The sequence below is a fragment of the Phalacrocorax aristotelis genome, chromosome 26 (genome assembly GCF_949628215.1).
Source record: "Phalacrocorax aristotelis chromosome 26, bGulAri2.1, whole genome shotgun sequence".
Lineage (NCBI taxonomy): Eukaryota > Metazoa > Chordata > Aves > Suliformes > Phalacrocoracidae > Phalacrocorax > Phalacrocorax aristotelis.
In genome coordinates this window covers 3,320,662-3,390,908 of record NC_134301.1, presented here as the reverse complement: position 1 = coordinate 3,390,908, position 70,247 = coordinate 3,320,662, and the positions used below count along the sequence as shown (strand labels likewise).

Below are 70,247 nucleotides of genomic sequence, written 5' to 3'. Positions count from 1 at the left end.
AAGAAGTGGTAGTGAACCGGGAGGGAATTGGGATGTACGGGGATGAACTGGTAGGAAACTGGGATGTACTGGCATGGAACGGGGATGTATTGGGATGTACAGGAACAGAACTGGAATGTACAGCGATGTATTGGGATGTACTGGGAGCAAACTGGGATTTACTGGGATGTACTGGGAGGAAACTGGGATATACTGGGAGGCACTGGGAGGGAAGTGGGTGTCAACTGGGACATTCCAGTTTCCTCCCAGTACATCCCAGTTCCCTACCAGTGCAGCCCAGTACATCCCAGATCCCTCGCAGTACATCCCAGATCCCTCCCAGTCTGTCCCAGTACATCCCAGTACATCCCAGTTCCCTCACAGTACATCCCAGTTCACACACAGTTCACACACAGTTCATTCCCAGTTCCATTCCAGTACAGCCCAGTACATGCCACTTTCCTCCAAGTAAATCCCAGTTCCCTCCCACTACATCCAAGTTCCCTCCCACTTCCCGATAAGTACATCCCAGTACTTCACAGTTCACTCCCAGTACATCCCAGTTCCCCCTCGGTACATAACAATTCCCTCCCAGTACACCCCAGTACATCCCAGTTCCCTCCCAGTATGTCCCACTACATCCCAGTTCCCTCCCAGTAAATCCCAATTCCCAACACTTTCCACCCAGTCCATCCCAGTTCCCTCCCAGTCCATCCCAGTTCCCTCTAAGTACATCCCAGTACTTCACAGTTCCCTCCCAGTTCACTCCCAGTACACAACAGTTACCTCCCAGTACATCCCAGTACATCCCAGTAGATCCTGGTACATCCCAAATCCCTCCCAGTTCCACCCGGTACAACCCAGTACAAGCCTGTACATCCTAGTTCCTCCACAGTACATCCCAGGGCATCCCCACACATTGTAGTGCCTTCCAGTACATCCCAGGTCCCTCCCAGTTCACTCCCAGTTCCTTCCCAGTACATAACAGTTACCTCCCAGTACATCCCAGTACATCCCAGTAGATCCTGGTACATCCCAAATCCCTCCCAGTTCCACCCGGTACAACCCAGTACAAGCCTGTACATCCTAGTTCCTCCACAGTACATCCCAGGGCATCCCCACACATTGTAGTGCCTCCCAGTACATCCCAGCTCCCTCCCAGTACTGGGAGGGAACTGGGATGTACTGGGAGGGAACTGGGATGTACTGGGAGGGAACTGGGATGTACTGGGATGTAATGGGACGGAACTGGGATGTATTGGGAGGCACTGGGAAAGAAGTGGTAGTGAACCGGGAGGGAATTGGGATGTACGGGGATGAACTGGCAGGAAACTGGGATGTACTGGAATGGAACGGGGATGTATTGGGATGTACAGGAACGGAACTGGAATGTACGGCGATGTATTGGGATGTACTGGGAGCGAACTGGGATTTACTGGGATGTACTGGGAGGAAACTGGGATATACTGGGAGGAAACTGGGATATACTGGGAGGAAACTGGGAGGGAAGTGGGTGTCAACTGGGACATTCCAGTTTCCTCCCAGTACATCCCAGTTCCCTACCAGTGCAGCCCAGTACATCCCAGATCCCTCCCAGTCCCTCCCAGTACATCCCAGTTCCCTCCCAGTTCACACACAGTTCACTCCCAGTTCCATTCCAGTACATCCCAGTACATGCCAGTTGCCTCCCAGTTCCCTCCCAGTACATCCCAGTTCCCTCACAGTACATTCCAGTACTTCACAGTTCACTCCCACTACATCCCAGTACGTCCCAGTTCCCCCTTGGTACATAACACTTCCCTCCCAATACATCCAAGTTCCCTCCCAGTACATCCCAGTTCCCTGCCAGTATGTCCCAGTACATCCCAGTTCCCTCCCAGTACATCCCAGTTCCCTCCCAGTTCCCTCCCACTACATCCCAGTTCCCTCCCAGTACATCCTGGTACATCCCAGTTCCCACCCAGTACATCCTACTACATACCAGTTCCCTCCCAGTTCACTCCCAGTACATCCCCGAACTTCACAGTTCCATCCCAGTACATCCCAGTACGCACCAGTTCCCCTCAGTACATAACACTTCCCTCCCAGTACATAACAGTACATCCCAGTGTCCTCACAGTACGTCCCAGTTCCCTCCCAGTACATCCCAGTTCCCTCCCAGTTCACTCCCAGTACATAACAGTTACCTCCCAGTACATCCCAGTACATCCCGGTACATCCCAAATCCCTGCCAGTTCCACCCGGTACAACCCAGTAAAAGCCTGTACATCCTAGTTCCTCCACGGTACATCCCAGGGCATCCCCGCACATTGTAGTGCCTTCCAGTACATCCCAGGTCCCTCCCAGTTCACTCCCAGTACATAACAGTGACCTCCCAGTACATCCCAGTACATCCCAGTACATCCTGGTACATCCCAAATCCATGCCAGTTCCACCCGGTACAACCCAGTACAAGCCTGTACATCCTAGTTCCTCCACAGTACATCCCAGGGCATCCCCACACATTGTAGTGCCTCCCAGTACATCCCAGTTCCCTCCCAGTACTGGGAGGGACCTGGGATGTACAGGAACGGAACTGGGACGCACTGGGAGGGAACTGAGATGTACTGGGATGTAATGGGACGGAACTGGGATGTATTGGGAGGCACTGGGAAAGAAGTGGTAGTGAACCGGGAGGGAATTGGGATGTACGGGGATGAACTGGTAGGAAACTGGGATGTACTGGCATGGAACGGGGATGTATTGGGATGTACAGGAACAGAACTGGAATGTACAGCGATGTATTGGGATGTACTGGGAGCGAGCTGGGATTTACTGGGATGTACTGGGAGGAAGCTGGGATATACTGGGAGGAAACTGGGATATACTCGGAGGCATTGGGAGGGAAGTGGGTGTCAACTGGGACATTCCAGTTTCCTCCCAGTCCGTCCCAGTTCCCTACCAGTGCAGCCCAGTACATCCCAGTTCCCTCCCAGTCCGTCCCAATCCCCTCCCAGTACATCCCAGTTCCCTGCCAGTATTTCCCAGTACATCCCAGTTCCCTCCCAGTACATCCCGGTACATCCCAGTTCCCACCCAGTACATCCTACTACATACCAGTTCCCTCCCAGTTCACTCCCAGTACATCCCAGTACTTCACAGTTCCCTCCCAGTACATCCCAGTACGTCCCAGTTCCCCTCAGTACATAACACTTCCCTCCCAGTACATACCAGTACATCCCAGTGTCCTCACAGTACGTCCCAGTTCCCTCCCAGTACATCCCAGTTCCCTCCCAGTTCCTTCCCAGTACATAACAGTTACCTCCCAGTACATCCCAGTACATCCCAGTAGATCCTGGTACATCCCAAATCCCTGCCAGTTCCACCCGGTACAACCCAGTACAAGCCTGTACATCCTAGTTCCTCCACAGTACATCCCAGGGCATCCCCGCACATTGTAGTGCCTCCCAGTACATCCCAGCTCCCTCCCAGTACTGGGAGGGAACTGGGATGTACTGGGAGGGAACTGGGATGTACTGGGATGTAATGGGACGGAACTGGGATGTATTGGGAGGCACTGGGAAAGAAGTGGTAGTGAACCGGGAGGGAATTGGGATGTACGGGGATGAACTGGCAGGAAACTGGGATGTACTGGAATGGAACGGGGATGTATTGGGATGTACAGGAACGGAACTGGAATGTACGGCGATGTATTGGGATGTACTGGGAGCGAACTGGGATTTACTGGGATGTACTGGGAGGAAACTGGGATATACTGGGAGGAAACTGGGAGGGAAGTGGGTGTCAACTGGGACATTCCAGTTTCCTCCCAGTACATCCCAGTTCCCTACCAGTGCAGCCCAGTACATCCCAGATCCCTCCCAGTCCCTCCCAGTACATCCCAGTACATCCCAGTTCCCTCACAGTACATCCCAGTTCCCTCCCAGTTCCATTCCAGTACATCCCAGTACATGCCAGTTGCCTCCCAGTTTCCTCTAAGTACATCCCAGTACTTTAAAGTTCCCTCCCAGTACATCCCAGTTCCCTCACAGTACATTCCAGTACTTCACAGTTCACTCCCACTACATCCCAGTACGTCCCAGTTCCCCCTTGGTACATAACACTTCCCTCCCAATACATCCAAGTTCCCTCCCAGTACATCCCAATCCCCTCCCAGTACATCCCAGTTCCCTGCCAGTATGTCCCAGTACATCCCAGTTCCCTCCCACTACATCCCAGTTCCCTCCCACTACATCCCAGTTCCCTCCCACTACATCCCGGTACATCCTGGTACATCCCAGTTCCCACCCAGTACATCCTACTACATACCAGTTCCCTCCCAGTTCACTCCCAGTACATCCCAGTACTTCACAGTTCCATCCCAGTACATCCCAGTACGCACCAGTTCCCCTCTGTACATAACACTTCCCTCCCAGTACATAACAGTACATCCCAGTGTCCTCACAGTACGTCCCAGTTCCCTCCCAGTACATCCCAGTTCCCTACCAGTACGTCCCAGTTCCCTCCCAGTTCACTCCCAGTACATAACAGTTACCTCCCAGTATATCCCAGTACATCCCAGTAGATCCTGGTACATCCCAAATCCCTGCCAGTTCCACCCGGTACAACCCAGTAAAAGCCTGTACATCCTAGTTCCTCCACAGTACATCCCAGGGCATCCCCACACATTGTAGTGCCTCCCAGTACATCCCAGCTCCCTCCCAGTTCACTCCCAGTACATAACAGTTACCTCCCAGTACATCCCAGTACATCCCAGTAGATCCTGGTACATCCCAAATCCATGCCAGTTCCACCCGGTACAACCCAGTACAAGCCTGTACATCCTAGTTCCTCCACGGTACATCCCTACCAGTTCATCCCCATACATCCCAATTCCCTCCCGGTTCGCTACCACTTCTTTCCCAGTTCCGTCCCATTACATCCCAGTACATCCCTGTTCCCTGCCAGTACATCCCAGTTCCCTCCCAGTGCAGCCCAGTACATCCCAGTTCCCTCCCAGTGCAGCCCAGTACATCCCAGTTCCCTCCCACTACATCCCAGTTCCCTCCCACTACATCCCAGTTCCCTCCCACTACATCCCAGTTCCCTCCCACTACATCCCAGTTCCCTCCCACTACATCCCAGTTCCCTCCCACTACATCCCAGTTCCCTCCCACTACATCCCAGTTCCCTCCCACTACATCCCAGTTCCCTCCCACTACATCCCAGTTCCCTCCCACTACATCCCAGTTCCCTCCCACTACATCCCAGTTCCCTCCCACTACATCCCAGTTCCCTCCCACTACATCCCAGTTCCCTCCCACTACATCCCAGTTCCCTCCCACTACATCCCAGTTCCCTCCCAGTACATCCTGGTACATCCCAGTTCCCTCCCAGTACATCCTGGTACATAACAGTTCCCTCCCAGTTCACTCCCAGCACATCCCCGTACTTCACAGTTCCATCCCAGCACATCCCAGTACGCACCAGTTCCCCTCTGTACATAACACTTCCCTCCCAGTACATAACAGTACATCCCAGTGTCCTCACAGTACGTCCCAGTTCCCTCGCAGTACATCCCAGTACTTCACAGTTCCCTCCCAGCACATCCCAGTACGTTCCAGTTCCCCTCAGTACATAACACTTCCCTCCCAGTACATACCAGTACATCCCAGTTCCCTACCAGTTCCTTCCCAGTACATAACTGTTACCTCCCAGTACATCCCAGTACATCCTGGTACATCCTGGTACATCCCAAATTCCTGCCAGTTCCACCCGGTACAACCCAGTACAAGCCTGTACATCCTAGTTGCTCCACACTACATCCCAGGGCATCCCCGCACATTGTAGAGCCTCCCAGTACGTCCCAGTTCCCTCCCAGTACAACCCAGTAGATCCTGGTACGTCCCCGTTCCCCGCACTGTACGTCCCCGTTCCCCGCACTGTACTGGGAGGACAACCGAGCCTGCGCAGTGACTGACATAGGGAACGAGCAAGTTTGTACCCATCAGCAGACAGGACAATAATGAATATGTATGAGTATGTGAAATTTTCATCTATAAATTGTAGGGGAAAGGTACGTGAGGTACACACGCGAGGAGGAGCGATCCCCCGTGCATCCGGCGCCGCGAATAAAGAATGCCTGCTCTTTAATACTAAATTGGTGTTGAGGAGTCGTTTCCGATTTTAACGCGTTTTTCGGTAACACAGGGAGTCAGATCAAGAGAGCCAGAGAACAACAAAACACCGACAGGCTACAGGACAGAGCAGGAGGAATAAAAAAAAAAAAAAAACACGGAGCCAGAGCCAGGCAGAGAGAGGCGGAGAAAGAAAAAGGAGCCACAGGCTTACAGGACAGAGAGAGGGAGGACTGAAAAGACGGGGAGGCAGGGAGACACTCAGAGCGAGATGGAGAAAGAAGGTGCGGGGGGGGGGGGGGGGGCGCAAAAAAAAAAGTAAATTTTGCAGCAGGTAAGGAAAGAGAGGGGGCCGGGGGAGAGACAGGGAGGGCCCAGGACGCACAAGAGAGGCAACGGGGCCCCAGTGGCCCAGGACTCACCGCGACTCTCGCTCTCAGCGCTGCTGGCACAATTTAGCCGTTCACATGCTTCTTTCCCCTCCTCTCCTCCCTGCCTCTTCTGCAGCTCCAGACTCTAGGCCGTCCTCCACCTGAAGAGAATACGTGGGTGTCTTACAGCTCTTACCAGATGAGGCTTCCTAGGCACGTAGCCTAGCTCGCTCGTGCACTACACGCCCGTACCCAACTCCGGGTTACGCGTACAGACCCTACTGTGCACGTTGGTGCCCTGGCCCGCTGCGGGCTATGAAGGGGGATCCTTCCTCCCCCACCTGCATGGACAGGCTCTCTCTTGCCTGCGGCAGGAAGGCAGCTGGCAGCCAGAGCACCTTCAGTTTCTTCTTCTTTACCTTTCGTTGGCGTCTCCAGCTTCAGCCGAGGCAGCTCCTGTCCGCAGCCGGGAAGGGCTTTGTCTATCCCTTTTCGGCCCTGCGCTGCAAGGACGGCGAGGACGGGCAGAGAGAAGCCACACGAGCCTGAGACGGCCGCAGGCAACGGCATCCCCGGGGGAAGGACAGACAACCACGTCCTCAGCACGGTCTCTGGGAGAGGGAAAGAAGAAACAGCGACTGTCATTACCGTCGATCGACCCTGGCCAAAGCCTCTCCTTCCGCAGGGGCTTCTGGACACACCGCTCCCTCCCCACGCTACTGCTAAGGGCCCCTGCGCCAAGGGGGAATCCAGCGCGCTTGAGGGATGGCTTGCTGCCTTCACGACAGGGCCTGGGGGCGGCCTAAGGCTATGCAGCACGCTTATGGGGAGGTGCCGGAGCTGGGGGCAGGCGCACGGGGCAAGGGGGGCCAGGGGAGGCTGAGCGGGACCTCCGGTGGGCCGGGGAGGCGGCCATCATCTGCGCCCTGGGCACGGGGAAAAGGTCATCGTCCTCCTCCTTTCCCTCTTCCCTTCTGTCAGCTCCCGGGGAACTCACCGCTTCTCGGGAAGCGGCCGCACCCGCAAGCCCCCAGTAATCAACACGAATCCAACCCCAAAAATACACCTCGCGTACCGTACGCGCCACAGCCGCCCGGCACCCGAGCACCGGAAGACCGCGCCTCCCGCCACGCCCGGCGAACCACGTGACAGGGCCGGCAGCCACTGCGCCAGGAATACAGCTCCCGGCATGCTCTGCGGCACAACCCGGCCGCCCGGCAGCCGCAAGGACTACAGCTCCCGGCATGCTCTGCGGCACAACCCGGCCGCCCGGCGGCCGGTTTGATGCGGAGCCACCCAGCATCCCTGCGAGCACAGCTGCAGGCGCAACAGCAGTTACGCAGCCACAACTAGGCACTAAACAAAGGCTTTCCAACACTGGAGGTCTAGAACAGGTAGACATTAGCACAGAAGCACAAGGGGCTCTGTCACCCTGCACAAATCTCCCCGTGCCTACACACGCACACGTTCAGAAGTTAGTTATCAGAAAACGCCCGACTCAGCCATTTGCCACAGTCACGAGACTCACGACATGATAACACGACATGACACACGAGGTGGGCTCAGAGTTTTAAGGCAAGAAATACCTCCCACGCCCCCCACCCGAGATCTTTCAGGGTCCACACCTGCCATCGCCCCGCACCAAACCTACCCGGCCAAAGGCTTTCAGGTGGCCCGAAACACTGTACACAGAAAATAACCAGGGACAGACCTGCATTGTTCGGAAGCGAACGATGCCCGACCGGGGCTCCTCTGCGGGGCACGGAGCCCCCCGGCCCCGCCCGGAGACACACACCCGCCCCCCGCTGCCCGAACTCACCCACCAGCGCTCTCCGGCCCCCGGACACGGCCGCGCTGCTCTCTTAGGCGGCTGCCGCAGGCGAGGCTCGGGCACCGCCAGGCCTCCAGGCGTCCCGAGGGGCTGCCGGCCACCGCAGGGGATGGCTGCCGGCGGCCGGACCGCCGCGGCGCTCCCCGCCCAGCTCCCAGCAGGCTCCGCCGGCCGCGGGCTTCCCACGCCGGGCCGCAGAGGGGCCCCGGCACCGCACAGGGACGCCTCGCGACCCGCCCGCCACACGCACCGGCCCTTCGCCCTCCACACGCACCGCTCCCGCCCCCGCTCCGCCGCGCCGCGGACGCGCCACCGGAAGCCCGAGCCCCGCGGGGCGGCCCTTAAAGGGCGGCCGGAAGGAACGGCCCCCACCGGCCCCGCCACCGCGCCCAGCCGGTGCGCGCCAGCGCCCCCTGCTGGCCGGGCCGCGCTCAGCTCGCGAGGGCGCCGAGGGCCGGGCGGGGCGGGACGCGCCGGCTCGGGGCCAGCGCCTTCTCGGGGCGAGCGGGAAACCCCTGCGGGCCCCGGTCACGGCCGGGCACAGCCGCGCGCCCTCCGAGAGCTGCTGAACGCGGCTGCCGCTCGTGACACATACCGAGCCGTCTGCGACGGGAGCGGGCAGAGGAGGAAGGGGCCGGCGGCCGCGGGGCCCTGGCCCCAGGCGGGGGGGGGGGGGGGGGGGGGGCTGGGGCCGGGGGGGCTGGGGCCCGGGGGGCCGCCCCCCTACTCACAGTTGCCCCCTCACAGTTGCCCCCTCACAGTTGCCCCCTCACAGTTGCCCCCTCACAGTTGCCCCCTCACAGTTGCCCCCTCACAGTTGCCCCCTCACAGTTCATCCCATGGACGGAACCGGGACCTACTGTGAGGCACTGGGAAAGAAGTGGGAGGAAGCCGGGACAGACCAATATAGCCCAGTATGGACTAGACCAACATAGCCCAGTATGGACTAGACCAATATAGCCCAGTATGGACTAGACCAATATAGCCCAGTATGGACTAGACCAATATAGCCCAGTATGGACTGGAGGGAACTGCGAGGGAACCGCGAGAGAACCCCACAGAACAAACCATGGGGCACGAGAAGGCAGAGAATTAAGAATTAGGGATAGGGAGCCAGAAAAAAAAAAGAAAAAAACCAAAGGGAGACAGAGAGCAAAAGGAATCGCAATGCGTACGGAGAGGAGAGAGAAACAATTCTAGCATAGGGTCACGCGGGAGCCAGGGACAGCAAGATGGAGAAAGGACAGAAGCTACAGGCTACAGGGCAGAGAGGGAAGAATTAATGAATAGACACAGAGAGCTGGGCAGAAAGAGATGGAGAAAGGCTAAAGATCACACGGCCTACAGGGAAGAGAGAAGAGAGGGAGGAATTTTAAAAACAGGGGCAAGAAGCCAGAGAGAGGGAGAGAGAAGCAACAATAAAATGGGGACAAGCCACAGGGCAGCGAGGAGGGAATCAATGAATAAGAACACGAGACCAAAGAGAACACAATGTAGAATGGAAAAAAGGAACAGCGGCCTACAGGGAAGGAGGAATTAAAGATCAGGGACTGGGACGCAGACAGAGACACATGAAGAAACAAGTGAAAAAAAAAAAAACCAAACCAACAGCAATGGGCTACAAAGACAGAGAGGGAGGAAATGAGGAAATAAAACATCGCAGCAAGGAGCTGGACAGAGAGAGATGAGGACAAACAAATAGCACGGGTCCACGTGACAGAGAACGTGGAATGAGAACACAGAGAGAGGGAGCCGGACAGAGAGAGAGGCCGAGAGAAACATCTAGACAGGCTACAGCGGGCAGAGGCAGGAATTAAAACCTAGGCACAGGGAGCTGGACAGAGAGAGATGGAGGTCACAGGGAACAGCGGTGGCTGCAGGAAGAACAGGAATTCATGAATAGGGAAAGGGAGCTGGACAGAGAAGAACTCAGAAAGGCAAGAACAGTAGCAGGGTACAGAGCAGAGAAGACAAATTAAAAAGCACGGGGGGAGCGTTGAGGCAGACAGAGAGAGATTAAGAAAAAAGTCACGGGCTACGTGGCAAAGCAGGAGGAAATCAGAAACGAGGATGGGAACCAAGGGAGAGTGTGCTGGTGAAGGATAACGGGCATTAAAAGTGAGGGACGGGGAGCTGGGAAAAGCGAGGCAGAGAAAAACAGAATCACAGAGAGAATCACACAAAGCCAAAAAAGAAGAAACTGAACAACAGAAACAGGTGTAACCAAAGCGATGAAATCAACCAACCAGAGACGGTGTTCCATTACGGGAACATGGAGCATACCAATCAGCGCATCTGTCGATCTGCATTTTAGTCCCTAGGCGATCGTTAATGCGAACAGAACAACAGACAACGTGCTTCTGTCAGAAAAGGATGACAAAACGCGGTTTCGCTTAGCGGACTGAGAAAACTAGCCAAGACTGCCAAGAGTAAGAGCCGAGAAGCTAAACGGTAATTCCGGCAGGGGGAGATCGCGACCACCGACTCACAGACCACCACCGACCCAAGTAACACCACCTACTCAGAAGAGAACAACGGAAGAGGACAACCGAGCCTGCGCAGTGATTGACATACGGAACGAGCAAGTTTGTACCCATCGCTAGACAAGACAATAATGACTATGTATGAGTATGTAAAATTTTCATCTACAAATTGTACAGGAAAGGTGCGTGAGGTACGCACGCCAGGAGGAGCGATCCCCTGTGCATCCGGCGCCGTGAATATAGAATGCCTGCTCTTTAATACTAAATTGGTGTTGAGGAGTCGTTTCCGATTTTAACGCGTTTTTCGGTAACAGTTTTCGCACCCCAGGTGGGAACCTGCTTTTGAATCTCGACGGATCCGTGGGATCGTGGGACCTGCAGCCGGCCCCGAGGAATTCTCCGGGAGAGCTTCCGATCCCCGGGCCAGAGAATTCTGAGCAAGATCCCCTGGATTGAGGTAAACAAGGCATTCTTTGAAGAAGAAACTTAGGTAGAATAATACGTGGGGTTAGCTTCCCACATAGGATAGGATAGCGGGTTTGAGTCCCACAGGCCTGCCCGTAAGGCGCGGCAAAAGCCACGCAGGGTCGGGGCCAAGAGGTGCCTCGGTTGGTAAGTCTCTGCTAGGCGAAAGCCTGTGGAGCGGGACCCGAGGGTAGGGGAGTCTTCAACAGGGGGTTGAAGTCTCCAGGGATATCTAGCAGGGGGCTACAGATCCCAGTGGCAGATTTCCAGTGAGACCTCTAACGGGGGTTGGAGTCCCTCTGACTAGTAGTTGTGATAGTGCACTATCACAACTACTAGTCGACTGGGAGACGGGAGCATTACTGAGTAGGAAACCTATCCCACAGAGAACACCTTTGCGATGTATTTTGAAGCACTGGAAAGACGTCGGGGGCGGTGACCCACTAACTCGGAAACCATTAATTGAATATTGCAATCATTGGTGGCCAACGTATCAATTGGAAGGTGGGCACAAATGGCCAGAACACGAGACATTGCAATATCGTACCATCTTGCAATTAATGTTGTTTTGTAAAAAGGGAAGGCAAATGGGAAGAAGTGGCATATGTTGATTTGTTCTTTACACCGTGGAATCATCCCGAGCAGCAGAAACAGCGTGAGGTATGTCCACAAGATTCTACGGCAATGTTTCTGAAAAGAGGAAAACGTGGTGAGAACTTGAAAGAGTGTTGCTCTACTTGTGATACTGGATACTTCGCTTGATGAAACTGACAAGAAAATAGTATTGAATACAGCCAGAAGGCAGGTGCAGGGAGCACATGCTAACGGGAATTTACAGAGAACAATGAATAAGAATTTTCCATCTACAAATCCCGAGTGGGACCCTAATCAGCCAGGACCCAGGGGAATGTTGACTAGATGTCAGAGAGAGATTTTATTTGGAGTAAGACAAGCAATGCCAAAAGCAATAAATGGGTCAAAATTTATGAAGTGAGACAAGAATTAAGTGAGTCCCCTTCAGCCTTTATGGAAAGACTGAAGGTGACCACCAGAAAATATACTCATTTGAACCCAGAAAAACCAGAAAAAGCAATTCAGCTGGTCTCTATATTCATAAGACAATCAGCCCCAGATGGGGGCGGGGGGAGAGAAAACAACCTTCAGAAACTAGAACAACCTGAATCCAGAGATCTGGGTTAAATGCTTGAAGTAGCTCGGCATGAAGGAGACCAGGGGAATCAACCCTAGCTGAACACCTGGTTACACTGAAGCTAGGGAATGAAGAAATAGAATTTTTGGTAGATACGGGAGCCACTTCTTTGGTATTGAATACACGTGAAGAGAAATTTGATCATAAATCAGTAGATGTTGCTAGCGCAACAGGGCAAAGAAAAATTAGCCCCTCTCAGAGCCATTAAAGTTTAAATTGGAGAAGCAATGGGCAACTCACCAGTTTCTGTCTATGCCTGAATGTCCACTGCCTCTGTTATGACGAGATCTATTAGGTCAATTAGATGCTCAAGTAACTTTTAAAGATGGAGAGATTAAATCACTAATACCAGAATCAAAAGCCACAGAGGCGAGAGCGTTTATGTTACAGGATTCCTCCAGGGAGGAACAGGTTCCCGAGGAAGTGGAAAACGTAGTAATTCCTTTGGTTTGAGCGAGCGGAGCTCCGGAGCGATCTAAGTGGGCAGAGCCGGTAAAAGTAACCTTAAAGCCTGGAGCCAAGCCCGTAAGACAAAAACAATACCCTATTAAGCGAGAGGCTCGAAAAGGATTACAGAAGTTAATTATAAAATTTTTCAGAATATGAGCTTTTAGTGGAATGTGAATCAGAATATAGTACTCCTGTGTCGCCAGTAAAGAAATCTAGAGGCAAAGAGTATTAGCTAGTTCACCATTTAAGGGCTATAAATCAGGTGGTCCAAGATATACATCCGGTAGTAGCTAATCCATACACTTTACTGACCTCTTTTAAAGGAGGAGCATAAATGGTTTACTGTACTAGATTTGAAGGACGCCTTCTTTTGCATACCTCCAGGCATAAAAAGTCAAAGCCTATTTGCTTTGCAATGGGAAAGCCCCACCACAGAATGAAAGACACAGCTACCATGGACCGTACTTCCACAAGGATTTAAAAATAGTCCTACGATACTTGAGACTCAGCTGGCAAAAAAAAATTAGAGATATAGAAAAAACAGAACCCAGGGAGAGGCATCTTGTTACAGAATGCGGATGACATTCTGATAGCGGCACAAAGTAAAGAAAAATGTTTTGAAATTTTTAAATTTTCTGGGCCAAGGAAGATGCGGAGTTTCCAGAAACAAAACCCAAATAGGAAAAGAAGCAGCCATTTATTTAGGATTTGAAATATCTCAAAGACAAAGACAATTAGAAAGTGAAAAGAAAGAAACTATTTGTCAAATTCCCGAACCTAGCAGCCCGAAGGAACTGAGAGCTTTTCTGAAAACAATGAAATAGCATCAGCTCTGGATTCTGAACTATAGACTGTATGTAAAACCATTATTTGAGGCATTGAAAGACTCAAAAGGATAAATATTTAACCTGGACGCCCGGATGCCAAACGGCATTCAAAGAACTGAAAAGAGCCTCGATGATGGCCCCTGCATTAGGCCTACCTGATTTCGCTAAACCTTTTCAGTTGTTTGTCCACGAAAGACAACATTTAGCCCTTGGAGTGCTGACACAGCGACTGGGAACCTGGAAGAGACCTGTGGGCTACTTCTCCAAACAACTCGACCACGCGAGTTAAAGATGGCCTAGGTGTTTACGGGCAGTAGCAACGACAGCGCTGCCGATCCGGGAAGCCCCAAAGTTAACAATGGGACAGAAGATGACAGTATATGTCCCGCACATAGCGGTGACTGTTTTAGAACAAAAGGGGGGTCGTTGGCTATCCCTTAGCAGAATGTTGAAATATCAAGTTGTTCTGTTAGAACAAGACGATGTGGAATCGAAGACTACTGCTATACTGAATCCTGCTATGTTTTTAACAACAGAAAACCTTACGGACAATTTAGAACACGATCGCTTGCTAACTATTGAACAAGTCTATTCCAGCAGACCAGACCTGAGACACAAACCTCTGGGAAAATCCTGATCTGGAGTTGTTTACAGATGGAAGAAGCTCTGGGCGAGAAGAGAAGCGAATGGCCGGATATGCTGTCGTTATCGCCGCCGAGGGAACGGAGTCAGGGGTGCTGCCTGCAAACACCTCAGCACAGAAAGCAGTATTGGTAGCATTGAAGCGAGCTCTGCGAATGGCAGAAGGACAAAGGATAAATATCTAGACTGATTCCAAACGTGCATTTGGTGTGATCCACGATCATGGAGCTATTGGGAAGGAGAAAGGACTGCCATCAGCCCAAGAATCATCAATACAGCATAAAGAAGAAATTCTCCAACTTCCGGAAGACGTGCAGAAACCAAAAGAAGTGGCGGTAAAGCGTTGCAAAGCTCATCAATTTGGCCAGACGGCTGTAAACATAAGCAAACGACTGACCGATAAAGCTGCAAAGAGGACTGCAGAGCAAGGTATCCTTGCACTAGTACCAGTAAAACAGATCAGAATTCCAAAGTTGAAACCGAGATATAATAAATTGGATGAGCAATTAGCAGAACAATTGGAAGCATCACAAAACACAGAGAGATGGTAGGTAACACCAGAAAAACAAGTAATAACAACAACCACCCCACAAGTTATGACAGAACTTGCAAAAGAAAACCATGAGCAAACACATTAGGCTGTAGGCGCTACGGTTTTGAGTTTAAAAACATCTGTAGCGTGTGTAGGCATGACAAGAATAGTTAAACCCATAGTAGCTAAGTGTCCAATCTGTCCTAGAAATAATCCCCTGAACCAAAGGAAACAACCTTTAGGAGTAACAAAACAAAAAATTCTCCCGGAAATTATTAGCAAATTAAGTTCTCTGAGTTACCCAGACAAAATAGATAGAGCAGTATTTGTCAGTGCTGATTGACAAATTTTCTAGATGGCCAGAAGCTTTCTCGTGCTGCACCGACAAAGCTAGAGTAGTAGTTAAAACGTTGCTGAAGGAAATAATACCAAGATTTAGAGTGCCAACGGGAATGTCCTCTGATAGAGCACCACATTTTTTTGCAGAGGTACTTCAACAAATTAATAAAATTTTGGGTAGAAAATGGGACCTGCATACACCCTGGAGACCACAATCAAGTGAAAAATTTCAGAACATGAAGCAAACACTAAACTGACATAGTGGAATATTATTGATCTAGGATGGAAGTATTGAGAAAATTATTATTTCAGAACTTCCAAACAGGGGAAATGTAACCAAAGTGATGAAATCAACCAGAGACGGTGTTCCATTACGGGAACATGGAGCGTACCAATCAGCGCATCTGTCGATCTGCATTTTAGTCCCTAGGCGATCGTTAATGCGAACAGAACAACAGACAACGTGCTTCTGTCAGAAAAGGATGACAAAACGCGGTTTCGCTTAGCGGACTGAGAAAACTAGCCAAGACCGCCAAGAGTAAGAGCCGAGAAGCTAAAAGGTAATTCCGGCAGGGGGAGATCGCGACCACCGACTCACAGACCACCACCGACCCAAGTAACAGAAGAGAACAACGGAAGAGGACAACCGAGCCTGCGCAGCGATTTACATACAGAACCAGCAAGTTTGTACCAATCAGCAGACAGGACAATAATGAATATGTATGAATACGTAAAACATTGATCTACAAATTGTACGGGAAAGGTGCGTGAGGTACACACGCCAGGAGGAGCGATCCCCCGTGCATTCGGCGCCGCGAATAAAGAATGCCTGCTCTTTAATACTAAATTGGTGTTGAGGAGTCGTTTCCGATTTTAACGCGTTTTTCGGTAACACAGGGAGTCAGATCAAGAGAGCCAGAGAACAACAAAACACCGACAGGCTACAGGACAGAGCAGGAGGAATAAAAAAAAAAAACGGAGCCAGAGCCAGGCAGAGAGAGGCGGAGAAAGAAAAAGGAACCACAGGCTACAGGACAGAGAGAGGGAGGACTGAAAAGACAGGGAGGCAAGGAGACACTCAGAGCGAGATGGAGAAAGAAGGTGCGGTGGGGGGGGCCGCAAAAAAAAAAAGTAAATTTTGCAGCAGGTAAGGAAAGAGAGGGGGCCGGGGGAGAGACAGGGAGGGCCCAGGACGCACAAGAGAGGCAACGGGGCCCCAGTGGCCCAGGACTCACCGCGACTCTCGCTCTCAGCGCTGCTGGCACAATTTAGCCGTTCACATGCTTCTTTCCCCTCCTCTCCTCCCTGCCTCTTCTGCAGCTCCAGACTCTAGGCCGTCCTCCACCTGAAGAGAATACGTGGGTGTCTTACAGCTCTTACCAGATGAGGCTTCCTAGGCACGTAGCCTAGCTCGCCCGTGCTGGAGCTGGGGGCAGGCGCACGGGGCAAGGGGGGCCAGGGGAGGCTGAGGGGGAGCTCTGGTGAGCTGGGGAGTCGGCCATCTTCTGCACCCAGAAGGTGCAGGGGGAAAAGGTCATCATCCTCCTCCTCCTTTCCCTCTTCCCTTCTATCAGCTCCCGGGTAACTCCTAGGGCTGCCCTCACCCGCTCGCCTTTAGCATACCAGAAGCCTGCCTCGGCGGGTCGTTTGAAGCTTCCCATCCCACCAGCCCCAGTAGTACAGGCACACAAGGAGACACCCCTGCACCCACCAAAGGGGCTCGCTCACCTCGCCGGCAGCCCTAGGCCTCACCCGACACAGGGAATCGTGTCCGACACACCACCACGCTGCAGCAAGAGCAGAGGAGGCCTTTCCTTACCAGGAAGCAGCAACGAGCACGGCGGCATCACCTCGCAGGCACTGCAGCATCGCAGGGCTGCTACCTGCGGAGAGAGCAATGGGGATCACAGGGACGCCACCGCGCGTGCGCGGCTCCCGGGCTCAGTACCCAATTCTGGTCGCTGGGCAGCAGCATTATCTGAATTACTCTTCTCGATTAATACCATCCAGAAACCGTAACTTGGCTGCATCCACAGAGCTTCTATTCCTCTGCACCTTTCCCCCTCGCAGCCCCAGCAGCGCCGTTCATTGCCTCTGCACCAAACAGCAAAGTGTCTCGAGGGAGGAGAAGCAGCACAGCAAACCTGGGGAACAAGGTCGGGTTCCCACCCCCGCAGAATAAGCCCCAGGAACTGCTTGTAGGCATGTGGCATCAGGGTTGTGATCGGGTTTTGGTTTGGTTTTCTTTTTTTTTCCCCCGCCTTCTTTACATAATGTAATAATTGGGGTTGCTTTTCCAAACTACTGAGTTCTGTGGGGATTTTTTGTGCTTTTGCCCTACAAAAAATGGTCATTTTCACTTTCGGTTTTGTGCATGAGAATGGTTGGCGGGTGCTTTTAGGTTGTTGTTCCTTCCCCCCACCCCCTTTTTTTTTTCCTTTCCAGCCGCACAAATCCAGCTGGAGTTGGCTTTCCCAGAAGCCCCAAGTTGTTTTCTTTCCACCAGAATTCTTCCTGTATTTTCACCCCTCATTGCAGGCCCAGAGTCAAGGGGTTTGAGGTATTTTTGTGCCCAGGCAGCAGCTCCCAGGCTGCATAAGCAGCCCCACAGGGGGAAGTCCCCGTTTGAGGGAATCGGCCCCAAATTGGGATGGGAAAGTGAAGAGAAGGAGAAAAAACCCTGAATAACCTGAAAAAGAACACCTACTCCAGCCCACCAAGCACCGGTCACCTTGCCTGACTCACCTCCAGGGCCCAGATCACGCTCGGCTCATCGCTTAGCACCCTCAGATCACAAAAAAAAAAAAAAAAAGAGTAAAACCCATAATGGAGCCCTATAGCCATCAGTCACATCTTCCCTCCAGTACTACACACAGACTCACCTTCTTACAGCGCTCCCCTGGGCTCTCCTCCGTTGCCCTGCACGACTCATCCATCTGCACCTGGAAAAACAGTGTTACTGAACAAGTCACCTGGAGGCACAGCAACAGCTTAACCATTCCACAGCTCCTGCGCCCACGTAGGAATACCATCTAGAGCCCAACTACAGCCTGCCGTTAAAGGAAATGCATTAAATCAAACGTTAAGCCCTCGCACATACAAGCCGGAACAGCAAAAACACGGCACGCTCGCGCACCCAGGGCGCAGCCCGACGGAGGTCCACGCGCACCTCGCCGGTTTGATGTGGAGCCACCCAGCATCCCTGCGAGCACAGCTGCAGGCGCAACAGCAGTTTCACCTACACCCATCTCAGCGCGCAGCGCTTCTGAAGCTTTAAGCTGAAAGCCCTACCTTGACGCTTGGCCACACTAGAAGCGAGCCGTAGCTAGGACTCCACAGAAACACAGCAACACAAATTGCACACCCACAGCGGCGACAGCCTTGCAACTACTTAGACCAGGAACAACAGAGGAAAGTAAAACAGCTTCATCACCCGCACAGGAAAAGCGGCAGACGGAGGCAAAGGGTCAGCATTCATAGCCCTTACAGAACACAGGCGTTCTCTCTCCTTCCATTCCTAAACCCATCCCTTAGGTCTAAATATCGCAGCCCTGCTGTGGCAATAGCGAGAGCGGGGAACGAGAGCCCTGCCGCCGGCCGTTTGTGCGGCAGGACACAAAAACAGAGGGACATGTTTTGCCACACACAACCCTGAATCTCCTGAAAAGTTATGTTTACCAAAAATAGGCATTTGGAACATATTGCCAAAAACAAAACATTCGGCAATAACACTTGTATGTGTTTGACACCCGCACATTTTTTGGGAACTTGCTATTTGCTTCCTGGTTTTGCTGGTCTTCCCTCAGAAGTTCTACCTGCAGCCAAGTTATTCCCACCCGCCCGACCGGTTCAAGCATTCACCTTCCTGGTATTACCAGCACATTGAGACACAGGCGAGGAACTTAACTGCTCTTCTAAAACTATCCAAATGACAATTACAGCCCTGAAAGAGGAGTGGAAGAGAAGAACAGGAGAGATCAGGCAGCAAAAATGCTCTGCAGGCTGCTGCCAGCCAACACTGCACTCTTTTGTTAAAGCCACCCCGCCCCCCCAAATGCAAACAAAAAAACCCCCCATGACTTCATGAAGTGCGTGGTTTTTTTTTCTTTTCAGTAGTCCTTTTGGAGCTCATCCCTGTCTCAGCATCTTGTCTTGTCAGAGCATGAAGTGCAGATGATCTGTATCCCGATGACATTTGCATGGGATGAATACATTTTCAGAAATAGACCCGATCCGTGAGACTCCTGTCACCTTTGTGGTTTTAATAATCGTAACTCAATTTTATCGACTGACACACTTGTGAGAAAACTAATTAACTTGAAACGTAGCCTCTCCTCGGGGAAAAAATGTGTTAGACACCAAATGAAACCGATTCAGAGCTCCAAACCACGATGGAGCCGATAGAGCTGTTGTGACTTAGTTTGTATGTTTAATTAATTGGTTAATAACTCTTCTAAGCAGCGCAGAATGAAGAGCTGGACCCAAAGAGGGTGCGCTGCGCTGGATCCAAAAAGCACCCTTCCTCCAGAGACCCGCCTCAGGTGGCGAGTTCGCTCTGGTGCATGCCGGCCTCCCGAACTTCGGGGTCCGATGTGACCGGACCCCCACCTCCGGGGAGGGTCCTCGTACCCTGCCCAACCCTTGCTTTCCCCTGCAGCCCCCGATGCCCCCACGCCACCCCCACAAGCAGCCAAACCGGCTTCTGCTTTTGGCCCCCAAACCAGCTCACTTTGGGACCGGTTCTGAGCCAAAAAGCCCAGCTGCTGAGCCTGTTCTCAAGTCCCAAAAGCGCAGCACTTGACCTCTGCTCCTCAGCCCAAAACCACACCACTTAGTCCCCTTGCTCAGGCCCTCAAAACGCACGACTCGATCTGTTTCAGGGCCCTGGCGTCAGCCACAGGAGCCTGCTCTCAAGGCCCAGGAACAGAAGAGCTGTGCTCTCCACGCTCAGGGACCAAACCAGCTGAACCTGGCTGCGTCCCGGCCCCCTCCGCAGTCCCCACGGGCAACGCTCAGGGCCGCGGAGAGCGCAGCCACCCCGCAGCCCTGCACCCCCACGGCCCACGCGGGCACTGTCGGGGAGGCCTTGGGAACTGAACTGCGCGGGCCCGGCCCCGCACCCCGGCGGGGCAGCCCAGCGCCGGCCCGGCAGCGCTTTCTTCCTGCTCTCGCAGGCCTCGTTTCCCCGGCAGCGCCGGGCCCGCACCCCAACCCCACAGGGGGCCGGGCCCAGCCCGCCTCCAGCAAACCGCGGCGGCAGCAGCCGGGGTCCCTGCCTGCCTCGCGGGCAAGGGGGGACCCGCCCGGCACCGCAGGAGCCCCCGCCGGGGTCGCCGCCGCCGCCGCCCGACCCCGACGAGGAGCAGCCGAGAGCCGGGTGGGGCTGCCCCTACTCCCCGGGGACGGGCACGGGCTTGGCCCCAAAACCCAACCACCGACCCACGACAGCGCTCGGCCCGGGGCCGCTGCTGCCCGCACCCCGCCGCCCCCCCGGGGGCTCCGCGGACCGGGAGACCCCACAGCCCAAACCCGCCGACCCACAACGCGCCCGGCCATGCGGCTCCTCACCTGCTCTGGCGCGGCTCCGGCTGCCCCACGGCCCGGCACGGAGCCGAACCCGGCCACCGGACCATCCGCCGACCCCCCCAACCCCCGGACGCTCCGGGACGGTTCTCGTCCCTTTTCGCTCTGACGCCTCGAGCCGAGCCGGCCCCGCTCCTCCGAGCTACCGGCGGTGCCCGCTCTGCTGCTCGGGGCCAGGCCCTGTTCTCGCCCAGCCGCGAGAAGCCGCCCCGGGGTCTCCTCGGTGCGTCCAGCCCCGTGCCGTGCCGGAGCGGGGAGAGCCGGGTACGAGCGCGGAGCCCTGGGGCAGGGGTTGCCCCAGTGCCACCGACGGTGTGTGGGGGGGTGTCGTCGTCCCCCGCCCCACGCGGGGGGCGCACACACGGTACACCCGCGGGCAGGGGCATCCCCGGGGAGCCGTGCGGCCGGGCTGCGCCGTAGGAGGGGAAGGTGATGTTGGTTTCCCATTTTCCCCGCAAACTGATCCTCCCCCCCGGCCCCCCTTTCCCGCGCGTTACAGCCCGCGAAAAAGCTTTTAACAACCCGATCGACAACACTCCCTTTATCCCTCTTCCAGCAGCAGCAGCAAGAGATTAAGGCAACTACAGCAGAGGGGAGGAAGGCAAGGAGAGCCTTTTCAAGCAAGGGCAGGACAAAATGCACGGCGTGGACAGGCACAGGAGAGGCTGCATTATCTGGAAAGCACAACGCCTGCCCAAGGGCAGAAAATAAGGAACAAATTGTTTCCAAGGAGCTGCAGCAGACGAATCACCTTTTTCTTTATTGCACTCCTGCCCTTTGTTATCCAAAGCGATAGGCTTCACCACCGGGCAGAAAATAGCTGCCTAGATTTACACGGACAACCAGAAACAATCAAGCCACCCAGCAAGAAGTTCGCAGCAGAGGTATAACCCATCAGCAGCTAAAACATTTGTTACGCAGGCACAACTAGGCACTAAACAAAGGCTTTCCAACTCTGGAGGTCTAGAACAGGTAGACATTAGCACAGAAGCACAAGGGGCTCCGTCACACTGCACAAATCTCCCCGTGCCTACACACGCACACGTTCAGAAGTTAGTTATCAGAAAACGCCCGACTCAGCCATTTGCCACAGTCACGAGACTCACGACATGACACACGAGGTGGGCTCAGAGTTTTAAGGCAAGAAATACCTCCCCCACCCCCCACCAGAGATCTTTCAGGCTCCAGACCTGCCATCTCCCCGCACCAAACGTAACCGGCCAAAGGGTTTCAGGTGACCCAAAACACAGTACACAAAAAATAACCGGGGAGAGCCCTACATTGTGGAAAAGCGAACGATGCCCGACCGGGGCTTCTCTGCGGGGCCCGGCCCCCGCCCCGCCCCCGGCCCGACCCGCACGGAGATACCCCCCGGCCCGCGCCAGGCCTCACCTCACACGGAGACCCACCCGCTGCCCGAACTCACCCACCAGCGCTCTCCGGCCCCCGGACACGGCCGCGCTGCTCTCTCAGGCGGCTGCCGCAGGCGAGGCTCGGGCACCGCCAGGCCTCCAGGCGTCCCGAGGGGCTGCCGGACACCGCAGGGGATGGCTGCCGGCGGCCGGACCGCCGGGGCGCTCCCCGCCCAGCTCCCAGCAGGCTCCGCCGGCCGCGGGCTTCCCACGCCGGGCCGCAGAGGGGCCCCGGCACCGCACAGGGACGCCTCGCGACCCGCCCGCCACACGCACCGCTCCCGCCCCCGCTCCGCCGCGCCGCGCACGCGCCACCGGAAGCCCGAGCCCCGCGGGGCGGCCCTTAAAGGGCGGCCGGAAGGAACGGCCCCCACCGGCCCCGCCACCGCGCCCAGCCGGTGAGCGCCAGCGCCCCCTGCTGGCCGGGCCGCGCTCAGCTCGCGAGGGCGCCGAGGGCCGGGCGGGGCGGGGCGGGACGCGCCGGCTCGGGGCCAGCGCCTTCTCGGGGCGAGCGGGAAACCCCTGCGGGCCCCGGTCACGGCCGGGCACAGCCGCGCGCCCTCCGAGAGCTGCTGAACGCGGCTGCCGCTCGTGACACATACCGAGCCGTCTGCGACGGGAGCGGGCAGAGGAGGAAGTGGCCGGCGGCCGCGGGGCCTGGCCGCAGGCGGGGGGGGGGGGGCTGGGGCCCGGGGGGCCGCCCTGCTGGGTCACTGCCCTGCGCCGCACCGCGCTGGGGGCTGGGGCCCGACCGGCGCCGGGCGACCGGGGGCAGCCACGAGCAGGGGGCCTGAGCTTAGCCACGGCCTGCAAAACACCCCGAAGCGTGAGACGCTGCAAGGCCAAGGTGGTCCTTGGCAATGGGGGCGCCTGGGCTCGGCCTCCGCCTTACCTGTCCTGGGTCTGCGTGGCGTTCCAGGGGAATGGTGTTTTCCTTGTGCGGAAGGTGGGCTGGCCGTTCGGCCGTGCCCCGGCCGTTACCGATCCTGCCAAAGGCGCTCGCACGCTCTGGCCCATTACTGCTGCGGTACCGCGCCGTAGCAGAAAGGTGTTGTGTTTTCTCACAAAAAGCCTCCTATGGTCAGTTGAAGAAATAACCTCCTTCCGTGGCACTGACTCTTTTTGTACAGTCCATAGCCGGCTTTCGGCTTTTGTCTTTACAGCATTCAGTTTGCTTTCTGCCTAGCTTTCTACCTGCTGTGAAACATTTGGATGGTTTTTTCTTGTTGGTTTTTTTTCCCCCTACTTGCTCCACAACTCCCACACCAACCACCCAGCGCGGCTCGCCTTTCAGCCCCCAGACCCAGGAGCCTTGCCCTGGGACGGCCCTTACATGTCAGCAGAGTTGTTCCAGCTCTCACCCTGTCCCTACCCAGCTGAGGACGTCTGTGTCCGTGGGAGACACCCAGACACTCCCCCTGCAGCGTGGCAGTCCCCTGCCCCGTCAGAGAAAACTGCGGCAATATCGGCTAAGTTTAAAAGCGTCGGCAGGAGGTGCAGAATACGTAAATAAAGCGGCGGTTGGCTGCCGGGTATGGGTGCGATATAAATACATTTTGTTTACAGGCCTTCGTGCCTATTCAGCGTTGAACGGCACCGCAGCCCACCCACCCCGGGGCTCACGGGGCTCGGAGAAGGGTCTCTCCAAGGGCACAACCTAAGGCAGCGCAGGAAGCCCAGCTGCCACGCTCCCAGTCGCTACGGGACGCTTGCTTACAGCTACACCGACGAGGGTACGGATGAGGCTGGAACTAGCAGAAATGCTGACTCTTCTGGCCTTTTATTTGTGGAAGGTACAGCGCGCGAGCCTCGGCGGCTCACAGGAGAAGCGCGCAGTGCTGCCTAACTCTCATTCTCAGCTCACGTACTACTGCCAAAGCTCCTGCCCTGTGCTGTGCCAGATGCCGGCTGGCGTGAGCACCTGGGCTCCTGAGGGACCCCCTTGTCCTGAGAGCCAGAGGTACTCACTTCCCTTTGCATGAGGCCTGTAGGAGATATACCCTGCAATTTAAAAAATCCGTATCAAATGTGGCAGACTCAAAGAGGGCATTTTTAAAAAGGCAGGTTTGTTTTCTTTGTTAACTTTACGATCTACAGCCTAGCAAAGAGCTCCCTTCCAGTGTCAGTCGCTTGGCTTTCTCCCCTACTGACGAGGTCCCAGCCTCCCAGTGAGATCTCGCTGGAGATATTCTGAGTTTCCCTCAAGTACGGGGCTGCCCTAGCCCGAGGCCAGCGAAGAAGCTGACTTTGCCCGTGCCTGAATCAGCAACACGTCCAGCAGGCGACTTGCAGAGCCCAGGGAACCCTCGTAAAGAGGTTTGGGGGTGGGGCGCGCCACATCTGCGGCATCGGCCGTGGGAAAGGACCGGCGCAGTAAAACAGGTGGGTGAAACCGCGGTCCGCGCCAATACGTGCTGCTGCCTGGGGCATCGCTTTGCTGCGGGTCAAGTCAGATGCTCTCTGTAAGAGTCAGTCAGGGTAAAGGCAGCAGCAGATTTCTTTTCTGCTCATTTTAACAAAGGCTGGACGGAGCCCATAGAGGAAGGCACTACGCGTCTTGCTGGGTTGGTTTCCCTGCCTTCTCGTAAGCTGTCGCGGAAACTTGCACGAGGAAAGCCTGTGCAAGCTGATGACAGCCACACACGGTTGAAGAGGGAGCAGACGGTGAGAGCAGAGGTGTGCGCTCAGGCTGTGCGCTGGAAGCTAATGCTAATGCTGCAAAATAAAGAGTGGATTTTCTTTTTTGGGTTTAGGTGAGCGCTAAACATGACATGTGCATATGTGCGTGTGTCTCTCGCAGGTTTTTGTCATACACCCCACCCTCCCACCCCAAAAAAACAACCCACACATGCCACGCGTTAAACAGTGCTTTTCCATTGTACTTAGAAGTGCTTACATAGGTGTGTTGGTTTTTTTCTTTTTTATTTTTTAATGCAGAAACAGCAATACGATAGATTTAATACAGCTAGCAATTAGATGGGTGTAGCTTTAGAGCGTCGGCTGTTTACAAAGCAACCGCACACCTTCTTTAACTCACAGTTTAAACAAGTAAACTTGCAGTGCATCACACGTGCTTTGTACAGTCACGTTCCACACGGCAGGCCAGATGCTTCACCCTGCCTTGTCCTTGTTGCCCCGACTCCAACGGGACCGCCGAGGCCATCCTGGGGACAGCGCCGCTTTCTAGCAGCTGGGTTGCTTGCCTGGACGCCCCACAGACAAAGAGTCATTTCCCCACTGAACCTCTTCTCAAATAATTTCCTAGCCCTGCAGGCCCCACGTCCTTTGGTTCATATTTCCTTTTTTCCGGGCTTGATGCACAGGACCGACGATTTCCAGAAATAGAAACAGAGGCTGATTCAGTCCAGGCTCAACATTCTCTGACCTAAACCAAACTGTCTTCGAAGAGATAGCTGTACCGTAGGCACCACCTCGGGAACAGAAGTTGCCCTGTCATAAAAAAAAAAAAAAAGAAGGAAAACAAGGCATTTCAGGCTGAGGAGGCTGAGCGGTGTGCTGGGGGCGGTGGGGGTTGGAAAGAAACAGTTCAGACGATTAGAGCGAGCTTAGCGTTGCAAAGCGTGCCATTATTTTTAATTTGGCAGTCAGAAGACAATAGATTCTGACACTGATTTCCTGTGTGCTGCGGGAGTTCTCTCCTCAGCATTCCTGTGCACCATTTTACTTTTGTGTCCCGTCCGCTTCGCTTTTGCGCTGTAGCTCTCCGGTTCTAGCTACGCTTCCCACCACCCCCATTACTCTTTGACAAGCCCAGCTCTCACTGTGCTTCCCTTCCCTTCCCTTCCCTTCCCGTATGCGCGTGCAGGGAAAAGCCCGCGCGTCTGCCACTACAGGACACGCTCTGGGAGGCAGGAGAGATGACGACGCTCCCTGACAGAGGACACAGCTGAGGGGCGGTCCGCCGGGGCTGGGGAGATGGCAGCACCTTCCCTCAGCTGCCCCATCCGAGCACAGGTGCAGGTGAGCACTGAGGAGAGACAAGCAGGCAGGAGCCGCAGAGCGAGAGAGAAAATAAAATTCACGGGTGGGTGCTACTTGCGTCTCATTTTTAGCGCAAGGGATGAATTCTCAGCACATTCTTGGAGCTGCCCCTTTGGGACTCACGGAGAAGAGGGAGGTTGGCCACGCGGTGCAGCCCAGCTCTGCTTCCCCTAAATGGTTTTACTGTTCAGGTGTTGCCCTAATCTGGCCGGTACCCCTGCAAAGAGTTTGGGATTTCTGCTGCCTCTCCGGGCCAACCGCAGACCCTGACTTCATCGCAGCGAATGACCCTGCGCTCGTCAGAGCGGTTGCCGAGTCACATCCCGCTGCCTTCCCTGCAGAACCGGTGACCCTTTTTCAGCCCTTGCCCCCTCTTCTCTCCGCTCGTTGCCCATCCCTTTATCAGTGCCGGCACCGATCCTGCCTCCAGCTCGCCCTGTCTCCACCTGCGAGCGCCCAACAGGAGCTAAATGTCTCCTCAAGGACGCACGGAAGAGACGCGCAGGTAACCCAGCACAGACCCCCTGCAAACATCTTCTTTCCATTTGCTTTCCTCTCCTGACACGAAGAGATGACTTAGGAAAAAGCGTACTGCTCGCACTTCACCTGCACTGCTTCTACTTTCACTTTCGCTCTCCTTGGCAGTAATTAATAGCGGTGGCTGGGGGGGCTGGGGCATTCCCCCAAAGCGGCTGCAGTTACATCCGGGCGGTTGTGGCACTCCATTAGCTCTGTAGTTTTTAAATCTAAATCTTCTGGAATTGTTAGTTCTGCTCAGGAATCACCCGTACCTGCAAATTTTCTTAATAGCTACGCTTGACCCCAGCCACTGTTTAACAGCTCACCTTTATTTCTCTTCATTTAAGAACCTAAAGCTTCGTTTACTGCTTGGGTTGGAAGCAGGAGCTGTCGCTGCCTCTGAACTTTCTAACAGCCCTGTTACAATTTCAGTACTACCCGCTCCCAATTTAGCTTTCCGGGTCGATTTTCATTCTAGATTCGAAAATTTCCTTATTTTGTTTCTGATCAGGAGTCATTAATGCCTGCAGTTGATTTAGTAACGGCTGTATTTAGATTGAGCTATTAATGACTCGCAACTCTATTTATGGCATAAAAAAGGACTGCCTTTATTTTTTTTAATTACAGATTAGGAATAATGACTGCCTGGTTTGTTCAGTAATAGGTGTGATTAAATTTAGTCACGACTCCTCCCTAAATAATATGTATTTATTTGCACTCTAACAATTTAACCTTCCCTTTACCGGCCAGGGGCACCGACAAGTGCCCGTGCGTACCTCCGCTCCCCCTGCGCCGGCTCCCCAGGGAACAGCCTCTTACCCTGACCAGAGTCTGCAGCGGCCCGTTGTCATCCCAGCTCCTCGCCCTCGAGAAAGCGGCCGCCTGAAGCGGCGGCAGCTCCGCTGCTGCCCAGAGGGGACGGAAATGGCGCGGGGTAAAGCTCTCCGGGCCGCCTGCGTCCCGCGCGGAGGCGGTGACCTCAGCAGCCTGTACGCTGTTGGGGCCGAGCCAACAACCTGAGGAGGAGTCGCAGGGCGTAGCTGTTTCTGCAACAACCACGCTTTCCCGCCTGGCTGGACAAGAAAGCGGGGCCTGCGGGGGCCTGGAGAGGCAGCATCGCTGCAGGTTGTGCCACGGCTGTTGAGAGGCCAAGGCAACACCTGAAACAGTGAACGGCACAACTAGTGAAAACCCCCAAGGTTCCGGGTTCAGTAAAGACAGGAATTGCAGCAGCACAATAAAATGATCTCACGAGGGGAAAAAAAACAGCAAAGCAAAAACCAAACCCCAAACAGAACACCATACCACTAACCCATCTCACTGCCCCCTCAGCGCCCAAAACAGCATCCCGGGAGAAAAAAAGCAAAGCAGGCCACAAGGGACCTTTCTAGTACAGATGCCGCCAAAGAGTGCCAAGCTCTGGAATCCTTACCTCAGGCAACGCCTCCGCTTCTCTAAACGCCAGAGCACGCCTGCCCGGGGGGCTGAGACAGCCCCAAAGCTGCGACCGCCCGAGGGAACACGGGAGCACCGACGCCAGAGAAGCCCAGGGCCAGAGCCGGGGCTCTTCCACCCCCGGGCCCCGCCCCCGCCCTTCCCACAGCGCCCCGCGAAAGGGGCGGGCCGAGCCCCCCGGGGGGTGAAGGCCCCGGGAGCCGTACGAGAGCCGCCTGGAGTTCCCGGCACGGGAGGGAGGGGGGAGAGAAAACACCCAAACTGAGCACCCCGAGCGGAGCAAACACAGGCTCGGGCTGTTGCCGGGGGGCGGGGCCTGTCGCTAAGCTGGGTGGGGCCAGGGGGGTCAGACATCAGCCCGCCCGCCCACCCACCCATCGCCAGGGGCGGGGCCCGTTGCCAAAAGCATGGATAGGGGTATCAGCACCACCCTCACCGGGCTATCGCAAGGGGTCAGGACCTGTCGCTAAGGGCTGTGCCTGCACAGTTCTGCCCCCCACGGTGCCGTCACCAGGTACCGGGGGGGGGGTGTCACTAAGTGGTGTGGAGAGGTGAGCGCGGCAAAATGTCGCTACAGCCCGTGCACGGCTGCTGGCTGCAGTACCGCAGTTTGGTCGCACGGTGGCAGCAGCGAGCTAAAAGGGCGCCACTGCCCATGCGCGGCTGCCCACCTGCAGTACGAGGGTTTGGGCGTTCGGTGGAAGTGGGGGCAGAGAATAAAGAGCCACCGCGCATACGGAACTGCCTGGCTGCAGTACCGGCATCTGCTTGCACGGTGGCAGTAGTGGCCAGAGAAAAACCTCACCATCGGGAACGTGTCGCTCCTCGTCTGCAGTAGCCAGTTTTGCTCGATCGGTGACTGCCGCGAGCGGGTAAGGGGAGGGTGGGGGACTCCCCACCAGGGTAGCGCAGCTCCCGCCTGCGGTAGGGGGGTTTGGTCACTCGGTGGCAGCAGCGAGCAGTGACACATCGTCGCCACTGCGCATGCGTCTGTTCCGGGTGCAGTACCACGGTTCGGCCGCACGCTGTCAGCAGGGTCCACCATCGCCACTCCGCATGCGCGATTCCCGGCTGCCGTAGCACAGCACGGCGGCAGCGGCACGACGTCCGTGACTCTTCCCTGGGGCAAGACCCGCGCCGGCTCTGGGTCACGTTCGCCGGGATAACGGAACTGTTACTGCGTGCGCAGAGCTCATGCTTCTCTGCACCTTCCCCACTCCCGCAGCCCCAGCAGTGTCAGTCGTTGCCTCCGCACCACCCAGCACCAAAGTGCCTCGAGCATTTTAGTCCTTCCGACTCAACTGCTTTGAAAATTAGGTGGCCGTTACTGTCTTCCCTCCTGCCCCACTCACCCCCACCCCACGCCCTAGGGAGGAGAAGCAGCACAAACGACCTGGGGAGAAAGGTCCCCTTTCCCACCCCCCACCCCCCCGGAGTGAGCCCCATCAGTTGCTGTAGGCCTGCGGCATCAGGGCTGTGACAGGGAGAGCAGCAAGTCAACAGGTCCTAGAGGGTTAAAGAAGAAAATCAATCAGGGGAACACAGCTGCCCTTCCGAAGGCAGGCTGCCTGGGGTGAGGGGGGCAGCTGTGCGTCAGGGCACGGGGCAGCCAGGCAGACCAGGTGCCAGTGGCTGACCTGCAAAGGACTTGTGCGCTGCTGAGCCTTGGGCTTCGTTGGCTTGGCAGCGCCTCGCCTCGCCTCTGCACTGCCAGGACCCTGCTCTGCTCATCCTGCGTAAGCACAAGGCTTCAGCGAGCACAGAACAGGAGGCCAGGGGAAGCGGGGGGGGGGGATGTCACCGGGGAAAAAAGGGATCTGTGATGTACTGCGATGTACTGAAAGGGAAATGGGATGTACCGGTAGGAACTGAGATGTACTGGGTTGTACAGGGATGTACTGGGAGGGAACTGGGAGGGAATTGGGATCCACTGGATGTACTGGGATATACTGGGAGGGAACTGGGATGTACTGGGAAGGCACTGGACGTACTGGGGTAGAACTGGGATGTACTGGGATGTACTAGAATGTACTGGGAGGGAACAGGGATGTACTGGGAGGGAACAGGGATGTACTGGGATATACTGGGAGTGAACTGGGATGTACTGGGAGGCACTGGGAGGGAACTGGGATGTACTGGGATATACTGGGAGGGAACTGGGATGTACTGGGAGGGCACTGGGAGGGAACTGGGATGTACCGCTGTGTACTGGGACAGAACTGGGATGTACTGGGAGGCACTGGGATGTACTGGGAGGCACTGGGAGGGAACTGGGATGTACCGGGAGGCACTGGCATGTACTGGGATGTACTGGGATGGAACTGGGAGAGAACTGGGATGTACTGGGAGGCACTGGCATGTACTGGGATGTACTGGGATGGAACTGGGATGTACTGGGATGTACAGACTACAAAATCCACACAACACCACAGACACAGGCTGGAACTACCCTGCCTGGCAGATGCCCGCGTTTTGCGGAAAGGACATCACACCCTCTCTCTGCCCAAGAGTGATCGATCTCTGATCGGTACTCTCCGCTGATCTTAAAACCCCTGCCTGCCCCACCTCCGCTTCCCCCAACCAACCGGCCACCCTCACAAAGACAGCATCAGTCCCTCAACTTCCCTTTCAAAATGCTGGGGTTCAAAAGCCATCCTTTAAAAAGGCCACACAGGCCATGTAGGATGGTGCTGCAGTCACACAGATCCTCTTCATCGTCTCCAAACATGGAGTGCCATCAGTCAGCGTCACACCACTCAACGCTGACCTCTTCCGCAATGGTACCCTCCTCGGAAGCACTGTGAAGTTCCACTTGCTCCCACTCTAATAAGGCTGGATGTTGTGGCCACCATCACCCATGGCACCTAGAAAATCAGAGAGACAAACCAACCATTGTGCCTGGAAGCGATCGCCTGCTCGCAGACAATTCCACACCTCAAAAATAACGGCTGCTATGGTTTGCTGTTCATCGCGCACCTTGCCCGAGGAGCTCAGGGCAGACATCGTGTTTTGCACATAGTTTTGTGAGTCACTTCACACCTTTAAAACAAAGCATTAGCTAGTCGTAGGTGCTCACAGTGACACGATCTTTCCATAGACATGTGCCAACCTCTGTTCACCTCCTCCCTTCCACGTCTGGCTCCCTGCTGCACATCTGCGGCAACAAGAAAACAAAGGCAACAGCATGCTGACTAACACCCTAACGAACAATGAACCTTCCCCATTTGACTTCCCTACTCCACTAACCCGGCAAATCCATGCTTTGCACTCCGATCTGACATGCTGAGTCAGCAACGTCAGTGAGTTCAAAAAAAAGCCACACAGTAATACCTGTAAGAAGCATACACCCTTCCCTATTCTTCTGCCTACCCCAATAGCCATATCCCACACTCATCCTTTCCCCCAGCACTTTCATACAGCTCCCCTCATCTCCTGGGCCATGCCTCCGGGGTCAGCGGCCACACCAGGCACCTGCTCGTATAGTCCATCCTTATCTGATTACTCAGGAACCGTAACCTTCGATCCCAGGCCCACGTCAAGACATATAGGGAAAGGCACACAGATGTTGCATGCTGCTTTCCAAAAGCAAGAGGCCACCATGCAAAACAGACTAACAAATCCGTTTGACTGACTTGGCAACACAGAGACCCCAAAAGCACTCAACCCAAATGACCAACAGGTTCTAATCCCTGTCCAGTAGTGTCCAGGATATCTCTCTCAGCTTCCCATGTAATAGACAGCACCCCTGTCTGGGACCCTGTTTTGCATGTCCCAGCCCCTCCCTGCCTCCACAATGAAAACTGAACACAACAAATAAGGACTCCACTTCATATCCTCTCCTCCAAATGACGCTTCCTCCCTCTGCTGATGGTCGACACAGATATCCTCATGCCATTCCTTGAATGCAGGCTGGCCCTTGGGTGCCTGTATTGCCAAAGGAAGAGGCGATTATTATGTTCTTACAGTGTGCTCCATCATCCTCTCATTCATCAAGCAATCGAAAGGAAGCTGCCTTCCCCATCGCTACATAACAGAAGTTTGTGCAGAAGATGGCCAAGCCCATCTCCATAAATGGAAAACTCTGCTATGACCCTGCTTTGCCTTTCGGTGACAGCACCTGCCATCAGGGTGCCCCAAACCTCTTTGTGAGTCGCTAGGAAAACCAGATACAACTAGTTCAAAACATCTGGCAAGTAAGATGCGACCTACAAACACCTATAGCCCACCTTATCCCCAAAGCCAGACAGATAGCTGGCTTCTTCCCACACAAAACTCACGTCTTTGACAAATACACCGAACAGGATAACATCTATACTGAACAGCACCAAATCCTTACCCTCTGATACACTTTGAAAGGGGTTTGTGCACCCACAAAATATATACTTACACTATCGACCCATGTAGCACACTTCCTCAGCATCAGCCCCATCAAGAGAGGAGGAAGCCCAACACTACCTACCTGGATGCCCCAGCACTCCATTCCCAGCTCTGCCCCCCTGTCATGAGAAAACACTGGTGAGGATATCTGGAAAAAAAAAGAGGAAAGAGCCACAGGGACCTGGATGTCAAAAGAAAACCTGACTTTACCTTCAGGAATAAACAAAAGAAATCCTGCTAAAAAATTCTAACTAAAACCCAGAAAATATCAAAGCACAGAAAGCTCAAAAGGACAGGACACTATACCATGCAGCAACTGAGACTGCCCACCACAAAATCAGCTCCAGACCCTTAAGCCCAATTCCCTACAAAGCCCCTTAGAGAATTACAGAGGCAGTTGGCCGATGGAAAAACCACGACAGTGTGTCACAGTGACTCAGTGATCTAAATTGGACACCTTATGACTACAGAAACTGGTGCTAAAGCACAAGAGATAAACAAGAACAAAAGAACATAACTGCTGTCACTGATACTGGAGCAAACCTCATTGGTCACTCAAGAAAAAAAGGCAAAAAGGGAACCACAGAAAAAGCTTGCATGCCTGGGACTGCAATAAAAGACAGACCCCCGGCTGGAGATCATTACAAGCACAACGAACACACATCCTCTTCTCCAACAAGTTCCAGGGAAGACAGCAACACAAGCCCATGCTGGAAACAAGTGAGTAGTCAATGCTTCTAGGTAACAATGACTGTGGCATCCTGATGGACTGTGAAGGGATGGATGCAAAAATTAAGTCAAGGAATGCAGTATACAAAAGGCACAGAGGAGCGGAGACCTCAGAGTTCTGGAGCGTACATTTTAATGTACCTTAACATACCTCATGTGTCCTGAGATGAGTCTGACGTTCATCCCCATGTGTTGCAATGCGCAGGCCTGGACAGTTTATGCCGCATCTCTCATTACTTTCTCGCAACCTCACATCAGCTGCCAAGAGACCAAAACAGAACAGACCCCATCAACACCCAAATCCAATGGCAAAACCCATCTGAGAAAGGCTGATGAACCCACCTCCCTTTCCCAACCATCCTCCAGGCCTAAAATTTTAGAACCCCCCTCCTCTTCTCCTGAACGGTCAGGGAAGGAACCCCACCCCTTTCCCACAGCTCCTGCCCTGTTTTGCAGTCCTAAAGCCCCTGGGTCTGATGCTACTCTTCCAAGGTCTGCTCTATGTTCTGTGAGCACCTCCTATCTTCCATCTTCTCACAGACTCTGGGCTCTGCTACAGGCCCACAAAATAAGGGAAGTCCTGATGCTTGTAAACTACAAGGGGCCTGCTGCAGCTACAAAGGTTCTAGGGACAACAACATACTCTGTGGGTGATAAAGAAAAGCCATGAACTGCTCCATACCCCAAGAGACACTATGCCTTATGTCCCTGCTGCTTTCTTGAAAAATGTTAAAACCCCATATACAAATGCATACAACATACTCACCCTAACCACCTACCACAGCATCTCACTATCACATCATGTCACCAGGGGCCTGTTGCTGGGGGTGGGGGATGCTGCCAGCATGTTTGCTGTGGGAGCAATCCCTGGACGTCTTCAATTTTGGAGCCTGGCTCTGGCAAAAGTGAGAGAGAGAGTGGGAGAGAGTGTTGGGACCGCTGGGAGGCTAGGCAAGCCCAAAGTCCCAGTGTTAGTGTGGCTGTGAAAGGGCTGCGAAGTGACAGTGGTGACCAGCAATAGCTTTTAGTCCTGGCACCTTTCATGTGGGAGCAATCCCTGATTGTTCTCAAAGAGCTGGGCTCTCATGAGAGTGAGATTGCAGTTATGTTGACTTGTTGTTGTGGAGAAGACATTTCCACCGTAATCTTTTAATTTGTTTTAAATTTTAGTTATTTTTGCAGATATTTTTGGGCCATTTTCTGTAGTTTAGGAGGAGCGCTGTTACCTACAGCGCGACCTCCGGAGGACTGATAGGAAGGACCAAGGTCCCAAGCAGACAACATCCCTCCAGAGCGCAACTTCCGGAGGGCTGACGGGCACTCCCAGAGCCCTGGAGGACCGCCGGCCCGTAGAATGCGACCTCCGGAGGATTGACGGGCACATCCGGTTCCCGGGAGGACTGCCGGCCCGTAGAGTGCGACTTCCGGAGGATAGACGGGCACATCCGGTTCCCGGGAGGACTGCCGGCCCGTAGAGTGCGACTTCCGGAGGATAGACGGGCACATCCGGTTCCCGGGAGGACTGCCGGCCCGTAGAGTGCGACTTCCGGAGGACTGACGGGCGCTTCCGGGAGGCGACCCTGCCCTGGAGCACTGGTGGGAGGCCCCGGTGCCGTGCGCCTGCCCTCGCTCCGGGCTGTGCCGGTCCCGGCGGCCGTGAAGCCGCCACGGAGCCGCTGGACTTGGCGCGGAGCCTGCCGGAGTCCCGGGGTGCTGGTTAGTGGTGGGAGCCCCACCAGTTTGCTGTGTCCCCACACACGCAACATTATTTATGAGGTGTGAGACTTCCTGTTTTGCATAATTGCCTTATTTGCATATTTAGGCAACAATCGACATTTAATCGGTATTGCTAGTTACAGGTTTCAAGGCTCGAGTTTAGTGATCAGCCGGCTCAGCAGTTATTCCAAGTCAGAACAGCAGTTGGGAATGCATGGCAGTCTAGTAAGATAATAGTATAAAAATAACAAGTGTCTGCGCTTGTGCGGCGCTATTAAATGGAATACTCCTTGGGTGCAGTTAATTAATTCCTTTTACTTTACCTATTTTTTTTAATTGGATAATAATATATTATTGAAGTGGCCTAAATTTAATATTACAAAATGCAGCAAAGGAACTGCCGGCACCCAAAGAGCGGTGCCGTTTGCTGGTGCTGCAGGAAAAATGGCCAGAGCACAACACCCAGACTCATCCAAAAGGGAAGATTCATTACTATTCTGAATCACAATTTCAGATTATGAATTAGAAACCTAATGAGGAGTACTTTAATGACCACAATTACAATTAAAGATTATTATAATAAACTGCTCCCACTTGGTATTCTATCTCTGCTTCATAACTGGACATTTTTATCATTATAAGATTGCTTGGGCATCGTTAGTGCATAAATTTAACAATGTTATTAAATAAATAATAGGCATTAATGATGCCCGATTACTGTTCTAAATGTTTTTAAAATTAACTTTTTGTTAATCACATTTAATTTGCATTAATTATATTTTAGCTTTACTTAGAAGTACCCATCCAAAAAAAGGCTATGTTTAAATTTAGGCAATCATCACTCACTGTTAGTTTTCTAATTTTACTTTTATTTTAAATCTAAATCTTTTAACGTTATGTTAGTTCTGGTTGGGAATCATTACTGCCTGGGATTTTTTTTTATTATCTACAGGCATTATTTAATGATTCATTTTTATTTCTCTTTATTTAAAAGCCTAATGCTTTGATTACTATTTTGCTTCTAAGCAGGAGTCGTTTATTGCCTCTGAACTTACTGAAAGCTATGTTATAGTCTAAGCATTAAAAATACCCAATTTGTTTCCAATTCTCTTTGTTTTAAAAGCTAAAACTCTACTAGTTTGTATCTGATTTGGGGTCATTAATGTCTGCAATTTATTTAATAATGGTTATGTTTAAATTTAGCTAATAGTGACTCCCAATTTATCACTTCAAAAAGGATTTCTAAATTATTAAATTTTTTAATTACAGTACAGATTGGGAATAATTACTGCCTGGTTTGTTAAGTAATAGCTGCAATTAATTTTAGTCATTACTCACTCCTGAATAATATTCCTTTTATTTATTTACACTCTGACATTTTAATTGGTACTTTACTACTAAGTGTTTTAATTAGCACACGTGATTATTTTATTATTATTATTAGCTAGAGTTGTTTCTCTACAGGTATTCCTTCCAAATAGTGCTCTAGTATTTATGTTCTGCTATTTGTGATTTTCTTATATAAATTCATGGAATCATAGGATGTCCTGAGTTGGAAGGGACGCACAAGGATCATCAAGCCCAGCTCCCTTCCCTGCACAGGACAACCGAAAAATCACACCGTGTCTCTGAGGGCCTTGTCCAAGTGCTTCTGGAACATTGCTAGGCTGGTGCCGTGATGCCTCCCTGGGGAGCCTGTGCCAGGGCTCCACCACCCTCTGGGGGAAGAGCCTTTCCCTAATGCCCAGCCTAACCCTCCCCTGGCACATCTCCCTGCCATCCCCTCGGGTCCCATCGTTGGTCACCAGGGAGAACAGATCAGCGTCTGCCCCTCCTCCTCCCCTTGTGAGGAAGCTGTAAGACCGCAATGAGGTCTCCCCTTAGTCTCTTAAATTGGGAGTAATTACTGTCTGCAAAGTTTCAAGTAATAGCTAGGGTAGAGTATAGGCATTTTTTACTCCCAAAGACTACTGTAGTTAGTGTGTTTAAGCTTTTTTCCTAAATATTTTAAAGTAAATAAGTATTAAAAATTCAAAAAGTAGAAACCAAGGACTTGGGAATTCCCAGGAAAAAGAACCAGAGTGCCTCAACGTGACCAGAGATTGGACAAGTGCTACGGTCCAGCTTGGACACTTGATGATTTTGCACCTCAGCTCCCAAGCTTGAAGCTCCACAGAGAGTGACCCCTCCAAGCAAGTGATTTGGCCTTTAGCCATCACCTGCTCTCCTCCAGCTCTGCCATCCATTTTTTTCTGGGAACCCTGGATTCCTGGGGGAACGAACACACGTGCAACAGACACAGCACAACATCAAACCGCTGGCGGCATGGCTGTGCCACCACCACCAGCCACACCCGACTATGCCAACGGGAGCCTCCAGCCGACACAGTGCTGCTGACCCGAGTACCATCAGCCACTGGCTCCACCAACAGCGTGTCCATCGAAACTCACAATGCTGCCAAGACTGCAGCAATGCTACAGAAACAAACGTGAGCTGCGGTGAGGACAGACATGTTACAGCAGCTACAATACGTAATGTGGAAATGCCGTGCCAGCTCACCTTTATTTCAAAGGAAGAGCACATGTGCACACACACAGCACAAAGAACTTTATTCTACATGAGATACACAGCTGTCCTTAGCATTTTCACAACTGCGTCTTCAGAGCAACATCATTTCTGTGATTTGGATTCCCGGTGGAAAACAAGGGAGCTCTGCACGTTGCAGTGGGTCCTCACCCTCCAAACCTGCACACAAGAATAACGCTTCACCCATCAGGTGACACCAGAAACTGGAAAGGTCCCACACTCGCACAAGCCAGTTACGCTCACCTGCTTCACAGCCCAATCCTCCTCTACACTGACCATCTACTTCAGCTCCATGGGCCCTTCGACAGCCAGATTCACAGTCAACTCCCCCTGGAGAGACTCTATATGGCAGAGCAGGGGGGAGGGAAAAAACTCACCTGAAGGAAAAAAAAGGAAAAAAAAAATTCCCGGCTGGGTTTTTTGGGGGATGATTTTTGGTGGGGGGGTAAGGGGGTGTGTGTCTTTTTAATTAAGGAATATGCTATTCCAACTCTTAAGTCCAACCTACAAGGAAAAACAAACCATGTGTACAAGGCTAGACCCATTAAAACCCACAACTCATTCAGCAGGTGCTGACACTGCATCCATTCAGCCGCCTGCCCAACCTGACAAGTGGTTACCACCACACATACAATGCTAGACACATTCACATACATGGCTGAACTTGTACCAGCAGTACGTCCTGGATAGGACTGAATGACAAAGCGGAATTAAATCCTGTGAGAATCCTTCTCTAAGATATCCCCAGTTGTAAAGTGACTCCTGTAGATTACCAGCAACGGTTCTGTCACCAAGACTCCTAGTTTTCTCCATCTAACTCCCTTAACAGAAATAAACAAGTCCCAAAGGATGGAAAAAACCAGGATAGGGTTGACATGAAACAAAACAAACAAACAAAAAAGAATTAGACACTATACCAAGGACTGTAAGTGACACTTAAATGGCTCAAACAAACATAAATTGCAAAGCACCTCAGAAGCGTTGAGAAAGACATGGGAGTCCACACAGAGCAACACTAAACTGCTCCTGAGAGGACTACGCAGCTAAGAGAAGGCCCGTCGAAGACCGGTGGTTCTGATAAGGCGGCTTGACACACACACTGACTCTGTGCCTGGAAGGGAAATGGAGGGGGCTCAAGGGGACAGAAGGCACGGAAAGGGTATGGAGGGAATCAGACAGTTTATCACTGTGCCTACAATGCAAAGAGAAGGATTGTGGCCGGACATGCTGTCCCACAGAGAGTCCTGCAGGGACTAGAGGGCACACAAAGGGCTCTGTATCATGAAAAAGGCAAATAGAGGTCTCTGGGATGCAAGCTACACAAATAGGCAGGTTCCCAGGCAACAAAAGGGGACCGGGGCTGGGTGGGCCAATTCTGGCAGTACAAGGAGGGTAAACGTGGGGTTCTTGTGTCCTCCAAAAGGCAAGCCCAGCTGTCCTGAGAGGAGCAGATTGAAATCAGAGGAGTTCTGAGGGGATCAGGACAAACAAAGGGGTCTTGAGAGGGTACGAGAGGGAAAAACAAAGCTTCTGGGATGAACCAAAAGCAAATGGAGAAGTTTTGAGGGGACCAGAGATAAAAAAGAGGAGATCGAATGGGGCAAAAGGAAAAACAAGCATCTTGATGCTACTGAAGAGCCTGCAGGGACCAAAAGGCAGGCAGGGTAATTGTGTAAATTAGAAGGAAACAAGCTTCTGAGGGAACAAGGCAGCACATAAAAAGCTTGTGAGAGATGCAAACACAAATGGATGGGTCCTGAGAGGAGCAAATTGAAAGTTTCATACCTCTGAGGAGTCCTTTTGTTCTGCAGATTGCTGGTCCACGGGCTTGGCACGCAACTTGGGGATCCCTGCCCAGGCAGTCCTGACCTGCAACACCACATGCACACAACTGTTCTCAGGAAGTCATGCAGTTTCATAAATGGCAAGTATTTCTGCAGAACAGCTTTGACATAGTTGTTTTCCCTCCAGAGGACAGGGAGAAATTGCTCCTGCCCATAGTATTGCCTCTGATAATGCACCTCCCTCCCTACCATCTTGCCCTGCTCCTGCCGCTCCTCTCCAGTCACTGCCCACCTCAGGCACCCAGGGCAGCTGGTTCTCACCTGCATGATTCTTCATGTCCTGCCTCCAGCCCATCCTCTCTGCCCCATATCCAGCAGCCCAGGCACCCTGGGCGAGAGCTCACCCAGGAGGATCTGGCTGCCAGATCGGGCAGAGCAGAGGGCAGGGAGAAGGGTGTCCCTCCACACTGAGTGCCTGGGCACAGTGCAACACAGCAGCACTGCAGCGACATGGGCAGCAGAAGTCTCTGGAGCACAACTGGACCTTCGGATGGCTTCTGGAGCAAAGGAGAGTGGTAATGGTGGGGCTCAAGGCCTGACAGAGGAGCCCAGAGAGAGAGGGCAAAAGGCATGCTTCAGGACATGAGGAAGCCCTCAGGAGGGTTACTGGAGGAAACAAGAGGCTCGAAGTGTGCTACAGGGACAAGAATGGGCCAGAGAGACCAAAGAAGGCTCAGGGACACGGTGAGGAACTTAGGAGGGGATCTGAACAGAGTACATGTCTTCAGGGGGCCAGGGACAGAACACAGACAACTTCAGTGGCGCTTCCTGCTCCGCGTCACAGAGGCAGCCTCAGGAGGGGTCCCAAGGAGACTAAAGAGGTCCAAGCAGGGGCGGGGGGAGAAGAAAGCTCTAGGGCAGAATGAGGGCTGCAGGATGGGTTGGGAGAATGCTAGAGGGGTCCTAAAAGGACTACACAGGCAGGAAAAGGCTCTCAGGGAGCAACAGGCTCTCAGGAGAACTGCCATGTACAGTGCAGGAGGCGCTGGAGGAGCTCAAAGACCAAAAGAGAGGTGGTCCAAGATGGGGTAGAAAGCCCAGTCTTTCACATGAGTTTTGGGGCCCTTCAGCAGTCACAGGGTTGTCCACATTTCCCTGAGACCATCCCCGTGTGCTGTACTGACAGGGCAGTTCTGCACTGTCCCCTCCTGGTACCACCTGTCAAAGCAGACTGAAACATAAGTTTACGTTGAGCTTTTGCTGTTTGTTGAGAAGCTAAAACCGTGAAGAAACACTGAAGATAAATCCCACCTTATCTTTAGGTTTACATGTTTTTATACATTCAGACAAACCATACATTCTCCAGATAAAGGAAAACTTGCTTTGGGACTAGCACCTTGGTATGTTGGAAACTAAGGATATGGTTTAGGGATAGAAGGGTAGAAAGAAAAAGATGAATGAGGAGCAGGATGGGGGGGGAGAGAAAAAGGGAGAAGAGGAAGGAGGGAAGAAAGACTGGGACAGGAAGCAGAACATACAGACAGAGAGAAAAAGGACAAGGAAAAAGCCAGAGAGAAAAAAAGAAAGGGGTGCAGATCAGGACAAAGATGGCAAAGAAAAAAGTGATGGGCTGCAGGATGGAGATGGAGAAAGCGAAAAACATTGGAGGAGCAGGACAGAGGATACAAGAGACAGCTGGCTGGATCGGGGGGATACAGCAAGAAAATGAGACGGGCAGCAGGACAGAGATACAGACGAAAAAGATGGGGACAAGAAGCAGGACAGAGGGACAAAGAAGAAAAAAGGTAGAGGGAGATGGAGAAAGAAGCATTAGGGACAGAGGGACTGTTGTAGTTTAACGCCAGTAGGCAGCTCAGTGCCACCCAACCACTCGCTCACTCCCTGCCCTGTGGGAAGGGCAAAAGTTAGAAAACTTGTGGGTTGAGATAAAAACAGTTTAATAGGTAAAGCAAAAACCACACGTGCAAGCAAAGCAAAATAAGGAATTCATTCACTGCTTCCCATCAGCAGGAAGGTATTTAACCATCTCCAGGAAAGCAGGGCTCCATCATGCATAACAGTGACTTGTGAAAAGAAATGCCATCACTCCAAATATCCCCTCCTTCCCCCACCTTTTACTGCTGAGCCCGATGTCTTATGGTCTGGGATATCCCTTGGGTCAGTTGGGGTCAGCTATCCCGGGTGTGCCCCCTCCAAACTCCTTGCCCACCCACAGCTTGCTCACTGGTGGGGTGGGATGAGGAACAGAGAAGACCTTGATGCTGTGTGAATGCTGCTCAGCAACAGCTAACACAGCCCTGTGTTAGCAATACCGTTTTTACCACAAAGCCAAAACACAGCCCCATACCAGTCACTATGAAGAAATTAACTGCAGCCCAGACAAAACCAGTACAGGGAAAGACAAAGAGAGTGATAGGACCAGGACATAAAGGAAGAAGAAAAAAAATCAGCAGTGGGCAGCAGGACAGAAGGAGAGAGGGAAGAAGGACAGGAAGACAGTCAGAGAGGTACAGAAAACGGGTGAGGGACAGGGAGGCAGAAGATGGGATTCAGAGAACAAGAGGGACAGGAAGCAGGACACTGGAACAGAGAGAACAAGACTAATGGAGAGATGAGGCAAAAGAGAGACAGGGAGAGAGAGCAGGATGAAGATGGAGCAACAAATAATAGGGCGACAGGGATAGAGAGAGGAACAAAAAAAATAGACAGAAAAGCAGAGTGAGCAAGAGATGAAAAAAGGGGAAGGGACCAGGACAGAGCCACCTTGGGCTGGGGACAGATCCTTGGGGGTGGAGGCAGCTCCGGACGCCTGGGTCCCTGACCCACCCTGGAGACACATGCATGCATGGACGGGGGACAGGTAATAGCTATGTTAATGAGTTAAAACTACAAGAAGCTGCAAATGGGCACAACATGATGCAAAAAGGGCGGGGCGGGTGGGGGGGAAGGCTGGGGGAGGGGCAGGGTCCTGGGAGTCCCAGGGCTGGGGAAAGCTAGCAAAGAACTGGAAATAAATAGGAAACAAAATCCCTGAAAAGCAAGAACATATCCTGATGGAGAAGAGAAAATATATAATAATAGTAATACTAACAACAATAATAGATGATGAGGACAATGATGATGGGACTGCTTGTGGGGGGGACTCAGCCTGTTGCGGGGGGAGGGGGCAGGGGTGTTGGGGGTTATGGGGCTTTTCTGGCTAGGATGCTAGAACCAGCCAAGCAAAAGCACTCACTCCAGCAAGCTGAGGCAGTTGGGACAAAAATGTCCATTTCAGGGTATTTGAAGAAGGGTGGGGACAGGGGAGCGTGAACAATACCTGCTCCCTGGTTTGGGGATGCTGGGGGCTCATGGGCAGCAGGACCTCCTGGCAATCTCAACCTGACTCAGGCCACTTTAGTGCTATCAACCTCACCCCACCCCAAAAAAACATGCTGTGACCCCACTTGGGGAATCACAACCTCTGGCCCTACCTCCAAACAACCGCTTGGGCACATTACAGGTTCACACACACTTGCGCACACACACCCCCACAACTTCCCTTCAAAGGGGTGGTTAGGGGAACTTCAGAGGAATTTTTTTTTGTTTTTCTTTTTTCTTCTTTTCTTACAAAAATACATGGGTTTGTGTCTCTTGCACTGGGCAATTTGCCACTCACTGCGTTGGCCTCTTTCCTCACTACCATTAGCACTACCATTATTATTACTCATTGTTATTTCTCCCCAAAAAGCTCCCCCTTTCCAAAGAAAAGAAACAAATGAAAAAAAAAAAAAAAAGAGGAGAGAGCACAGACACACACCCCTGCCCTGGACTCCTGGGCCAGAGGGGAGAGGGGCACAGTCCCCACTCGGCACCAGCCTTGTGACAAAGTGAGCCACATCGGGCCCAGGCTGTTGGCAAACTTGACAGTGATGGGCTCAGCAGCACCCAGCGGCTTCTGCCCAGGCAGCCCCAGGCAGCCTTCTCTGCCTCCACGCACTTGTCAATGCAGGTGAAGCCCACCCCCCCCCGGCATGAGACACCTGTGCGCAGGGAGTCTTCGGGGGCAGAGCTTTAAGACTCTGCTGCATGCCCATGGGACCCACACATCTGGGAAATCCCCCACCTACAGACCCTCCTGTGGGACCCAGGTATCCGAGGAATCCCCTCCAAGACATCCCACTGCCCACCCACAGGATCCAGGAAATGTTCTCCCATTCCCTAGACCTTACTGGGGACCCAGGCATCTGGGCAGCCCCCCTCCCCTGGGGGGACCCAGGTGTCCAGGTGCATCTGTGACCTGGTCGACGATGATGTGGGAGGTGACGATGTGGCTGTACTGGGAGAAGAGTTGCTCCGCCTCCTGCCCTGTGTCCTTGGGGAAGCTGCTCGTGTAGAGGTTGGCATTGCAGATGGAGACCAAGCTAGGCCAGGCACAGGACACCTGGGGGTGGGGGGACAGTATGCCCCAAGGACCCATGCATCTGGGCACCAGAACCACCTCCCACCCATGGGCCCCACCCTCAGGGACCCAGGCGTCTGCTCCCCTCCCCTGCAATGGACACCCTGGTGTCCACCTACCTGCAAAGGACCGCAGCATCCACACACACACACACTCCCTGAACGGCCCCCTGGTGTCCATCCCCACTGAGATGTATCTGACCCACCCCCAAGGGACTCCCTGGTGTCCAACACCTTGGTGACCTTGGTCTGCAGCTGAGGCCTTTGAGGGTGCTGATGGCCTTGTTGCTGTCACCCATCTTAGCACAGTTGACAAAACCATAGCCCAGGGGCTGGGCCTGGGCCTGTAAGTCTGCTTACACCTGCCTCCCTGTAGCTGCACCATGGCTGCATCTGCAATAGCCAGCCACACACTTAGGGGAGAAACCGCAGACCAGAAGTTGAGGCAAAAAGCCAGGGAAGATCAGATAGGTCCTCCAGGCAGACCCTGCCCGGTACCATTGCTGTGCAGTGCCATCTCCCCTTTCCCTGCTACCTTCGGGTGGCGTCATTAGCAGGCATGAGAATCGCAGGTGCCCCAGGCAACTTGAAGGAGCTCTCTTGCCCTGGCACTTATCCAGGAGAAACTTGTCCCAGGCTGCCAGCCAAACCGCTGTGCCACCATCAGTCACTAGCAATGCCTGTGAGGAAAGGACCGGGCATCTACCTCTTTATTGGCCATTAACCAACAGCCCACCAGTACCACAAAACACATGGTCTCTCTCTCTTTGGGTTCACCCAAATGGCCGTGTTGATGACTTCCCTGACAGCCACCCTATCCTGCAACTTCTTTTGCTTCTAGCCCTGCTCCTTGCCTTCACTCTGTGCCCTCTCATTATCGCCTCCTTCCTCCATACACTCTTCACGACCATTATTTGCTTCCACAGCTGGAAACCTACAGGCAAGACAACCCCAGACCAGGAAGAAATAAAACAACAAAAATCACAAAGCAGCCTAACTACATCCCTGAACATCCCTGAACCGTCTGTGCTAGATGCAGGAATAAGCCATCAGAGGAATACAATAAGCACAGAAGAGAATGCCAGCCAGAAAAACCATACAACACACAACAGCGTAGCACAGGTATCCTGCTGGAAATGAAGGGCCAGAGAATGCTGCTCATTAGAAAATCGTTAGCAGCACTGACACAGCAAGATGGCTAACCCAAAAGACCTCAACTGTGAAGGTCATGATGCAGATGGCACAACACGAGGACAGACTAGGCAAGATGGATCAGCAGCTACTTCCCACTGGAGGAAGGCCAGCAGAGCTGAAAGGGTGGTCATCGCGATGGCCAGACTGAAAGACTTTGGCCAAGACAACCACAGTAGAGACATCACTACAGGCAGGTGGAAAAGGACCTGAGGCTGATGCGTTAGAGAATAGAGCCAGCAAAACAAAGATGACTAGGTCTAAGAAAGGTGGACAGAAGGGCCTACAAACCTGGAATGCCACGATGTAGCACTCCCCACAACAGAAGACACACCTGATCTGTGCAAGGTCTGGCTTGCTTTGAAAAGTGCACTGAGGGAACTGAGGCACATGGAAAGGCACGCTGAAGGCCACAGAAAGCATGGGTCCCCCCATGCAAAGGAGAGATAGCAAACCTGAGACAACCAGTTCTAAGACGGCTGGCAAGGAAAACCTATGATACAAGAACACCACAATGCAACACTCAGTGCTTCAGCATGGAGAGCAAGATGAGACATCTGATCTGTGCAGAAGGGATTGGTGAGTTCAGGTGGTGCTCGCAAAGTGACAGGTGTGGTGGCACAGTGATACACGTGTTGTGCATTTCAAACAGTAGGAATAATGCAAGTAAGAGTTTGGAAGTCAGAATGCCCATAGGCAAGACTGATGAAGCCTGACAGGTCCCACAGGTACCACGTACCTGATGGGTACACAGCAAAGAAAGGCCAGAGCCCTCCCTTCAGGCCTACCCTCCCCACCTACCTCCAAATTCCTCACTTCTGTAAGGCTCCCACCTCACATCCTCAGTATAGCTCTACAGGTATTCTGTCCCTAGAAGGCACTTCTAACGGATGTCTCCTTTCACCCACCCACCATTTGCTCTGCCTCCATGGCGGCTTCTCCAAAGCCTCCCTGACCACAGCCTTGCTGTGTGCAAACTGCCGGTGTCCCCCACTGCACACCCACAGCCCTGGTGCCCATGCCACCAAGCGCGAGACCTGTGCAGCCCCACTGAGCTGCTCACTCAGTCCTCAGCACAAGACATGGGCATCATTACTGACAGGAGACCCAGCAACAAGGCTGCGTCAGCTCTGCCCTGAGCATCGTAACAGCAGGAAGGAAGAACCTAGGAAGAGATCTGACTGGGAACACAGCACGCTCCCTCCATCCCACATGCCTTTTCCTGGACGCCTCCATCGACACATGTCAGACCACGACCACAAACACAGCTTTTCTTATGAATTTTGCTTCTCTTTTGTTACATTCTTTTTGTGATTACGGTTCCGGCTCAGCAAATCCTGTATTTTGTCCCTTCCCAAGAACAGTAAGCTTACAGCGACCCATGTAGATTCTCTCATCCCCTTCCCGAGAAGGAAAGGAAAAAGGTCATTCATCGCTGCTAATAAATGAGACCTGCCTCCCTTTTCAAAGTTACAGACCTCCGTTTGCTCCCAGCAGACCCCCAAATTCGGGCACGACGGCACCACCCTTCCCTCGGGCTGCGCCCCCGCCCCGGCGCAGCTAAGCCACGTTGCCTCTTCCACCACGTCCCACCCGGCCGGCGCCCAGCACGTCGTGCCGCGGGGAGCGCGGCGGCGGGGAGCGCGGCGGGGGGCGGCGGCGGGGGGGAGCGGGGCGGGGGGCGCCGCGGGGAGCGCGGCGGCGGGGAGCGGGGCGGGGGGCGCCGCGGGGAGCGCGGCGGCGGGGAGCGCGGCGGGGGGCGGCGGCGGCGGGGAGCGGGGCGGGGGGCGCCGCAGGGAGCGCGGCGGCGGGGAGCGGGGCGGGGGGCGCCGCGGGGAGCGCGGCGGCGGCGAGCGGGGCGGGGGACGGCAGCTGCGAGCCGCAGAGCCGCTCGGGGCGGCGGCGGCAGGGGGCGGAGGGGCGGGGCGAGGGGCAGGGCGAGGGGCGGGGCGGGTGCGGAGGGGCGCGGCTTGCGCCGCCGGCCTGCCACGGGCTGGCGCCGAGCCGTCGCTATGGAAACGCCGGTTCCCGGCGCGGGCCCGCGAAGGGGGCGGAAGGGACTCCCCCGACCACCCGGCAAACAGACCCACAGCCCACGCGGGAGGAGCGGGAGCAGGACCTGGACATCCCGAACGCTCCCCGCGGGTCTGCGGTGCGGCCCGGCAGGGCACGACGGGCCGCGGGGCCCTGAGGAAGCCCCCACAGGCGGAAGGGCCCGGAGTCACCAGTCCCTGGGGACCTGCCCCAGCCAGAGAGACACCTGCAGTACCTGGAAAGTCCCGGAAAGCCTAAGAGACTCTGGCAGGACACCTTCAGGCCCTGAAAGAACCCCAGTCGGTCTGAGAACAGGCCCAGGGACCAGGAAAAATGCTCTTAGGCGTGACTTGGAGGTTCTGGAAAAGCCCAGTGAAACTACAGGAGCCTTGGAATAACTGTGAACACCCCAGCATACCTGGAGCAGCTCAAGCAGCATGAAGACATCTACTCAGAGACCTGGAGAACAGTCCCAGCAATGTACTAACAGCCTTGAAAGAGCCCCAGAGCATCCCCAGAGACACGAGGACAGCCTAAACCATCCAATTTATAGGTTTGAAATGCCCAGTGCTGCCCTGAAGACACTGAGTGCGCTCTTGGGGGCCTTAGGAAGCCCAGCCAGCTTGCACAGGCAGCAAGGCAGCCCTCAGAAAGAACATTGGAGAACGCATAGCAGCTCACAGCCATCAGAAGGCCACCCAGGGATCCCAGAAAAGCCCTAGAGCAGCCCCAAACACACCTCAACAGTCCCAGAGACCCTAGAGAGTCCCCAGCACACAGAGCAGCCTTAGGAGAACCAAAGTAGTGCCCCAATGCCCAAGGAAGAGCCCAGGGTAGGCCCCAGAAGTGCCAAGATGGTCTGAAGGAAAAGCCTTGGATCCAGGCATAGCCCCAGAAGCACCGAGCCATGCCTTTAGACTATGCCTCCAAGTGTACATGGGTCTCACTGCACTTCTGCCAGTGCTTTTGTTCAGTGCTGCCAAGTGTGCAATACGGGGGCAGCACTGCCCTTTCCTCCCCCCACCCCTGCTGTGGGAATCAGTGCGTGGTTGGCCTGTGCAGCACGTGCCACGGCTGGATCCCCAGTCCAAGATGAGGGGTGCTCCTGCAGGGCCAGGCACAAGTAGGTCTTGATCCCTGATGAGGGAGGGGGCGGGGGGGAGCTATACAGCACCTGGCACAGGGGTCCACCTTGGAGCCCATCTGCAGGGATAAAAAAAAGGCACACACCTCATGCTCCCCTGAGAAAGGGTTTAATGGGGAGGGGAGGCACTGCTGCTTCTTCCAGACAAAAGAAAGACTGGGGTAACACCCACAGGAGAGACATACACATATGCACACTTTGTACAGAGGAACACAGGCAGTGCCAGGCACCCCGAGCCACCCCCACCCCATCCCTGTGGTGGAGAATTGCCTCCCCCTTCTTACTCCTTGAGCAAGATGGAAGGGGGGGCACTTGCCAAGTAAGGAGTGATTGCACTCCTGACAGAGACTGGGATTTGGGGGGGAGGGGGGAGGGGACAGACACGACAACACGATGCAGGCAGTGGGAATATAGGGACGGGGCCTGCCCACAGGGCTGAGGAGGGTGGAACTCTTTGGTTTCAACATTAAGACTGCACAGGGCCACCTTGTCCAGAGGGCCAAGGGAGGCATGGAAAAGTTCCAATGGAAAAGTTCCAGGCACTGGAATGGAAGGGCTCAGTAAAACCAGTTCCCCCCCCCAAGTGATGACCTGAAGCACCTGATCAGGGTTGCAGCTGTGTTTAAGACCCAGAAACATCACTCCCCTGGAAGAGCCTGACACTCACAGACTGGAAAAGGGGAGACTTCGGGGTCTTTCTCCCCCTTCCCCTGCCCGCATCAGGCATGAATCTGCATGTGAGAAGGGATTTCACACCTCTGCCCAAACATGGCTTGGGCCTGCCCTGGTTGCAGACATGCCCACCTGACGGCTGGTGCCTCCTAGTTAGGACAGGGAGTTGAGGAAATGGCTCTCCCCTGCCAGAGTGCTCAACATGGAGCTCATGTCACCCACAGCCATGTTGGCACCGCCAGATGCAGGAAGCAGAAGGCCACCCACAGGGCTTGGGGGCCCAGGCAGCAGTGCAGGTGCGTCTGGATCTTCCACAATGGCAGCAAAGTCAAGGTGCGTATTCTCCAGGTCCAGGGAGTCCAGGCTGTTGGCCACCTGCTCCCCTGAACCCAGGTAGTAATATGAGCTGCTTTTGAGTCCTTCCAAGCTCCCACCATAATTCTCGGGGCTCCCACAGCTCACTGCTGTTTGGCCCAGCAGCTTATGCCCACCTTTGCCCGCCTGCACGTGTGTGCCCTGCCCTGGGTAACAGAGCAGAGCATTACTGGGCCCCTCAGGTGTGGGGCGGGCAGGGGGCAAGCGAAGTACACGCCGGGAGCTGGCTTCCACACCTTCATAGGGGTGGCTTGGCTGAGCCAGGTTGTCCACATAGTTCAGATTGTTTTGGTGACCCGGTGGCTTAGGGCCACCAGGTGGGTGTGGCACCATCTCTGGGTTGAAGCATGGGGTGGTCAGGAGGTGCTGGGTCTCTGCCAAACCCTGCAGGTGATCTGGTTTGGCTTGGTAACCAGAGTACTTGGGGCTGAGGTACAGCGATGCTTGCATCGCTTGGCATTGCCCAGCTTCACTGCGCAGCCCCATGCCAGCCTCCCCTCCCCTGGAGGCTAGTTGATCTCCCCACACCAGAGCCTGCTGGGCCTGCACATAGCTACGGACCATCACTTCTTTGGTCTGCATAGTGGGGGTCTGAGCTCTTCTAGTGCCCAGGCTCAACATGCCCATGTAACTGACAGGTGCCTGTTCCTCGCATGGGTAAACACCAGGCCCTACATTCATGGCTTGGCCAAATGATGCAGGAGGCTGCATGGGCCCAGCAAGCTTGGCATTCTGGCAGGGAGCGAGGGCTGGGGCAGGTGCTGGGTAACGCTGCTCAGATTTGATCTGCAGTCGGTTAAGCCGATGCCCCCCAGAAAATCCACCATCCTGGCATGAACTCGCAAGTCTGGGTTGCTGCCCACAGGAACTGGGTAGTGGGTATTCAGTACTTTGATGGAGACAGTGCGGCCCAGACGTGGCAGCAGCAGAGGCACTGACACTTGACTGCTCAGAATTCATCTCCAGATTGCCTTGGGGAGGTTCATCCCAAGGAGCTGGCATGGTCCCGTTGCCAGCATGCGTACTTGTGAAGCGCTGGTTCATTTGGCACTGATGGAGGGAGAACTCGGACTGAAGCAACCCCTCCTCCATGTCCCCGTGCCCTCCTGGGTTCAGCTGCATACCCGCCATGGTCCGGCGAGTGCTGCCATAGAGGCCTTCACACTGGAGCTCCACACCTGTCCCCTGGCATGGGAAGCTTTCCTCGGGGTAGTTCCAGTATTGTTCCATCTCTAACAAGCCAGACTCCGTGCCTAGGCCAAGGCCCTCTATGCTCACACTCTCCAGGAAGACATTTTCACTGATGCTGGGTGGGCGTGGGGAGAAGACATGGCGCTGAAGGTTGGCATCAGAAGCACCCAGGGGCTGCAGAGCAGTTCGGCCCACTCCTGGCACATTCACGTTACCCATGCTCTTAAAACGATGCACCTTGGGCACAGCATGAGGGTTGGCTGTGCTCTGGGCAGGGTCACTGGCCCGCCGCATGCCATTCCGAGGCACCAGGTGAGGGGGAACACTGCCTGCATAGCCACGGTAGTCATTGGAACTGTGCCTTCGCAGCAAACCGTTTGCAAGGAAGTGGGGTTCGGCTGGCCCAATGTGGTCCCCAGGTAAGCTGCTGTGGCCACCCATGCCCACCCGCTCCACGCTAGGCAGTGGAGTTGGGGGTGGGCCACCTATGGCTGCAGCATATTTGGCCTTGAGACGGTAACGCTGGGCTGGGGTAAGGCTGCCCACACCTGGCAGCCCTCCACAGTGGCTGGCATCACTGGAGCGTCGCGACTCGTCCGGAGAGATGGGTTCATAGGCATCTGCCAGGCCTGCCCCACCAGGCATTGCCCCCGCCTCGCCCAGACATGGCCCAGCCAGGTATGGGGACACCAAGGATGAGCGCCGGCTCACGGTGTAGGCTGAGCTTACAGTACTGGTGGCGCTGCTCCGGCGCTCGTTCAGTGGCATGCCCATCTCTGCTGCTGACAGCTCCACAATGCGCCTGTGAGAGGCAGGTGGCGGCGGCACAGAGATCCCAGGCACCTCCCCAGGCAGGCCTGAGGAAAGAAAAGGACGAGTTACACCAGGGCACTCAGGACACAGTGTGGCACCAGTGGTCAGAGGAGGAACAGGCAGCCACCTCCAGTACCAGGAAGTGGCCTCTTCCGTGATTAGTGCCTGTGAGGACAGGAAGCAGAGTCAAGTGGTGGTAACAAAGAGGGGACAGAAGATCATTTAGAATCACTTAGGTTGGAAAAGACCTTTAAGATCATCAAGTCCAAAGATGGGGCACAGCCCAGATGTGGGGGTCCACCACTAGTGAAAGGAAGGTATGGAAACCTCTCTGGCTGCAAGCCAGACCTCTCTTGACACAGTGCCCACTGGACTGGCCTGACATCCGGGTGGGAGGGAACCACAGTCTCACCGGCTCCAGGGATGGCTGGCAAATTCAGGCCCTTGGTAGCTGATGGCTTCCTCATCTGCTTCAGTTTGTCAATGCGAAGATTTTCTAGCTTGTGGAGGGCCATGAGCCCTGAGGTGCCCATGGGTTCACCGGGCACCACGTCCTCCAGTGTGGACAGATCCTCGTAGCTCCCACCTGCGTTGCCTGCCATCTCCACCCCACTGTCATTGTTGGTAGTGCTGCCGAGTGGGGAGTGGTCGCTGCTGCATGACGACTGCCCACCTGGGCTGGGCTGCGGCTTCTGGGAAGTAGCCAAAACATTAACCAAGGAAAAGAGGTGAGATATCCACTACACACCTAATGCAACCTGTGAGCCCACACCCTGACAGATGTGGAGATGACTCCCCTACCATACAAACTGACTCCTCCGACAGGCCTGGCCAGGCCTCCCTCCGTCATCACAACCCCAGCTCCTTACCAAGGCCAAGTCAGGCACCAAGAGTTTGCTGTCATCCTTCTGAGCCTCAGTGGGGCCGTTTGTGTCTTTCTCCTGCTTCATGTCTGGGGCGCCACTGGGGGCAGGCAGTGCACGGCCTGGCACCACATCCCCTCGGTGCTTCTTGGTGACATGGGCGTCAGGGCCATGCACCGTCTTCACATGTTTGCGCAGGGAACTGGGGTCCGTGTAGCGCTTGGTGCAGCCTGGAATCTTGCACACATAAGGCTTCTGCAGGGGAAAAAGGTAGACATGGAGGAGGAAGCTGTTAATTCTGACCAGGTACCCCCACACACAACAAAGTACCAGCTGGGCATGAAATAAATCCCGCTCCCCTCCCTCTCAAATAGGTCCAAGAATTGAGGGAACTGAGGGTGGGAAAGGATCAAAGAGGCTGAGTCCCCTTGGAGGGGGCATGTTAGGTGCTACATCAGGGCCTGAGGGAGAATGCAAGGACAGTGCTCCACAGGAGTGGGGCAGGGGGTAAAGGTGACCAAAGAAAGGAGCAGGGGGACTTGCCTGCTCTATATTAGAGCAGGCAAGGAGAGAATTGGGGCACACAGGAAAAAAAAAGCAGGGATGCAGGGAGTTTTCAGAGTACGGGACTAATCAGGAGACATATGGAGAGCCCAAAGGGGTGCAAAGAGCCCCAGATGTGTCTGTACCTCGTTAGAGTGAGTGCGGTTTTGATGCTTGGCCCGGTCAGAAGCATTGGAGAAGGCCTTGTTGCAACCTTCGTGTTCACACACGTAGGGTTTTTCACCCGTGTGTGAGCGCAGATGCGTCTTGAGGTTCTCCAGGCGCGAGTAGGCTTTGTTACAGCCCTCGAACTGTGCAGGCAAGCAGGGTGAAATATGCCACATACCTTCAACAGACCCTGTACCACATCACCCCCACACCACCTACCCACGGCACATCTGCCATGGACACATATCACACCTCCCAAACAACATAAAACGCACCTGACCTCCTTCAGGTTCATGTCCTCATACCACTGCACAGCCGTTTACCCTTCTGGCCTACGTCACGCCACCTCACTATGCACTGGCCAGACGGCCGTGCTGTACCCAGCCCGCTACATACCTCTTTACCTCATGTGCATCTCTGCCATGCCATTGATCACACGGGCTCTGGTCTGCCACACACGAACACCACTCTTATCATGCACTACCATGCTCCCAACCACCCTGTCTGTCCCACTTCATTTCTCCCATCACATGTCCCCCTCAATGCCATGTACCAGACAAGCCAGCTCGCACCGTGCCCAGAGCTCTGCCTGGTGCAAGACACCACAGCTTTGCAAAGGCTCATGCCAGCTCACCGTGCATTTGTGAGGTTTCTCGCCTGTGTGACGTCGCATGTGCACCACCAACATGTACTGAGCCTTGAACGGCCTCTGCTCCCGGGAACATGCTGCCCAGTGGCACACAAACTCCTTCTTCTCCCCATGGATATGCTCATTGTTGATGTGCTGAGGAGAGAGGGGCATCACTGGTGGCATTGGGGAGGGCACCAAGGGTCAGGGAGATACAGGTGTCTTAAGAGAATGTCATGGGAAAAATGGACATAGAGGGACTGGGATGGCAGGTGGAGACACCAGAGGTTAGTGGAAAACGGAGTGGGCAGATGGTGTCTAGAGGATGCAGGGGATACAGGAGATGGCTGGGGGCTACTTTGGGAGGACCAAGAGAAGACATATGGGTCAAGGTGGTCTGAGGTGTGGTCAAGGAGATATAGGAGAGTTGGAGTATCTGGAGGGACACATAGAGCAAAGGAGGAAGTCTGGATGCACCAGTGATTCAGGAGAGCTGCCCCAGGGGTGAGGAAGGCCAGACTGGGTGTTCCCCCTCGGGATATGGTATGGGAGGGTCACAAAGAACTTGCCCACAAGAAGTGGTGGATGCATGTCGCTCCCTTCTGAGGGGCAACTTCCAACATCGTGCACCTGTGTGGTGAGTTCTCAGGGTGGGGGAGACAGGGCAGCTGCCCAGTATAGGACAGTCTTAGAGTAGGAGTCGTGGGTTGACACAGGGGGATGTCAGTGAGCAGCCTGAGGGCAGGTTCTGATACTGGGTGTACCAGGCAGGACCTAACTCACATGCACGAGCTGCTCCTGCGTATCGAACTCCTTGGCACAGCCGTCCCAGTAGCAATTGGTTTCATACACAGTCTCAGACTCAGGTTTTCCATCCTCCTTCTCCAGATCTTCCCGAACATCAAGCATCCCCAGCAAGGGGTCCTAGAAGAGCATAGCCAGATCAGCATTCCCAGGTATGACCCTTCATGCTCCCTGTTACTGAGAGTGGTGCCAGAGAGGAGCGTAGAGCCCTGGGGAAGTGGGGGTTCTCAAGGCCTGAGGAATACCTGGGTGCCTGTGGAAGCTGGACTGGAGATGTCACCCTCAGACCTCTCCTCTGGATATTTGGCAGTCAGAGGGCTGGTGAGGCTCCACTCCAACTTTAGCTGCTACCGGGGCAGGCGGAAGGTGGAAAGCAGTCAGCACTGAGATGGTCACTGGACCACCGCTTATATGTGATGCAGTACTTATATGGATGCAAGGCCCCCTTACCTGGCAGTGTTTGAGGGTCCCACGAGCTGGGGCATGGTGCAGGAGCCCAGGGCGGGTGGACAGGTGTTCATGGGAGCTACATGGGGGGGGGGGGGGGGTGTGACTGTACAGGTGACCTTGGCCCTTCTGCTGACCCGGTGGACTCTGGTACCCCACTGATGGACTGCAAAGAGCAAGAGGGATGAGCAGATGACACCATCAGAGGAGAGAAATTTAGGTCTTCTGAGCCAGGGAACCCAGATGTCTGAACTCCCAGCCCCTCCTTCCCTAACCCACCATCCCACTTTGCTCCCACCTTCCCTAGCCCTCATCCCAGACACTCCCCAAGTTGGGAATCGGCATTCAGGCTCCCTGACTGACAGGCTGCATGCATGCCAGCAGGGCTGAAGTCTGGTGCCCACCTGATGGTGCTGATGGAGAGGTGGCCATAGGAGCCACTGGCAGAGGCACAGCGGGAGTTGATGAACGCAACGAGAGAGTTGGGTGAGGTGCGGATTACCGTCTGCAGGTCAATGCTAGAGTCTGACAGGGGTGAGATGGACAGTGCCCGCTTCTTGCCCAGTTTGCCTGCACCACGGGGTGTTGAGAACCGTGAGCCTGGGATGGCAGCAGAGAGTGGGGGGCACTCCTCTCAGCATGGGTCCTAGGAGGCTGAAGAAACCCCCAAGGACACAAGCCTGGTGCTTTGGAGCCTGGAGGAGTACCCTGAGTGTGCCAATTAGCTTCTGATAAGAGAAGAGAAGAGAAGAGAAGAGAAGAGAAGAGAAGAGAAGAGAAGAGAAGAGAAGAGAGAAGAATGAGAGTAGAATTAGAATAGAATTAGAATAGAATTAGAATAGAATAGAGTTGGAAGAAACCTATGATGATTATCTAGTGCAACTGCCTGACCAATTCAGGGCTGACCAAAAGTTAAAGCATGTTATTAAGGTATTGTCCACCCATTAGGGTGGCATGTTTGACCACCCTCTCGGTAAAGAAAAGCTTCCTCATGTCCAGTCTAAACCTCCCGTGATGCAGCTTTGAGCCATTCCCACATGTCCTATCGCTGGATCCCAGGGAGAAGAGATCAGCACCTCCCTCTCCACATGCCCTCCTCAGGAAGCTGGAGAGTGCAATGCAGTACCCCTCAGCCTCTTTTTCTCCAAACTAGACAAACCCAGAGTCCTCAACCACTTCTCACAACGCATGCCTTCCAGCCCTGTCACCAGCTTTGCTGCCCTCCTCTGGATGCGTTTGACGACCTTCACATCCTTCTCAAATGGTGGGGCCCAGAACTGCAAACAGTGCCCGAGGTGAGGTTGCACCAACACTCAATACAGCAGGATAATCACCTCTTTTGAATGGCTGATGATACTGCGTTCAATGCACCCCAGGATGCAGTTTGCCCTCTGGGCTGCCAGGGCACACTGCTGACTTCAGCTTGCTGTCAACCAGCACCCCCTGATCCCTCTCTGCAGGGCTGCTCTCCGGCCACTCCTCTCCCAATTTATACTTGTTGCTGGCTTTCGACTGTGGCAAGGTTCAAAAGTGTCCCCCCTCCCTACCACAGCCACCAATGTTCCTAGAGGTTACCTGAACCCCTTGACACATACATACTCCCTGCTACGCTGATATCATCCCAAGACCAGTGCCCAATCCCCTTGGCCACAGCCAACACAAATCCTCCTGTACACATAGGCATCAGTGTTCCAAGAAAGATACCTGAAGTTCCAGCAGCCTCTTCTCTCATCACAGGCACCACTGTCCCCATCACTGCCCAGCCACCTCAGCACACACCCCTGCACTCCTGACAAAATCAAGGCAATCCCCAGGAGATGCCTAAACCTCTTGTAGAACCCCTACCTGCCCCATGCCCTCCCAAGACTGGAGACTTACCGTCACCACTGCCTGGGTGCTCGGTTCCTGGCACCAACCCATAACCACGGTGACTGCTCATGAGGTTTGACTGATGGCATAAGGGGAAATCAAGTCCTGGCAGAGGGGAAGAGAAAGATGGGAATCATAGAATCACAGAATGATAAAATCGTTAGGGTTGGAAAATACCTCTAGGATCATCAAGGCCAACTGTCAACCTAACACTACCATGTCTCCTAAACCCTGTCCCAAAGTGCCACATCTACACGTCTTTTAAATACCTCCGAGGATAGCGACTCTACCACCTCTCTGGGCAGCCTGTTCCAATGTCTGACCACTGTTTCAGTAAAGAAATTTTTCCTAATATCCAATCTAAACCTCCCCGATGCAGCTTGAAGCCCTTTCCTCTCGTTCTCTCGCTAGTGACCTGCGAGAAGAGGCCAACATCCACCTCAGTACAACCTCCTTTCAGAAGTTGTAGAGAGCGATAAGGTCTCCCCTCAGCCTTTTCTTCTCCAGGCTAAACAACCCCAGTTCCCTCAACCTCTCCTCAAAAGACTTGCTCTTTAGATCTTTCACCAACTTCATTGCCCTTCTCTGGGCACGCTCCAGCAGCTCAATGTACTTCTTGTCCTGAGGGCCCCAAAACTGAACCCAGGATTTGAGGTGCGGCCTCACCAGTGCCAAGTACAGAGGCACAATCACTTCCCTGCTCCTGCTGGCCACACTATTCCCGATACAAGCCAGGATGCTGTTTGGCCCTCTTGGCCACCTGGGCACACTGCTGGCTCGTATTCAGCCAGCTGCCAACCAACAGCCCCAGGTCATTCTCCTCCAGGCAGCTCTCCAGCCACTCCTCCCCAAGCCTGTAGCGTTGCGTGGGGCTGTTGTGACCAAAGTGCAGGACCTGGCACTTGACCACGTTAAACCAAAGGAAGACGCATTAGGGTGGGTGGCACAAGGAGGAGAGGAAATCCCCAGGGCATCCCTGAACCTAATGACTGAATCTGAAGGCAGGTACCCCTCACGCCCATGCCAGGCACCACTCAGGCCCAAGCACTGGCCAGGACGAGGGGGCTATGACCAACCTTGTGGTCCTGAGGCACCCGGGGCTGGTCCGTGTGGTGGGCGCAGGCAGCAGTGCTCAGCATAGCCAGTGGCTGGGGGGCTGACAGGGTTGAACATATCGTCGTGGGGCCTGGCCAGGCTCAGGAGCACATCTGGTCCTCGCCGAGGGGCTGGAGCCGGTCGGGGCCTGAGGAGAACGAGGGTGAGCTGCCTCCCGGCCCTCGAGCCCCGCGCCCTCCGGACCCCCGCGCCCGACGGCGGCCGGCGCTGCCCCGTGCCCGCCAGGGGGCGCCGCAGCACCGCGGGACCGCCCGGGCCGCCCCATCCGCCGCGGCAGGGGCCCGCCCGGCCCGGAGGTTCTCCCGGGGCCCCCGCCCCGCCCCGCGCCGCCCCGCCCCGCACCCCACAGCCTGAACCGTCGCGCCGCACCGCAGCGCTTTGTGCCCGCCGCTTCGCGGCAGCCCCCAACACAGACCTCTGCCCCGGGCCCACGGCAAAGGGAGGTCCCAGGGGCACTGCCAAGGCGGGAAGGGCAGGTGACAAAGGGGGAAACTCTCTCCCCCCCATTTTGGGGCACAGTCACAAACGAGGTTCATAGGCTGAGGAACTGGGCTAGGTGCATTGACTCAGCCGCAACCACCGATGAACTCCTCTGCGTACCCAAAAACTTTGGGGGCCCCTGCTCTGCCACGGTGGCCCCTGGCATTTTCCCTTGCCCTCTCCCACACGTACACATCTTGGTGCTCCCTTCCCATTACGGTGGCCTCCCCTTCCCTAAGGGCTCCCACTTTCTTCCTGGAGCTGGAGGCCATTCCTCACCTGGGGCACAGGCCTGTATGTACCTGGAAGGGAGAAGGGGTTGGTGCAAGAGGAGATGTCTGTGTGGCCAGGGTGCCGACCCCCCACATCCCACTCCTCTCTTGCTGACATTGCAGAGACATAAACCATGCAGAAAACTGCATGCCTCCGGCAGGCTGGGTGGGGGCAGGAGGCACAAGTCACGGCAGCTCTGTGTCACCAAAGCTACCTGGCCAAACTTGAAGGCCACCCGCCACCCCCTCCAAAGCAAGCATGTCTGTCCCCATGCTCCTGGTGCTGGGCAGGACCCCAGGCTCTTGTGGCACCAGCACAGGGAAGGTAACACACCCCAAGCACAAGGACCTCAGATCAGACCATTGCCCACCTCAAGGCCATCTCCGATAGCTTTGCACAAGCGGTGACACTGCTGCAGGGTACCCTGCGGTCACCCATCACTAGCATCCCCAGATACCAACTTAGCAAGGTGCCCTTGTACTTGGTGCTGTACTAAGAGGGTCCTGCCCCAGCAAGAGTCCCAAGCCCACTGCAGTGTCTGTTTCAGGGTGAATGAAATACACCCATGTGCACCCAGACACCCACGCAAACATCTGCACTCAAGCACACACATAGATATAAAAACTGCAAGCCCTAACTGCTGAAAGGGGAAACAAAGGCACAGATGGTTAGAACCATTCTTGGTCAAAGGACCGGAGCTGGCACTCTGCTTTGCCCTCCTGCTGGGTCCCTGCAGCATCTGCAGGTCCCACCCAGCCCTGCCATGGGTCCCCACCCTGCCTGCAGGTCAAAACCCTGCCCTGTCCCACCCACACACTGCACCCCTGCCCACAGGGCTCAGCCCAGCCCACTGTCACATCCAGGCCTGCAGGTTCCTGCCCTGTGCCTGGGTCCCATTTCCACCTGCCACTCTGCCTGGCCCTGCCCATAGTCAGATCTCTAATCGTGGCTGTGCAGTCCGCCTCTGCACCCAGGTCCTGGCCCACAGCCCCATCCCCACCCATGGCCACTGTCCTGCCCCAAGACCCTCCAGGGCTTACATGAAGGACAGAGGCTCTGGAAGGAGAAACAACCACAGGGTGAGGGAGAGGCATGTGTGGGTGGCGCTGGGAACAAGGCCTCCTGCCCCCTCAGCCTCCCCCTTTGACAGACCAAGGGAATCGCCCCAAACAAGGGGTCTGGGGGAGTGGGAGCCCCTCACCCCGCTGGGAAAGTGCCGGATTGCGTTTGGAGCACGGGGGGCGGGGGGGGGAAGGGGGGCAGCAATTCTTCCGCATGAGTTGCCCCTTTGAAAGCTTGTCTCAGGGCTTTGTGAGAGTGTCAGCCAGGAAGAATGGGGGGGGGGGGGGGGGGGGGGGCAGCGGGGCAGGCAAAGGGGGAGGGAGGTACCCGGGAAGGTGGTGGTGCTGGGGAACCCGGCGGGGGAGGGGGGAGAGGGGGCCGCAGAGGAGGGGCGTCTTACCTGCCTACAGGACCTGGGCCTTGCAGCAAAGACTGGGGGGATTAGCTCTAGGGGAAGTCTCCCACCTGCCCCCTACCCCAGCCGCAACATCTAATGAAGAGAGCCTTTGCAAGTCCCTCACAGACATTTGTCTAGTTGTGGAGTCAACCGCAGCAAAAACCCCCCAGCCCTTTGCGCACACAGCTATTCACATGTGCACAGACACACACACACACAGGTGCATGAACATACATTTGCACATATCTGCAGAGGCACATTTGCAGCTAGGCAATGATGGCGGGGTGCTGGAGTTCAGCAAAGCCAAAGTCCCCTGTCTCTCCCTCGCCAGAACCATCATCTGAGCTCCCCCAGGCTGCACCTAGACCCACCGTCTTAGCCCACCAGCTCCTCGCTCTATACAAGAGCGGGCAGGTTGCTACCATGCAGTGCAGTAGCCATATGCAGCCACGCCAGCCCGAAGGGGAGCAGGGCTGTGCCTGTTCAGGCAGGCACACCCACCTGCTGCAGCAGCAATGGGACGATGGGCTCTGCCCTGGACCCATCTGGCTCCTACTAGCCTACAGCTCCCCACCCCAGCCTGGACTGGGGACTTGCTGCCCTGAGTTCCAAGCAGATGGAGCACCATCTGTGGGGCCAGGAAAAGGGTTAATTCACCCATAGCCTTTGTGATGTCCCCTCTACCTTGCCAACTCTTAGCCCCTAGCCCCATTCACCTTGCTATGCACAGCTGTGCCAGCCTCTGCCACGCCAACCACCTGCTATTTCCCTGCCTGCATATATACACACACATTCACACACATTCACAGAGTACATGTGCACACACCCACAGAGTGACCACCACACAAACTCCATGGGCATGCACACAGCAGTACACACACACAAACACTTATACACACCAGGGAACACGTATGTCCAATGGAACACATGCAAAGCTGCATGTGCATGCACACAGCACACATGCACACAACACATGCATATGCACAGGTTTACATAAATATGCATCGAGCACACGAGGGCACACAAAGCACAAACAGGCACAGCATATCAACACACATGGAGAACACACAGGCACATTGCACAAGGCATATTACTCCCGCCTCAGGACTCCCCAGCCTTGCGCACCATCTCCCTGCCTGGGGTGGCATCCCCTCTGTGCTCCCTCAAGCAGCCACGATGCTGGACTGAGGGCAGCTCAGTGGGGCTCAGGTCCCCACCACCCACAGTCACTGGCCACCTAGGTACAGCAGGAGGGACGGGGTCCCACTGTGCTAAGACAGCCTCTGCTTCCTGGGTCTAGGCAGAGGGGAGGAGTTTGACGAGCAGACCCAGCCTGGCAAGGTCTGGGTCTGCTACTGGGGCAGGCTGGAGACAGGCGGGTGCCAGGCAGGCATGACAGTGGTGACATGGCTCTCTCCGATCCCGCACATTCCCCCTTGCTGAGCACCAGCATGGGGGGGTGGCTACGCAAGGCAGAAAATGCCCAGGGCCCACAGGTCCCAGCTGCAGGATGCTCCCCCCCAGCCCATGGGGTCCGCTGGGGCTCCCCAGACCCTGGTGGCCCCCTGAGCAGGGGAAGCTGGAGGGGGCCAGGGACATCGGGAGCCAATGGGAACTGGCCCGCGGCTCCCCCACCGCCGTGCTTGCCTCCCCCGCCTGCCGCACACCGCTGCGGCCCACCCAAGTCGCAGCCTATGGGCATAAATTTGAGAGCCAGGCGCAGCCGGGATTGAGGGGAATCTTCCCTCGGTCTCCTCCTGCCAAGAAACTCAAACTGAAACACATTCCTCCTCCTCTCTGCCAAGAAAACAAGGAGCGCAGCCAGCGGCAGGAGCAGTTGAAGCAGGGCTGGCTCCAGACACCAAAACGCTGCACAGGAGGGGCTCAGGACTGGCCATCCCCCTCCCCCCCAGCTCCTTGCCTTTTATTTCCTGCAAACACATCTAAAACCTGTCATCTGGCTCCAGTTTCCTGAGGACACTGGAGAACGGGAGGGGGGAAAGGGAAGGAGACAGAGGAGAAGGCACAAAAGGAGATGTAGAGAGCTTGTATCGCAGGACGACCGTCAGGATGCCTGCACTGATGGGTGCTGGAGCAGAAACGGCGGGAAGGAGGGGAAGACACAGACCTAGTCACTGATAGGGAAATCGCACACCATTAGGAGACCTGGCTGCAAAAGGAGGAGGAGGAGGAGGAGGAGGAGGAGGCGGGCTGCACCCTGCCGCACACTGTGATGGGGCAGACCCCCAAGCCAGCTCCCGCCTTGCACCGGGAACACTCCCTGCTCCCAGCCACCTCTGGCAGCTCCGGGGCCCGCCAGCCTGCAGCAGTGGATGCAGTATGCTGCGGCACAGTGGCTGCCATCCAGCCCACACACAGGGGTGGCGGGGATCCCTGTCTGCGCCTCGGCATTGTCCCCATCATCTCCTGCCCCAGGCCCAGCCCCGGCAGGGTTAACTGCCGCGGAGTCCCACTGTGGAGGAATGTGATGTCAGGGCTGGATTAGCCCGTGCGGCCGAGATCCCAGCCGATAGACCAGCAGCGCTGAACTGTGTGTGGCACAATCCATCAACCCGCCCAGCACAGCCCCCGGGTGTGGGGGGCCTGGAGGAGGGCTCTGTGTGTGCATGCGTGGGGGCATCTGTGTTTCTGTAACCGTGTATGTGAATGCACAAGTTTGGCCATATGTGTTTGCATGTATGGAGAGGGATTTGTGTTTATGAGTGAGTACATTTTGGGGGGGTGCTTGTTTGTATGTACTCACAGATGTGTTTGCATGCGTGCTTGCACATGTGCTTGTGCATGTCTACACATCCATGCAATGTGCATATGTGCCTGTCTACATGTGCATGTCGGGAACTACAACAGTAGCTAAGAGGGAGCTGCTCTATGTTTTCAGGCCCAGTCACCCCAAACCCTTACTCACTGAGGGTCAACGGAGTGCCAGACCAGAGAGAAGAGGCAGACAGAGAGCAGGGTCCAGTGGTGCAGCAGGACCTAGGGTGGGGCCCCCAGAAGGCCACCACAGCATATCCGTTTCACCCCCTCAGGAAAGGTGGGCTGTAGCCCCCGGGTAGGCAAACCCCTGAGCCCACGACAGGCACAGAGCTCTGCCGACACCCCAGCAGCCCTCATCTCAGCTGTCTTGTGACCCAAGGTCAGCCACATGCCCAATTGGTTTAACCCTACAGGGCCTTAGGAAAAACATTGATCTGGCTTAATATCTGTCTTCCTGCACTGGGGCAGCAGCTCAGACAGAGCCACAGCCAGGGCCGTTCTGCAGCCACAGACCACGGCAGAGGGCCAGGCTGAGCTGCAGCATGTAGGTGAAAGTAGCAAGGCTGGAAGAGAGCTACTGGGGACCCAATGCTCCCTCATGCCACCAACAGTTCAGGATCAAGGGGACACATCCTAGGTGCCTCCCAGGGCAGGTGGGGGTCTGGCAGTGTCAACACACTCCTCCCCAGCTATGACGTCTCCTGCAGCCTCCCGAGGCGCCACAGCTGGCACCCGTTGCGGGTGGGGAAACGGCACTGATGGTGGGGTAAAGATGGTGAAATTCCCTGCTGGAAGAAGACCCTTTTCCCTGCCCTGGGACCAAGTTGGGGCCAGGCCAGTCTGCACTGGGGAGATGCTTCCCCTGACCCCACACGCTTTCTCATCTCTGCGTCCAGCAGAACCGACGTGCAGCCCTCCCGCCCAGCTGCCTCACTATGCATCTGACCCCACTATCAGGCCAGGCCTTTAGGGCGAGCCCAAGCTCCTCTGCATGGGGCAGCTAATCTGCCCAGGACTGCAGCTGCCACAAAGCGCATTGCTTCAGGTTCAGGGGGTCTGAAAGGGGATGATTCAGGGTCATGATCCCATGCTGGTGTGGGCTGCCAAGCTCGTTCCAAGGTGGTCCCTTGTCTGGAAAAGATGTGGCAGAGAAGAACCAGCTTTGGGGGAAGGTTACACGTGTGGAGGGAAAGGGCAGAGACATCCATGCCAGGATGGATTCAGGACATCCTCCACTCCATTCTCCCTCCTTCCCTCCTCCAGCCCTGGCCGCCACCTTCAGAAAATGTAACACATCCTCATTCCCCACCCCATGACAAAATTCTTCTCTGCCCTTCACACCACTTCCAGTAAGGACCAGAGGTTCCTCTCCAGCCCACCCATCCCTCCAGCAGCTCAGCCTTACGCAAGCCACGGTACACCACCACCCACACACACACTGCATCTCAGCAGGGGGCAAAACAATCCAGCCCCTCGCTCCCACATGCATCTACACCCACTCACGACCATGCACTGACATGCCTCTAGACATGTTAACACATGCTAACACACGTGTGCTTTGGGAAGAGGGGAAGGCAGCCCTGTCTGCCCTGTCTCCAGTGTATCCCAGGGCAGAGACAGCCCATGGAGGAGGGCTGCAGGGTGGGAGCTCACAGCTCCACGCTCCCAGCGGCTGTTGCCCCAGTAAAGCAGGGACCGCCAGCCCTCAACCACAAGCTGAGCCACTCAGGAAGCCGTGGCAAGCCAGGCAGGAGTGATGGTGCTTGATAGGTGGTCCCAGGGCAGGCAATTGTCGCAGGCTTGCATGTTGTTTGCTTTGGCCCCCAGCACACACTACCCCTGCAAATTGCTCACACAAAGACACTTCCCTAGCCCCTACCTTCATTGGGCTGGAGTGTGGGTGGGGGCAAGGTTTTGGGGTGGGGGTAAGGGGGTGCACACATGGCAGCAGCTGCTATAAGGAATTTTTATGCTTCCCCCTTCCTTCCCAGTGCTGGAGGGAAATGGCAAAATTGAACATGTGGGACCCATAAAAGCCCAGCTCTGAGTCATGGCTGTGGGAGCCCCCACCAGGCACAGCTCCTTCCCATGGCATCAAGACATCACCCCCAACCCAGCATGCTCCTGTGTTACATGAAGGAAATCCTGCCATCCCAAGGGAGAGAAGGTAGGACATGGCAGGCAGTGGGCTGCAGTGTCATCTGTCCTCCCACTGCAATCAGGGTATTTCACACCGAGCCCGTTCCCACCCCAACAGCTCCATCCTGCAAGATTCCTCAGAAGACGGGAACAGGAGGATGTGCACGGACCTGGCAGGGACTTCGGCGGTCATTGAAGGATTAGATATACAACAGCAATCCCTTCTAATCTGTAGAACTGCCTGTCTCTTGACATGCTGAGCGTGGAGCAAGGTAAGCACAGCACTTGGGGATTTAGGCAGGAGACCCCCTCTGTGTGCTGAGAGGTGGTAGTGGGAGTGCCCTCAGGCTGCTCCCAAAAGGCCACAGCGATCCCTTGCCTGCTGGGACACATCTGTCTCTCCCAAAGTATCTGCCACTGGTGGAAGTGGGTGGCACAGATGCCTGCTCTCCTGTTCCTCCACTGGAGACCCTCTCTGTCCATACACACAGCAACCCCATCACCAAGAGCCATGTTCTCTGCCACCATGGGGGACATTGGCCAGGGCTTTGCTCCCCCTATATCAGGGATGGGAGCTTGGCAGTGGGGTTGTACCACAGCTGGAACCATCGTCACCACCCCAGCCTCAGCCCCGGATGCAGCAGAGCTGAAACCTGACTCTGTTTTTGCTGCTTGTTCCCACTCCGAGGCAGCTATTTTATCAGCTGTTCACCTTGCTATTCTGCAGCTTCTGAATGGTTTTGATGTGCCATAAGTACTGGGGTGGGTACACTTGCTGTGTTCCTGTGAGGATTTCTGTAAAAGAATCCCCTCCGTCTCACCCAGGACCCACCCAATGGGCCTTTGTTATTTATCACATCACTGGGATTGCTATACACCCAGAGAAGATAACAAGACAAACTGAGGCACAGACTGAGACTCCAGTACCACAGATGCAAGACACCAAACCAGGCAGATAACGTGCACACAGGCGTACAGGTATGTACACTCAAACAGGCCCCTCTGTATACATGTCCCTAGCGTGCACACACATATATGCTCCTGAGGGACACTCGGGGCTAAGGAGGATAGCTCTGCTTTCTGACCAACTAACAGACACTCAAGGTTTCCCTGTTCCAGTTTGTCAGTACAGACAGACAAGAACAGGCCCAGTGGCCTGCAGAAGGAAGGAAAGACACCACCCAAATATCCTTTTGTGAAACCCATGCCACACATGGGTATGTGCATGTAGTATAGGTGTGCACATGTCTGTACGCATGTGAACATGCATGTACATGAGAGCGCATGCCTGTGCAGGTACATAGATGTGCAAGGGTGTGCACACTCGTCCAGCATGTTGGAGCGGTGGAGAGAGTGGTATTCCCCAGGGACTATGGGCTGACCAGCCTCTCCAGCACTGCAGCTGGAGTCCTGAGCCACGGTATATCACCAACAGCTTCTCCCAGTTGCACTGGAAGAAGGGCCTTCATGTCTTCCAGCCCATCCACCTACCCACCCTTCACACATTCTGGACAGCGAGCCACAAATCCCCCTCCAAGCCCAAGATCAACACTCGCCTCTCCTCAGGCTGCCCTGACATGACAACACGCGTCACAAAGTGTCTGCGCTGACTCACTCCCCCGGATGGAAACTTCCCTGCTCCAGGGAGATTCTCACAGCTCAGCCAGCTCCGGCACCATGAGGGGAACGCAGTACTGAGTCGGTTCCACTAGACCAGCCACGGGGGCCTGGCAACCTTCAGCTCCCAACCTGCTCCTGAATTTGTGTTGGTCTTTGTGATAGAAAAGACCCTGAAACATCGCGGAGATGAGGACCCCCTGCCCCCAAGCAACCAGTGACTTGGCTACAAGCAGATGCTGAGAGGGCCTCACAAGTCCACTCATAAGCATTACTCGGAGCTCATGCATGCACACAGCAGCGGCTGGGCTGGCAGATGCATGAAGGTATGCGCTGGTGGGCTCAGGTCAGCATGCACCAGTCTCCTCAGAAATGCTGGGATCCTTGGTAGTTGGGGAATTTGGGGGTCCTACCAGACACAGGCAGTTTTCGTGTGGATCTGCTGCAGGGTCTCAGCTTCCAGGAGACCCCCTTGCCCTCAAAGAACCTTTCTGAGTAACAGTATCCTTCACTGTCCTGGGGAAAGGCTCAAGGGAGGGTGAGGACCAACCCAGCTCACACAATGCAAAGACAAGTGCATCAATAAACTAGCTTCAAACACCCGTAACAGCACGGAGGGGACAGTAGGTGCCTTCACCATCCTGTCTCCCACAGAGGCAGCTTCTGCCTCAGCTGGACACAGTAGACCTAGCCACACCGGAAAGTCTTCCTAGGTCTGAATTTCTGAAGGAGACACTTCATCCAGCTGCTTCCTCTTCCCTTCCACCCAACCCATCCCTGCATCAAAACCCAATGCCCACCCTCAGGATGGTGTGTCCATCAGCTCAGGTTTGCCACACACAGCCTATATAGCAGAGTGGGGGAAAACTCGGGTATCTGGGTATCCAGCAGCATCTTCCGGGCCCCCACATCCCTTCCAGGGCTGGGCACAGGACCCTAGCTGTGGCTGGAGTATCTGCTAGTTTCCCAAACCCCAAACACAGATGCAAATGCCACAGAGATCCAGCCCCAATCAGAGGCAGCTGCCTGCCTCTCCATCCTCATAGAAAAGGTGCAGCCCTCAGACTGTCACTGCAGTGCTGAGTGCCCCCCATTCTGGTTAGGGACCATCTGGACTTCACAGGTGTGCACAGGGCCTGGTCCAGAGCACCATGAGACAGAAAGGGTAATTCTCCAGAGTGACGCTTCCTCTGCCTTTAGCCTTCCTGCGCTCCTGGATCACTGAGGGCTTGACGCAGTTTGGGTATCCCCTGCAGGCCTCTCTGGTCGACCCCAAAAAGGGTGGCCTGTGCCTGTAGAGGCATCATGCTCAGCTACAAGGTTTCCCATGCGTGGGACGTTTCTGTGGCACCCTCTGCTACAGCCCACATGGGGATGGAAGAAGTGCAGCCCCAGGGCCCGTGGGATGAAGGCTGGAAAGCTGAGGTGTGCCGGGATGTGGGCATTTCACCACAGTTTCTGGGAGGATCCTTGGGGTGCGCTGAATCCCCCCTGCATCTCACTCCTGCCAGATACTTGCCAACACAGCCTAGCAGGCTGTCAGGGGAGCAGGGGGACCCACTGCCCCAGTGCCAAACCCTCTTCCCCTGAGAGCCTCGCCCAGGGCCCCAGGTTTGGTGGGTACTGTTGGTGGGGGATACAGCCAGCTGCTCCAGCTGCAGGACACACAAGCTAGGCCAGCCAGTCTTGTGTCCTGGCAAAGCAGCTGGGTCCAGAGGCCCACGAGGTGGCTGGCGAAGGCCTGTGCGTACCAGGACTGGCCCAGGGTAAGAGGGCTCCAAATGGCCAGGAGCTTGCACCAGCAGCACGGGTCTCGCTGCTCACCATCCATGTGCACCCGGCGACACCCCTGCAGCTGCTGCGTCACTTGGGCCAGGGCATCAACTTCCACCCGGTCGCTGCTCACCGTCCAACACCCCCCACCCGGGCAGGGTGCCGGGGCTACCTGCCCACGAGCCTGCAGCACCCTGCTCCAGCCCAGCCCTCCCCTCTCCGAGCTCCAAGAGGCTTCACCGGGCGGGCACAGCAGCGGCGCGGCCGGGGCAGCCCACCCACCCGGCGCACGGAGCGCGGCGGGAGCGTGAGGGCGTGGGAGTGGGTGTGAGCGCCAGTGTACGTGACGGGGAGCGCGGCGGGGCCGGGGCGCGCTGCCGGTGCCCCCGAACGCACTCGCCCCATCCGACCCAGGACGGCCTCGGCCGCCCCGCGCTGTCCGACCCCGCTCCCGGCCCGCGCCCCGCCGGGCCCCGCGCCGGGAGCCCCGGTCGAGGTCATCCCCCGGCGGCGACGGGACGCGGGAGCCGGACGGCCCCGACGCGGCCCGGCAGAGGGTCTAGCGCCATCCCGCCTCCTCCGAGGAGCGGGTGCCCGCGGGCGCCCCGAGCCCCTACCCGCGGCCCCGACCCGCCCGACGGCTCCTACCTCCGAGCGGTTCCGAGCGGCGCCGGGCGCGGCGGCGGGTCCCGCGGCTCCGCGCTCCCCCTTCCCGCGGCTGCAGCTGCGGCTCGGTCCGGGCGAGAAGCGGCACATCCAGGGGGACCCTGGCGGTCGGGGCGGGACGGTACGGGACGGCGCGGCGCCCCCCGCACTTCCCCGGCCCGCCCCGGGCGCCCAGAGAAAGTTGCCGGAGCCCCGCGAGGGCGGCGCGTCCTGGCAAAACTGGCGGAGCCGCGGGTCCCGCTCCGCCAACTTGGGCGGCGGCGGCGGCGCCGAGCGCGCTCGGGACGGAGACCCCGGCCGGGAGCGCCGGCGGCTCCAGCCACTCCGAAAACCCGGGCTGGATCCTGCACACGCGCGCACGCGGGGCACGAGCGCCCGCCAGGGCCCTGCACACGCGCGGGGGCCGCGCGCACCCCGCACGCGTGGTCCGTGCACATGCAGGGTCCCGCACGGGGGCCGCCCTGCTCACACGTGCACCCGTGTCCGTGGACAGGGGTGTGTGCACTCACAGGTCCTGCACACGGGCACAGGTGCTCGCGCGCCTTCGTGTATGTACGTGCAACAATTGCACGCTCACAGAGGCGGGCACGTGTGCATGCACCTGTGCACGAGTACACAGGGTGCAGATAGCAGACACACGCACAGACACCCCTGCACTTGCGTGTCTTTGTCCGCTCATGTGCAGAAGCATGCACACATGCATTTGTGCACGTATAAACAGACACACGTGCACAGCCTCCCCATGCGCATCGCACACCGGTGTGCACACAGCACACGCAGGTCATGCAACTACCAGCCAATGCTCCCAGTGTCCAGCCTGGCCCCACTGAGGCAGCCTGGGGACCAAGGTCCCAGCACCTCCCATCGCCCCAGCTGGCAGAGGCCAGAGCTCCCTGTGCAGGCGGCCCGAGGTAGCTGAGGGGAGGGAGCGGGCAGAGGTGGCCTGTCTCAGGCTGACACCTCCCCACAGGGCTGCACGGCCTCAGCATCCCATGTAGCCCGGATGCCGCTGGGGACCCGGACCGACCCTGCACCGGTGCCCTGGGCATCACTGAGCAGAGACCGCCCTCCCCAGCACTGGAACCGTCACCTAGCAGGAGCAAACCCACCTCCCTCAAGAGACCTCTGGCAGGGACGAAGGGATATGGTGGCTTCAGCGAGGTGCTCTGCCCAGCATGCTGCTGAGGAGCCCCGGAGCCGGCTTCTGGTTTGGGGGGAACTGCGGGGGCGGGGGGGCGGCATTGACACTCCACGCAGTGTCTGTGATGTGGAGGGGCCGCCGTGGTCTGGCAGCGGCTCGTGAGAGTGACACCGCAGGGCAGGATTCTGAACAGG

At 55.4% G+C, this 70,247-nt stretch overlaps 1 protein-coding gene and 3 long non-coding RNA genes across 7 annotated transcripts; all 4 read right to left on the bottom strand.

Moving 5' to 3' along the window:
* Positions 1-6,395: 6,395 nt before the first annotated feature.
* LOC142048562 (uncharacterized) lies at positions 6,396-7,570 on the bottom strand. Its single transcript, XR_012657493.1, has 3 exons — positions 7,464-7,570; positions 6,886-7,077; positions 6,396-6,627 (listed from the first exon to the last, which is right to left on the bottom strand). It is a non-coding gene; the product is annotated as an uncharacterized LOC142048562 (long non-coding RNA).
* Positions 7,571-25,098: 17,528 nt separating this feature from the next.
* On the bottom strand, positions 25,099-27,716 carry LOC142048669 (uncharacterized). Its single transcript, XR_012657512.1, has 2 exons — positions 27,538-27,716; positions 25,099-25,690 (listed from the first exon to the last, which is right to left on the bottom strand). It is a non-coding gene; the product is annotated as an uncharacterized LOC142048669 (long non-coding RNA).
* A 2,805-nt stretch (positions 27,717-30,521) lies between these two features.
* LOC142048592 (uncharacterized) lies at positions 30,522-46,683 on the bottom strand. 2 transcript variants are annotated; one of them, XR_012657504.1, is made up of 6 exons: positions 46,539-46,683; positions 39,410-39,493; positions 34,089-34,218; positions 33,474-33,580; positions 32,676-33,362; positions 30,522-31,080 (listed from the first exon to the last, which is right to left on the bottom strand). It is a non-coding gene; the product is annotated as an uncharacterized LOC142048592 (long non-coding RNA). The 2 variants fall into 2 exon arrangements; XR_012657505.1 differs by lacking the exons at positions 39,410-39,493; positions 46,539-46,683 and adding an exon at positions 34,360-34,604 and having other exon boundaries at positions 30,522-33,362.
* Positions 46,684-48,330: 1,647 nt separating this feature from the next.
* GLI1 (GLI family zinc finger 1) lies at positions 48,331-69,349 on the bottom strand. Of its 3 annotated transcripts, none has more exons than XM_075075583.1 (12): positions 68,895-69,349; positions 57,688-57,854; positions 56,621-56,716; positions 55,147-55,342; positions 54,746-54,908; positions 54,541-54,639; positions 54,275-54,415; positions 53,498-53,647; positions 52,842-53,006; positions 52,159-52,407; positions 51,702-51,981; positions 48,331-51,333 (listed from the first exon to the last, which is right to left on the bottom strand). In XM_075075583.1, exons 1-12 carry the CDS (start codon positions 69,347-69,349, stop codon positions 49,064-49,066), a joined length of 4,431 nt encoding a protein of 1,476 aa, XP_074931684.1. In that variant the 3' UTR covers positions 48,331-49,063. The 3 variants fall into 3 exon arrangements, with proteins under 3 accessions (XP_074931684.1, XP_074931683.1, XP_074931685.1); XM_075075582.1 differs by having other exon boundaries at positions 54,541-54,642; positions 68,895-69,348; XM_075075584.1 differs by lacking the exons at positions 57,688-57,854; positions 68,895-69,349 and adding an exon at positions 56,447-56,531 and having other exon boundaries at positions 54,541-54,642; positions 56,621-56,690.
* Between the last annotated feature and the right edge of the window lie 898 nt (positions 69,350-70,247).

Excerpts from the sequence above, each read along its gene's own strand:
- GLI1 (XM_075075583.1), bottom strand. The coding sequence starts at position 69,349 with ATGTGCACGGACCACGCGTGCGGGGTGCGCGCGGCCCCCGCGCGTGTG. Across the intron at positions 54,640-54,745 it reads GGACCCTCAAACACTGCCAG|CTAAAGTTGGAGTGGAGCCT; the intron begins GTAAGGGGGCCT and ends CCCCGGTAGCAG. Across the intron at positions 53,648-54,274 it reads CGCAGGAGCAGCTCGTGCAT|CACATCAACAATGAGCATAT; the intron begins GTGAGTTAGGTC and ends CTCTCTCCTCAG.